This window comes from Solanum stenotomum, chromosome 5, assembly GCF_019186545.1.
Source record: "Solanum stenotomum isolate F172 chromosome 5, ASM1918654v1, whole genome shotgun sequence".
Taxonomy (NCBI): Eukaryota; Viridiplantae; Streptophyta; class Magnoliopsida; order Solanales; family Solanaceae; genus Solanum; species Solanum stenotomum.
The window spans coordinates 3,592,363-3,658,355 of record NC_064286.1 but is presented as its reverse complement, the minus strand read 5'-3'; the positions used below and the strand labels follow the sequence as shown (position 1 = coordinate 3,658,355).

Sequence of the window (65,993 nt, the reverse complement as noted above, 5' to 3'; positions counted from 1 at the left end):
TAAAACTAACTAAACATCTCAAAATTTGGTGACTTAAAATTTACAAATACGGAATAAAACTAACTAAACAAAAATATGATGTCTTTAAAATAACTATAAATTAGAGTCACATCAACAAAAAAAAAAATAACAACAACAACAAACATGACTTTCCAATTATCTCATGCCTTTATCCTATGCTTCCTACTCTCATCTTTTCATGTTAATTCACTTACCTTGGAAGATTACAATATTTCTATTCTTAATTTAGTAGTTAAATATACGGTGGACATAGATTGTACTTTGAGAGGAAAAGATCTTGGTGATCATACTTTTAATTTAAATTCTATTTACAATGTTGACGTTCCAATTATTGTAAAAGGTGATAATGTTGTCACTTGTAACGTTAAATTTCTTGGTGATCAAACACATGGAACATTTGAAGTGTTTAACTATGATAGAGATCAGTCAGATTGTGATGGTGGTTCATCTTTGGGGAAAAAAGTTTGTCATTGGGAAATACAAGAGTTTGGATTGTGTTTTAATGTTGGAGGCAAATGTAAGTTGTTCCTAAATTATAGCCATTGAAATGCAATACTCTTAATTATTACTACTACTAATAATAATAATAATATTGTCCTCTTTTGTTATGTAATGATAATGTTGTCCTCTTTTGTTATGTAATACTCTTATAGTTGCTAATAATATATAATTTTAGAAAAAACATGAAGGGTTAGCCCTTGGCCTTCTGCCCTTTTAGGGTTGAGTTAGGCTGACCATCCTTTTAAATGAGAGGTCGATTTGTTCTGATTCATCAAATTCATTAAATCATGAAGCTTGGAATAGGCTGGCCCATTTTGACAACTCTACAAGAGAAATAATGTACTGACTTTTTATGTCTCATTCCATACATATATACATGCATGCTATACAAAGTCCAATGATATATCACCTCTTTATTTTTGCCATTTCTATCAAGAAAAGTCATTATTATTAAAAAAAAAGAGTTTCAACTAATCAATAAAAAAGTATCTTAGGAGATTAGACAATAATCATAGATGTTTATATATGAATCTATTGTTAAGTGATGAATTCTAGTATTTCAGCATATGTATTAAGAAATCAAAGATATTGATTGTATCTAGTTCATTTCTACTTGACGTTTTTTATTTTTTTCAGTGTGTATAAGGTATCTTGCTTACTCAGCGCTAAGTGTAGTATTTTTGTAATTTCAACAACTAGAAGATGATCAGGTCATGCAATATTTTAGAAAAGTTCCAAGTTTTGTGCATTGAAATTCTATATGTTATTTTTTATACTGTCAAATAAAATAAGTGAGATTTTGTTATGACGAATTAATTAAATTGTATTAATAGCATAAAGATTTGTTTACCCTATCAGTGTATTAATAGTGTAACAATTCACTAAGCCGTGTTGCTCGGACCCTCGTTGCAACTATATTAAAACTCTAAAAATGTACTATTTTTAAAGAATCCGACACACATATCATTAGTCGAAAACTGGAATCAGTTTAAATCTGAATATGTTCTCTCCATCAGTTGATGTAACATTCATTGAATTAGACAAATTGCATTTGATCCACATGTCATTTGGATTATAAAGTGAATAAATTAAATATAAATATTTTAGGACAGATAGATACAACAATTAAATAAAAAGATTTAGATTTGTGGAATCTTCTTTTAAAATGTTTTTTAGTTGGACTTTTCTGCGGTCCTTTTTTCCAATACACAATAAATTTCACAGTAATATTCTATTTGTGACCCTATATTATATTGTCCACCCTCCAGTACTTATTGCCCCTGGGCTTTTCAACTTTGGCTTTGATGTTTCTCTATTTTTTCCCATAATACAAAATGAAAAAAAAAATACCTAGGTGAGTATTTTTAATAAATAATTACTGATTTTAGTAATTTTTTTTTTTATCTATTAGCATTTATAGTAATACTATAATAAATTTGTTGTATGTNAGAAATCATTAACTTGTGTATTTGAGCAATATTAAATTAATATTATTAGTACACAATTTAATTTATTGTATTAAAATAATATATATATATATATTCTTTTTATGTCGTTTGAATAAAAAAAAATATTAATAATTTATCAATTTTAAGTTGCTAACCTTCCATATGAAATATTTGATATCATAAAAGACTAAATAACATGTTGAAACATTTTATATATGTTTTATTCAAAATTAAAAGATTCAAAATATTATTTATTGTATTAACTTGTGTAAAATATAATAGAAAATTGATATAAATGTAATAATAATCTTAATTAGTACAACACTATATTAGATTTAATCAATGTATGTAGAGGATATATTAAATTTTAATTTGAATTATATCAGAAAACATATGGCTATGAAGGAGAGACTGTTTATTTGAAATTTATCCAATAAAGCATATTATGTGTAATTATAGTTATCTTTGAATTAGATTTTAAAAAGGTAAAAATTGAAAATTAAAAACTTATCGTATATTTTAAAATCACAATTTCAACTTAATTTAATGTTGTTATATAACATTGTGAATAGTCTTAAATTTGCTAAATGACTTATTATAGTGATATTGTTCAAGATAGAATTTAACGCTAGCTAGATATAGATAAATATTATTTATCTTAAATTCAAAAGTTTAAATTTTATTTCTCATAAAATTATTTTTCAATTTTGAAATTTGATTGTCCTTTAAAAGTAATATTATGAAAACATAACTTAATGCCTTCTATGTTTATGACAGTGATAGAGATTACCATTATATAATTTTTTCTATGACAATTCCTCAATTATCTTGTGCTAAGGTTGAAAATTCATAAAAATAAATAAATAAATAAATAATAATAATAATAATAATAATAATAATAATAATAATAATAATAATAGAAGACATTAAATTATGTTTATCAACATTATACTTGGATTATTATTACTATTATTATTATTATTATTATTATTTCTATTTTTTAGATTATAGGTTATATCTTATTAAAAAAATATTTATTTTATAATGCAAACAAAAAAATCTGAAATAAAACTTAAAATATTAAATAATATTTAAATGATAAATTTTAAAAGAAACTTCCATGCGTGGGGTTTTTTAAATAAATAATTTTAATTTAAAAGTTATTCAATTTGTTTAGAAGTAGGAGTGTAATGGGAAGTTTTAAAACTCCTTATTTAATTGGGTAATTATTATTATTTTCAAAATAAAGATTAAAACACCATTTTTTTCCATACGTGATTTTTTTTAAAATAAATATTTTTAATTTAAAAGTTTTTCAAATTTGTTTAGAAGTGGGAGTGTAATGGGAAGTTTAAAACTTCCTATTTAGTTGGATAATTATTACTATTTTTTCAAAATAAATATTAAAACGACATATTTAGTTGGCTGTTTTTTTTTAAAAAAAATTAATACATTATTATTATTATTATTATTATTATTATTATTAGTTTAAGTTAAAAATAAAGTTATTGTTATTGTTATTGTTATTGTTGTTGTTATTATTATTATTATTATTATTATTATTATTATCATTATTATTAGTTCGATTTTTTATATATAAGAAAGATAGAACATATAGATTATATGTTATATTATTAGTTTGATTTTTATATATATATATATATATATATATAAAGTAAAGATAGAACATAATAGATTATAGTTTATATTTTATAAGAAAAAAAAGGATATAAAACTTAAAATATTAATAATATTTAAATGATAAATTTTAAAAGAAACTTCCATACCTAGGTTTTTTAAATAAATAATTTAAATATTTTTAACTTAAAAGTTTTTCAATTTGCTTAGAAGTAGGAGTGTAATGGGAGGTGTTAAAACTCCCATTTAGTTGGAAATTACTTTTCTTTTCAAAATAAAGATTAAAATGTCATATTTAGTTGGATGTTTTTTTTAAAAATTTAGTATATTATTATTATTATTAGTATTATTGTTATTATTATAAATTATTATTAATTATTAGTGCAATTATTTTAATCAATAAAGATAGAACATATAGATTATAAGTTGTATTTTCCTTAGAAATATTTATTTTAATTACAAATAACAAAAAAGAAATTGATATAAAACTTCAAAATATTAAATATTATTTAAATGATGAATTTTAAAAGAAACTTATATACGTGGGTTTATAATATGAGGATATCTAATTAGATGTCATTTAGAAATGATAAAATAAAAGTAATATTTAAACGTAATTAGTTTCAATAATTTAAATTAATAATTTAAATTAAGATATTTCAAAGGATAATACTTGGTAGTTCCACAAATTAGATAATGCTTGATAGTTCCATAAAATTAGGCTCAAAAACTAAATTTTAGATGCTGAACTTCCGTGTTTTTTTTTTTTTTTTTTTAATATTTTCAAAGTTAAAATTTTTTATTTTAAACTTGAAAACCACAAAAATTAGCATTTCTATTTTACAATTTAATTTAAATATTTCTGTTTTTTTAAATCTTTGTTGGATATTTCTTAAAATTTAATACATTATTATTATTATTATTATTATTATTATTATTATTATTATTATTATTAGTTCAATTTTTTTATCAGCAAAGATAGAACCTATAGATTATAGGTTATATTTTATTTAAAAGTTTTTATTTTAAAATTCAAATAAGAAAAAAAAAACTGATATAAACTTAATATGATAAATGTAATCATAAATATTAATTTATTGACAATTTAAAATTTTAACTTATTAAAAGATAATATTGAAAATTTATTTGAGAATGTTAACATTAATTATCTTGATGTGTTATAATAGAATATTTATGTAAATAAATCAATATATAAGCTTAGTTCATTATCTAAATTTGAAAATAATAATATTTTATCATTATTTAATTTATTTAAAATGATAGATACTATCACTCTATCCATATTATCCTATTGTTAATTAAAACAATAAAGATATAAGAAAATTTAATAGTTAGAATTAAATAAAATATAACTAAGAAAAGTCCTATCAAAATACTAAGCATACAAAAAACGTTTTAATCACTTGAATATCAAAATGTAGGCATGTTATTCACAATTTTATATTTTGTCTTTTAATTTTTTCTTCAAGTCACATATCCATTATGTGGTATTTAACAAAATTATATATATATATACGCGATAGTTTAATACAATATAATTATACAGTTGAACAATACTTTCATAAGTTAATATTCTAAAATTAATTTAGTTTTAGTTGATTTATATTTCATTTTATTTTATTTTTTCTCTTTTTTTTAGAGAAGTGTTTATTTTTCAAACCAAATGTAAAAGTTAATATTCTACATTTTTCAACGCTTATTATTTATAGAGTCAAATTTGGCTAACATATTTTTAAATTGTATATTGCAATAATCAATTAAGATTTGAGAGCATTTTTTAAAGAAGAGTATAATGTAGTTAACTATTTTCAAATTTTGAATTTTAAAAAATGGTAAAAAAATTAAAGTAATAATAAAAATTAGATTCGCAGTACTTTTTCAAAAAATTACAGTGTTTGTAGTTTTATTTTTATAATTTAAATTAATTTTAATAATATTTTAAATGTTTTGATTTTGAATGAGAAAGTAGTACGTAGTGGAGTCATATTAATGTAAAGTTTTTGTTGATTTTTTTGTGTGTATTTTTCATTTGCTTCTTAATCATTTTGAAAATGATTAAATAGATAGGAGATTAGATCTGAATAATTTTTAAAAATATTTCCTTTTCTTGATTACATTTTTCACTACTTATTATTATTATTATTATTTGTCAAATTTGGCTAATATATTTTTAAATTGTATATTGCAATAAACAATTAGGATTTATAATATATTATATCAGAACATTTTAACAAAATATTTTAGCAATTTTGAGAAAAAGTCAAATTTTAATTTGTGTGATTTTTTTTTAAAAAAAATGTGACGTGTAGGTAGTTATCTTTTTATATGTTTGTTAGTTTCAATTTTTTTAAATATAGAATTTACTCTCTGTATAAATTTGATTTAAAGTGCAATTCTAACTATATTGCTACTTAATGATCCGTTTTAAAGGGGATATAATTATAACATTATTTTATTTATAAGTAAATTTTGAATAGAAGAATGTTGTCCATGACGAGAAAATAATATTAAATTAGACGTGCACAAATATATACATTAGAATGGTAACTACATAAACTTACCAGATTCTTATATTAGAATATTGACTTCAATAACAAATTTCATGTCGATTTTGTTGCTTCACACTTTGGCCTTTTGACCACTATCATAGTGCTTGTCCAAATAATCAAGGATGAAAAGTGATAAAGTTACACACCATAAGATTTTTTCCCAAAAAAACAATTAAAGTTACAATAAAAATTTAATGAAAATAATTACCTAAGGTATGTCGACATCTCCATTTCTGAATCTTCTCAAGTTTTTCACCATCTTCGTCACTATTCATATTTGTTTTATACTTACAAAACAAAATAGTTATTGCAATCATCAAAAATATTAATACAAAAACAAAATAAGTTAGGAACTTCAACCTAAATTTAAATACCAAAAGAACTAATAAATCTTATAAAAGGGATCATTTCAATATTTGTTTTAAAGATGAATAGAAAATGGCTAGATTATTTTTAAAAAAATAGCATATGAACAATACAATTATCATATTAGTAATTCATGTACTTAAAATATTAAAAGATGATGTACTTGATTCACTGACATGAAATTTTTCGGAAGTTCTCTATTTCTCTATCACCAGTTTCTTTTTCTTCCTCCTTGCATTGGAGAGGTGATCCCTTCAATCGTAAAAAATAATTGTAGCACATACAATTCAGATAGTAATTCTTCTTTTACAATCTTAGTGAGTGCAATCATATTTTTGTTTGAATCTTATTTTTGTTTGGATGTTTTTTTTTTCTTAAAACATGTTTGAAATCGTATTTTGAATAGTTGATTTTAAGAAGATAGTAATGATGAAGTTAGGAGTAGTATTTTTTTTTCAAGACGTGCCTTATAAGGTTTAGATGATTTTTAAGGATAAGGTTAGTTTTTTTTTTTGAAATTTAAATTTTAAATTTTAATTTAGGTAGTTGATCATGGCTGATTTTAACCTTTTTTTAAGGACGTAAGATTTATCCTTTTTTTTTTTAATTGGCAGTTTTTTTTCTATTTTAAATAATGCATATTATCTTGACATATTTTTATTAGTAAGTATATACTTTACATTTATGTTATATTTAAGTTTATTGTATTTTTTATTTTTCATTTGAATACATTTACTCTAAATATTTTGATTTTGAATGAGAAAGTAGTATGTAATGGAGTCATATTAATCTGTAGTTTTTATTTTTATTTTCATTGGCTTCTTTATTATTTTTGAAAATAATTGAATAGATGTCAATCAATAAAGATAGATAATTTAATTATGATAAAAATAAGAGTCCAAAATAACATAAACTTTAGTTACATGTGCTATTTTGGCCCTTTTTAAGGACATAAGTTTTATCTTCTTTTTTCTAATTGACAGGTTTTTTTCTTTCTATTTTAAATAATGCATATTATCTTGAAATTTTATATTAATAAGTATATACTTTACATTTAGATTATCATTAAGTTTATTGTATTTTTTATTTTCATTCGAATTCATTTACTCTAAATATTTTGATTTTGAATGAAAAAAATAGTATGTAGTGGAGTAATACTATTTTCATTGGCTTCTTTATTATTTTTTAAAATATTATAATTAAATAGATGTCAATCAATAAATATAGGTATTTTAATTATGATAAAAATAAGAGTCAAAAATAGCATAAACTTTAGTTACATGTGCAATTAGTTATCTTTTAAAAATAAAAAATTAAAAAGAGTTATATTAATTGTGGTAACTATATTTAAAAAGATCATATTAAATAAAATACATATTTTTTAAAAAAAATTAACTAATTTGTAACTGCCGCATATTTTTTTAAAATCAATTTTTTTTACTAATTAAATCTGTTTTTAAAATGCTGACCTTTGTCACTATTTGGATAAGTTACTGACTTGTGTCTATTTTTATTTCAAAGTGTGTATTTAAATATTTTAAATAGTTATATAATATTTAATTATTTATTATTTAAAATTCTGAAAAATTGTGACGCTGACATGTGACGTTTTTTTCTTCTCCTATTATATATAGATAGAATTATATATAGATAGATGTTTGTTTTCTCTGTTTCATGGTCTCATTTTGAGTCCATCCGACGTTCTTTTTCAATAAAATGGGACCAATGGTCCAAGCTTTTTTTTTTTTTAAAAAAAAAACTACCCCATTTCAACTAATCCACCGTTTAATTTATCTTTCTTTTTTTTACAATAAGTTGTTTCATTTTTTTTAATGGTAACCGTTAACTTGTTATTTTGTTTTAAAATGGAATTTATTATTTAAATTATCTTTAACTATTCTTTTATTATTATTAATGTTTTCTTCTTCTTCTTCTTCTTTTTTTTTTGTTAATTAATTGTTTTACCTTTTTATTTAATTTTCTGTTATGGCATTTTAAAATCTAATTATTGTCATTGCTATCATTGCCTTTAACATCCAAAATTCAAGCACTACAAAAAATAAAAATAATGCATACTTTTAACCAAAAAAATCTGAATATCTGAATAATAAGGAAAAAACCAACTAACAAATTAAAAATATTATACTAATAATATGAGATTTTTAGATATTGTGACTTTCTTTATGATCGAAGATTTTATGAGTAAGAATTGAATTATCCTTAAGAATTGAATTAAAAATATTCCTACCTTTTTAAATATTTATTTTTGTTACATTTTTACGAAAAAAACTTCACTTGTCATTTTCATTTTTTTTTAAATAGTTATATCACATTTCTGTTTTTTTAGTTATACTTTTTAAAAAATTATTTTCGAAATTAGATAATTTAATTATTTTTTAAATTAAACAAAGTCATAAATGCACCCGCAGAAGCCTCTTACTATATGTATATGTGTATGTGTAGTTATTTAAAAGAGAGGAGGATATTGTGCAAGTAAATTAAATGTTAAATAATCGTAATAATACTCAAAATGATTTAACTAAAGAATAATCAATTGTCAAATGATCATACTAATAATCAAAATGATCACGCTAAGGAATACTACTTTGCATATAAATTAACAAAAATTAACAAAAATGTAATTTGTGAACGAAGAATATGATAATTATGATGATATGTATTCATCATCATTCTCATATATATTTATTTTATTCTTACAAAATGAAACACTTATTGAAATCGTTAAAAAAAAATATGAAAATAACATAAGTAAGGAATGCCAACCAAATTTGTTTAGTAATTGACATACATGATCCATTGATATGAAATTCTTCAGAATTCCTCCATTTATCTATCGTTGATTTCTTCTTCTTCTTTGTTGCATTGGAGAGCATGGTGGTCCTTCTCCATAAATTATAACAACATAATTTCAAATCAAACAATTAAGAAAAATGACATATATACACACAATACACTACTATACTTTTCCTCATTTTCTTTTGTGATCTCATGTGAATGTAATTTGTTTTTTGTTTGAATGTAATATTTGTTTTACAAATGTTTGGATTCGTTTATGGAGAGTTAGATTTAAAAAGATGTGAATGATGTTATTAAGATTAATAATTTTCTTCAAAGATGTGGGTTAGGAAGTTGAGATTCTTTTTAGGGATAAGGTTAGTTATTATTTGAAATTTAAATTTTAAATTAATTATTTAGATATTTTTGTGGCTAATTTTGAGATTTCTTTTTTTAAAGGACGTGATATCCTTTTTTTTTTCTTGAATTGGAAGTATTTTCTTTCTTTTAATAATAATAAGACATAAGACATATTATATGGATAGAATTTTTTAAAAAAAATTACAAAGAAAGGAAAAAAAAAACTACCCCATTTCAACTAATCCACCGTTTAATTTATCTTTTTTTTACAATAAGTTTTTTTATTTTTTGTAATGGTAACCGTTTAAATTGTTTATTTTTTAATGGAAACCGTTTAAATTTTTATTTGATTAAAATGGAATTTATTATTTAAATTAACTAAAGACAATTAAGTTATTGAATTTGAATTTATTATTTAAAATAACTAAAAATAATAAAATTCAAGAATAATTGTGGTGCTGACACATGCCGTTTTTTCCTCTCCTTTTATATATAGATAGATACAAAATGAAAAAAAAAAATACCTAGGTGAGTATTTTTAATAAAAAATTACTGATTTTAGTGATTTTTTTTTATCTATTAGCATTTATAGTAATACTATAATAAATTTGTTGTATGTATTAAAAGTTAATTATAAATGCAATATAAAATATTCTATTAAAATTGTATTATAAATATTCAATGAAAAAAAATGTTATTGCGATAAATATTTTTTAATAATATGGCAGATTTGTGTAAGTTTCCATACAAAAATCAACACATGGACTTAAAATAAATCCAAAATCTGTAAAAATAAACGTCTCAACAGCAGTTGTCCAACTAGTGGTTGGACTCTGACTAAATGTGAACTCGCATGGAAAATTCCACGGTGGGGATAAACCGCTCTCTAACAAAGGCGATTCCATATCCAAATTCATATCTGAATTCGCGTTGAAAAATCCCACATTAGGGGTAAAATGCTCCTTAACAAAAGTGATTCCGTACTCAAATCCATATAAATCTCACATTGGGGGTAAAATGCTCCCTAACAAGGCGACTCCATATCCAAATTCATATCGGAGTCTGACTAAATCTGAACTCCCTAACGCTAACGAAGGCTACTCCATATCCCAAAAGAGTCGAACCAAAGACCTTTTGGTTAAGGATGAAGGAGTATTTATCACTCCACCACAACAACGTTGTTGGTGATGACAATGACATTTAACAAAAAAGTAAGTCATTTCTAATTATAATTGTTAACCACTTTAGATTAAGTTATTTGAAAATTAAGCCCACCTATATTGAAACTTTAGATGTTATGATCTTGACTATAAAAGATACAAGCAAATCAATTGTGTAACTATTTCTTATACTTGTTAACACAATTTGAGTTTTTCTTATAGTATAGTAATGGAGAATGATGAGGTGATTCTACTGGATTTCTGGCCTAGCATGTTTGGCATGAGGGTCAGAGTTGCATTAGCTGAAAAGGCGATCGAATACGAGTATAAGGAAGAAGACTTGTTTAGCTCTAAAAGTACTCTTTTACTGAAGATGAATCCAATACACAAGAAGATCCCAGTTTTGATTCACAATGGAAAACCTGTTTGTGAGTCTTTCGTTGTTGTTGAGTATATCGATGAGGTATGGAAGGATAAAGCTCCTCTGTTACCTTCTGATCCTTATGAGAGATCACAAGCCAGGTTTTGGGCTAGCTATACTGATAAGGTTCGTTCTAGTAGTCGTAGTATTGCTCCTGTAGTTTCTTGTCTTGTGATGCTTTGACTTTCATTACTTCCTTTTCTGTTCTGTTTTGGATTGTTTTTCCTTGAGTCGAGGGTCTAGCTATACTGATATGGTAGATCTTAAAATTAGTAGTCGTAGTATTGCTCCTGTAGTTTCTTGTCCTTTGATTAAATTCTGTTACTGTTTGTTGTTTCTTGTACTTTGATTATCATATTATTTTGTTGTTACTATTTATAAATGCCTTGTTATGCTTTTTTTTTTTGGACTACTTTGAAGTAGGTCTATCGGAAACAACCTCTAAAGGTAGGGGTAAGGTCTTCCGAGATCTTACTTTGTGGGACTACTCCGGGTATGTTGTTGTTGTCTCTTATGGCATTAGATGAAACGGATTCTGAATAAAACATAGTATATTTGTTGTTTCTTGTAGTTTGATTATCGTATTATTTTGTTGTAGTTATTGTTCAGAATGTCTTGTTATGGTTTGACTTTCATTACTTCTTTTTCTGTTCTGCTTTGGATTGTTTTTCCTTGCGGCGAGGGTCTATCAGAAACAGTCTCTCTACAGTACTGGTTATGTTGTTGTTATTGTTGTTTTGTCTTATGGGATTTGAATGAAACGGATTCNGTAGTCGTAGTATTGCTCCTGTAGTTTCTTGTCCTTTGATTAAATTCTGTTACTGTTTGTTGTTTCTTGTACTTTGATTATTATATTATTTTGTTGTAGTTACTATTCATAAATGTCTTGTTATGTTTTTTTTTTTTTGGAACTACTTTGAACTTGGTCTATCGGAAACAACCTCTCAACCTCTAAAGGTAGGGGTAAGGTCTTCCGAGATCTCACTTTGTGGGACTACTCCAGGTATGTTGTTGTTGTCTCTTATGGCATTAGATGAAACGGATTCTGAATAAAACATAGTATATTTGTTGTTTCTTGTAGTTTGATTATCGTATTATTTTGTTGTAGTTATTGTTCAGAATGTCTTGCTATGGTTTGACTGTCATTACTTCTTTTTTTGGCTCTGCTTTGGATTGTTTTTTCCTTGAGTCAAGGGTCTATCAGAAACAGTCTCTCTACAGTACTGGTTATGTTGTTGTTATTGTTGATTTGTCTAATGGCATTAGAATTAAACGGTTTCTGAATAAGACACAGTAGATATAGACGATTCATATAGCAAACGTTGTAGTTCATTGATATTGTTTTACATGATCACAAAAAAAAAGACGAGATTTTTATATAGGAAATCTTGAAATTGCAGTTGTATGATTTCGGGAGAAGAGTATGGACAGTCAAAAGAGAAGAGTTTGCGGAAGGTAAGAAGGACCTCATCGATCCACTCAAGTTACTAGAGGAAGCTGCACTGGGAGATAAGCCTTACTTCGGAGGGGAAAGTTTTGGTTTCGTGGATATCGCCCTGATTGGATTCTACAGCTGGTTTTATACGTACGAGACCATTTGTAACTTCAGCATAGAGGCTGAGTGCCCGAAGATTGCTGCTTGGGGCAAGAGATGCATGAAGAGGGAGAGTGTCTCGAAATCTCTACCTGACTCTCATAAGATCTATGAGGTAGTAATTGAATTTAGAAAGAAATCTGGATTAGATTAAACATGTTTCATTTGCTTCATAATACACGAAAGGCACTTAGTTCTGCCTTGTCGAAAAATAGTTTCAGAGTTGAAGGAATAAAGACAATCGCCAAGCGTTGGCTTGTGGAGTGTCAGTATTGTCTGTGTAGTTCTTCTGTTGCTTCTTCTTGGACATCAAGATATGAATAATATAAACAGATGTTGTGTTCTTCCTAATCGTAGCTCTTGTTATCGTATTTTTTAACTTCAAATGATCGAGATAAAAGGAAATCTCCTGCCTAAGACTCTTCAGGTTGATCCATTTTGAAGCTAGAGACGTCATTTCCGACCTTAAACTTGTCGTTGTACCTTGCATTATCTGACAAATCAGGTAGTGAAGCAGGATCAAGTTCAAAAGACTCGTTTATCGTTTCTGTCAACTTAAAGGAGGGAACTTTATGAGAAAATCTGTGTAATTCATTTGCTGGTATCACAAATGAGTCATTTCCACGACGTCTCCTTTCAAAAATGCTGATGAATCCACTGACTTTATACAGATAACTAACACTTATACCAACATCATCAACGAAATCAGAAAGTACCTCTACGATCTCATACTTAAGCTGTCGTTGATGGTTTTCTAGTAGTTCAGAGCTCCAAATAGCCCAAGTCTCACCTTTCGTAGGATATATCAGATAATAACCATGCTCGTCTCTATCACATTGCACTTGATGAGAGAATATAAGGTGTTCTGAGACGTCTAGAGAGCTTCCGAGTCTAAATGTACCACAACTACCCTGTAACTCATGATCTTCTTCTGCATTAGCCTCTAACCAGACCATTTGTAACTTAAATTTGGGAGTAAAAACCTTTTCAACTCGCGCGTAGAGTCTAGGCATACCATCTAAATCATCATAACACGCCCAAATTTGATCAACGTCAAAATCTTCTATGTTTTTCCCCTTATCAAAGTCGTGAAATTTAGCACGAGGACAGTCACATACTTGTGTGATACCTTTATGATCTGTCTCCGATTCTGGTTCAGAGTCATCACGAACAATCATATCAGAACAAATTATCGCCAATTCAGCATTGCTTGTATCAACAGCCATGCTATATTCCGAAGATTTTCCTGCCTTTGGCCTTTTGAATGGGTTGTTAAACTCCACCAACATTGTCCTCTCTCTTTTCCAGCTTATTTTCCTCGAATCACATCCTCGTGTACTCAACTGACTCGTAGAATCCAGCTGCATTTTATTGAACAACATAGCAGAATCAAGTTCTTCCTCTCGCGCCTTCATTTCATTCTCTCGTGTCTTCAATCTTTCTTCCTTGGAATCGAGCTCATTAGCTAGCTCGTAAAATTTGTTCTCTTTCATATCAATCTCCTTAAGCCTTCCTTCGATCACATTCTCAAATACCTCAAGCATACCACGAATCGACATCTCTTTCTCCTCTCTCATTTTCAAGTCATCAATATATTCTGAAATCTGTCTTTCTTTATCCTCAACTTCAACACATTTCGCGTTAAGTGATTCTCTAACTAACTCAAGTTCCTTTAAGCTTTCACCTATTGATTCTTGAATAGAACACAGATGCTTCTCTCTGGATTCGAGTTCATTGAAGCATTCTTTCAACCTTGTTCCAGTTAAATCCAAGTGTTGTTCGAAACATTTCCACTCTAACATCAACGTTAAAAGACCTCGACGGAGGCCAATCTTCTTGTTTTCAATCTCTTCCATATCATCAGAAATCCTCTTCAACAAAACCATCTTTTAACTTGCAAGTTTTTTTCTTATGATGTTTACAATTGTTAGTTCATCATTTGGAGAATTAGAGTTTCTTTTAAAAAAAAGCATAAACTTTTACAACACATTCAAAGAGTGTTAAGTGAAAATCAGAAGCAAGATGCTTGTGTTTGGTACTTGTAAAGTACTATGCTCATCCTAGCCCTTCAATTACCTCTCTCTGTGGATGGCTGTTACGCAATGTTTCATAATGTATTGTATTGTATTGTTGTATATTGTTTTAATGAATACTGGATAGATTGTATTATTTTCTGTCGCTACATAATATCACATTTGAAGGATAAACCTATTAAATAAAAAGTAGGGTAACAGAGTAAAGCTACTATAAAAAAAGTAGAGAAAATGATAAAATAGGATTGTTAAATAATAAATATAAGACAATTTTTTTTTAAAATAAGGTAAAAACGTGATAGATTGTGATATGGCCTAAGTGTTAATGTTCTATCTCTACAACAACAACAAATAACAACTACACTTCAATCCGAAGCAAGTTAGGATCGACTATATTAATCTGCTCCATTTAAGCTCGTCTTAGTCCAATATAAACCAACAAGAGCACCACAAAGCTGGGACATTCAATAAAATTAAAAGGTATCCACAACTCTTGTATTCCTTAGCCTAGCCAAGACAAAACTATGAGAATATTTTGTTTCATCAATCTAGGCAAACTGGCCTACAATTGCAAAATAATTTAATCAGATACATCCTCTGTCTCTTTACTTGTCTTGACTGAAAATGACATCCTTATAAATACTATACACCGATAACGTAAAGAATCTTTACACTATCAGTATAATTCCAACACGTTATAACATGATCACACTCATTTTACTTGATAATACGAAAAATAACATATATATTGCCAATGCATAAAACTTAAAACTCTTTTAAATATCGCACGACCTGATCTGCTAGTCGCTATCTAACAGACTGATTTTAGTTAATACATAAGATAAAATACAAGAATTCAGCATGTAACGTGGAGTAAGCAAGCTACCTTTATGTAAAAACCGAGGAAATCAGCTAGTCGCTATCTAACAGACTAATTTTCGTTAATACATAAGATAAAATACAAGAATTCAGCATGTAACGTGGAGTAAGCAAGCTACCTTTATGTAAAAACCGAGGAAAATAAAGAATGTCAAGTAGAAAGGAACAAGGTCTTACGGCACAATCACTTGAATACATAAGCTAAAATACAAGAATCCAGCAACAATATATTTATATCACAAGCAAAACCATCACCAAAATTAAACTAGTTAAAAAAAGTTCAAATATGTTATCGCACTTTGAAAAAATGTTCTTTCTTCTTTTCTCTTGTATTCCCTAGCCTAGCCAAGACAAAATTCTGAAAATCTTGGTTTCATCAATCTAGGCAAACAGGCCTACAATTACAAAACAATTTAATCAAATACATCCTCTTGTCACTTTACTTGTCTTGACTGAAAATAACGTCCTTATAAATACTATACACCGATTACGTAAAGAATCTTTATACTATCAGTACAATTTAACACGTTATAGCATGATCACGATGTACTGTCAATACATAAACTGAAATACAAGAATCCAGCACGTAACGCTGAGTAAGCAAGCTATCTTTATGTAAAAACCGAGGAAAATAAAGAACGTCAAGTATGAAGGAACAAGGTCTTACGGCACAATCACTTGAATACATAAACTAAAATACAAGAATCCAGCACTTAACAATATATTTATATCACAAGATAGAATTTTTTTTCGATTAGTCGAAACTTTTGTTAATTTATGAGTTTTCTTGATCAAACAATGGCAAATGAAGAGGTGATTTTATTGGACTTTTGGCCTAGCATGTATGGCATGAGAGTTAGGGTAGCACTAGCTGAAAAATGTGTCAATTTTGAGTACAAAGAACAAAACATGGTTGAAAAAAGTTCAATTCTATTGGAAATGAATCCAATTTACAAGAAAATACCAGTTTTGATTCACAATGGAAAACCAATTTGTGAATCACTAAATGTTGTGCAATATATTGATGAGGTTTGGAAGGACAAAGTTACATTTCTTCCTAGTGATCCTTATGAAAAATATCAAGCTATGTTTTGGGCTGACTATGTGGAAAAGGTAACAAAATTTGTTATTTTATTATACATTGACAGAAGAGGTAGTAGATTCAGGATTTAAACTTGATAAGTTTGACCTTTAAGGTTCTTACTGTTTAACTTTCACTCGTGAAATTATGAGTTTAGATTTAATATAAGTTAGATATTTTGGTAAATATTTACATGTATATACAAGTCGTGTTCAACTTCGTCTCCCAAATAGAGACGGAAAGAAGCTTCTATTTTTTAGGGCCCTTCGGTCAAGAAGAAAATCTTTTATACTGACGTATCTCCACCAAGTCACCATAAGATAATACTGAATTTTTTGCAAATAATGAACATTGTGATGCACTAAGCTCACTCTATGCACAAAGTATGAATAAGGGTCGGACCACATTAGGTCTTATGTATACCATCTTACCTTGCATTTTTTGCGAGAGGCTATTTTCATGTCTTGAGCATATGACCTCCTAGTCAGAGGGACTGTGTTATATAATGTAATAAAACATCAAAAGAATTGTACACACATTTTGTGGATTGTGCTCGATTCTGAACTCACTGACTATAAATTCCGCGCAGGTGTTTGATACGGGGCGTAAACTATGGATGGAAAAAGGAGGAGAAAAACAAACAAGAAAGGAAAACTACATAGACACTTTAAAGATGCTAGAAGGAATTATTGGAGATAAACTTTATTTTGGAGGAGCAAAGTTTGGGTATTTGGACATTTCTCTCATAGGAATTTGTAGTTGGTTTTATACTTATGAAAAATTTGGAGAGTTTAGTACAGAAGTTGAGACACCAAAGATTATTGCATGGATGAAAAGATGCATAAAAAGGGAAAGTGTCTCCAAATATGTTGTTGAACCTCTTAAGGTTTATGACTTTGCTTTGCAAATTAGAAAGCATTATGGAATAGAGTAGATGAATCAATAGGAGGATTTCAGAACTTTTGTCTATTCTGATATCATGTTTTAATATGTGAACTAGGACTACTTATCATTCCGTTCTGCTGGATTTTGAATGTTATCGGTTAGACTTATCAGTTATCAATTTGACTTAAAAGATTATCATGTTAGGCAACTTAAGTTTAAGTATAAAACCAAATAATCATCAAGATAACTTGCTTAAAAGACTAAACTTCTATCATACTTGTAAAATAAGATTGGATGCAATACAACTTTGAGTATCTATAACAACATACTTAGTGTAATTCCACAAGTGCGATCCGAAGAGAGTGGTGTGTACACAGATGACAGACATTTACCCCTTCCAAGGTAGACAGATTGTTTACGAAAGATCTTCGGCTCAAATAAGGAGAAAAAATTATGTGGTGAATGAAGTGATAACTCTTGATTTAAAGCAAGAAAAAATCAACCTTACAAAAGAAAATTGTCTCAAGAACAACTAAACTCCACCAACAGCTATACACTCTAATAAATCTGGAATCTGTTTTAACATATCAACAGTCAGCAGTCATCGATGTCTATGTCGAACCAAAAGAATGTCAGTGTCCCAACCTTAACGCGTTTAAAAGAATATAAGGGATCCTCTATATCATACATCATTATAGCTGTTTCCCTTTCTTGTGCTCCGATGTCTCGAATTCAAAAGCAGCAGAAATAACCAGAGAATGTCGCATAGACAAGTTCATGACTTGAATATCACCATGTTTAACTTTATCTTCTTCTAACGCAGCAAATATGTTGCAGTATTCAATAATGCATCAATTTTCAGAATGAACCAACCCCTCCTTGCCCGGAAAAAAAAGACATACTGGAATTTGCAGAATTTTCTGCTCCTTTACTTGCAAGACCTCAGAATAGACTGCAAGACTGCTCTTCAGATAGATCTACGCATTGGACGTTGAAGATGATACTAAAGGTATAGATGAAGTAGCTTGAGACTCGTCTGAGCTTACTCGGGTAGCTTCCTTCTTTAGCTTGTGGCTGTTATATGCAGCTACACCTGCAATAGCTGCAGAAAACATCTTTTCTATATTACTATGCGGTAACAAAATAGTACCATCAATATTTATATTTATCATCATATATGCAGTACGAGAAAAGATTAGGATTTCTCCAAGTCTAACATGAAGCTCTTGGCAGTGTTTATTAATTATTAGTCCTCTCAATGTATTCATCAAGAACAATAGTGTCATTACTGAGGTCTATAACCATCAGTTGTATCAGTCACAGGTTAGCTCTAATGTAGTAGTTACGATTATATCACTCCCACAAAATGCCAACACTGGACAAATTAAAGCAGTTGCGATAAAATATAGAAAGATGTTCCCCGAGGACTAGAAGCAGCATTGTTCAATTACACAAATCAATAGAGACAAAGCAACGGGATAATCCAGTTACCGGGCACAGAAAATGAGCCAAAGGAAGAAATAGATGATGAATATTTTGCAAAGCAGCACATCTCAATGATGTAGAATGAATGCAAGGAAAATGGCTGGAAATTAGTTAAATAGTTAAAAGTAAAATATTTCTTGGCATCAGATAAGATTGTCAGAAAATTACCAATAGCATAACCACAAAGATTGATAAGTGTCAGCTTCGTATCAGCAAAAAGTAGTGCAGATAGCAGTACAACCACCCAGTCTTTGACAACTCCAGCAACACGAATTGTTAGGGCACTTGTATGTGAGATCACCAAGAAAACAGAGAGATTCAAGGCAAAGGTACATATACAATTTAGAGTTAGAACGAGAGGGTGAAAGCTCCATGTTAGTTCTTCGTCCATCTTTGGTTTCTCCAAAAAGATCCATGGAACTAAAAGGCAAAGAGCGCTGCAGTGTGTAACAAGAGAGTTCCATTATATAGTCTTTTTATAACGTTAAAGCATAACATAATAACAAAATTCGAAAAAGCATCCTGCTTTCAGACAAAAAATGTACTTGCCTGCATGGGCTAACATAGTACATGACAGATATGGGGTTTAGCTTGAGGCCTTTCCGTTTTACCAGAATCTCCATAAATATGAGCCTTAAAGCTTCTCCAACAACACCTCCCATTTGGTAGATGACACCAACCCAGTTAATGTTTATTTCTCCATAAGAAGCTACTAGAACGCCAAAACTGATTACAGACATTATGAGAAGCATCCTGCAGCTCATCATTTCGAGTCCAGCTGCAACTCCAAGGATGAAGACAGCTACTGGCACTGCAGATGAGACCTAAAAATATGAAATCATATCCTGACACAAATGAACAAAGAGTATAGAGTAGTTGAGCAGGCCGTTCACCAGCCCAACATCTATAGTCTAAATATCAGGCATGAAACATCCTCTGACACTTCATCTATCAGCCTAAAACTGTACTGAAGTTTTACATACCTCTAACATCTATGAACTACAGAATATTAGACAACTCGATAGCATAAATACTTACTGATTGCTTTCAACATCTGAGCAAACGAAACAGAAATATAAAGGTAAGCTGTGTTCCCAAGCCAAAGCGTCATAGCAAACATAGCGCCAATTGGGATGACCGAGCTAATGTATCTGCTTATTGAAATCTTAATTAGTCTTCAAAAAAGTCAAATGGACAAGAGTTGAGAAGGAAAAAGTAGTACCGGAACATCGTATTGCCTACTTCTGTTGTAAGGATTTTGAGCACAAATGCAAAAGATGTGATAAAATTGAGAGAATCAGCAACTTCAAGTAAGTTTCTAGTTTATACTAAAAGGTGAGGAAGAAAGGTTGATGCTAATTTTTTCCTTTATCTTGTTCATACATGTTTTGTTACTGATAACTATGCAGTTTAACTCACTATAGTAAGTTATCCAAACTAATCCATTTTATGACAAATTCGATGTCTGAATTAGCATAATTAGAAGGATGAGGATTGAAACAATGTGGCGCTCTGTCACTTAATTGTGCAACATGTTGAGACAATAAATTCCTTTTCATCCTTCTAGGAATGATAATAAAAATATAGTTTTAATGAGAATTGAGAGGTATATATGTAACTTGTGCAATGCATAGCATAATTCTTCAAAGAAAGTGAACATCTCTAACCAATAAGCCAGGGAAGATGTGATGTACTTGGCTTATCCAACTTCTAGGGCGGGCCAGGCCAACCAGGAGAAGAGAAATGAATTGCACCGAAAGAGGCAAAGCAATGAGATGGCAAAAGGCAGAGATTTACATAGATTTTGGTAGACAAAATCTAACTAAATGAGCTTTCTTTACTGAAGAAAGGTCATAAAAGATACTACCTCCAGGCTCCATTCCACTTAATGTGGCAAGGTTCAGAGTAGTCAAAGTACTTTATTTTCAGTGTGAATTCGGAAATAGTTCTTCAAGATTTTGGAAATATAATTTAAGAAACTACATAAAAAGTACTAGAAGTCATAATGTAATCCCAATTCTTGAAGAGAACATGGTCAAAGAAGAAGCTCTCTCAAAATAGTAATGATACCACATAAATTGGAATAGACGGACTAATAGAATTCTTGGATATAAAACTTGCTATCGTAAACATTTAACATGACATTTTTTTCACATGCACTCACATGTCTAGAGTCATTCCTTCCTCAACCTTCATTATCTGCAAAGAAAAGCCTAAATTAGCACCACTAGTTGCCCAAACAGTCGGTAAAAAGGAGAAAAATTCTTACCTTGAGAACTTTGGTAAGCACAAAACATAGTACTGAGGAGAAGACCATGTGAAGTAGTGTCAGCGCAAGAGGATACGGGAAATTTATTTCTTTTGATGACAAAACCCACTGCAATGAACAAAATATTGCACATACGAAGGAGCCGAGAAATGTCAGACATGTGAACTATCTTAAAGCAACAACTGATAAGTGTAGTCCAAAGAAATCAAGCAAGATAAAAGCCAACAATGATGCATCTTTGTCTCATTTTCATTTCATTGAAAGGGGGAAAAGCAAAGTATCAAGGTATCAGCCAAAGCATAGGACATACAGATTTCTCTTGACAATGTGGAGGAGCATACTTATTACACGATTGATCAGGTTTAAGGAAATTATCTGATCAAGATTGATAGTAGCATACCATATGCGTAACTTTAACAAATTTACCCCATCCTAGCCTTCTGCAGAACAAAATTTTGGAAAGGAAAAGAAAAGGGAACATAACATCTGCACCTTAATAATTTCCAATGAAAAATGTATTTAAATATCCAATAAATTTTTAACCAAATTGAAATTGGAGACAGAGCTCTCATTTTAATTGAGGGATTTGGCCATATTGGTATACAAATCATAAGCCCAAATTGTTTACACACATTTGGTTTTATTAAGAAAAAATTTGGATTTGAAACCATAAACTCAAACTAGAGGCGAATTGAGCAAAAACTCAAAACTGCAGAAGATTGAGCTCTTCTAGAGATTTACTTCAAAAGAAACTCGAGTAGATGTCTGTGAAGTCCCCAAAAACCAAGGTGTCTCCATCCAAACAGACCATAACAGACTTTAAATATTCATGAACTATCCTATGTTATGCATATGACCAAATAAGGACTTTGGATCTTAGATATTTTTTTATTTTTTTTTTATAACCGAGAAATCCGTCTATGACCCGCCCTTTGGATCTTAGATATGCAAAGAAGAAAAAATAAAATATATTGAACCAGACAATGGTTCCTTACATGATTACCTCGGAAATATATTCCTTTGATTAAGAACCTATTTGTACACATTGGTGCACCTCGAGAATCTTCTAATAAAAGCTGACCATTGATCAATGCTAAAAATCCTTATCCTTGAGTGTTTTAAAAATCCTTCTAATAAATCACCCCCATCACTTCAAATAGAGTACTCAAACTAATCAAATCACAATTATAGGACAGTACTTGACTTCCACAATCTCCATTTGAGTAACATGAACCCAAAGTTGTTGAAGGAAAAGAAAGGAAAGAAAAGTGAGGTTCTAAATCATTGCACTCGCACTATGTCTATAAAGAATAAATTGGATATTGAAATCTAACTTTGTGCTTCATGTCGCACCAATGTGGTCTAGCAGCTAATGAAGCTCATGGGAAACTATACTTCGAATATCAGCAAATTCAAAAAGAGTTGAGGGATTTCCTACCATCGGATTAATGCCCTAAGTTTTGGTGAACATTTTAACTCATACATGTAATGGTGGAAGGTTACAAGTATCCGGTGAAACAGTCAAGGTGCGACAACCTAGCTAGACAGAACACTATAAAAAAGATTTTTTTGAAAAAAAATGTATATGCTTCATGAGTAAGAATGATCTCATTTACTAAATCCTGGAATTTACAAATACCCACCATAACAGGGTCATAAAAATGGACTTTTGACCTAACTCAATAGCTTATGAAGTGAGGATTGCCTAATACCATATAACGAGACAAACAACTCATCCCTCAACCAATATGGGACACTTAACACCCCTTCGCACTCCCAGGTTTACTAATTGGAGAGTGAACAACACAACATGGAACCCAACATTGAGACACACAATTACAGGGAATGAGCCAACCCAAAAGCTAGCTTACGAGGTGAAAAATGTGCAATACCTAACCCACATCTCAACCAATGTGGGACACTTAACACCCCTTTGCACTCCCAGGTTTACTAATTGGAGCGTGAACAACAACATAAATGGAGCACAACATTGTGACACACAATAACATGGAATAGAGTCTGGCTCTGATACCATGAAAAGAGATATGCATTGGCCCTAACTCAACCCAAAAGATAGCTTACGAGGTGAAAATTGCACAATACCTAACCAACGTGAGAAACTTAACACAAGGAAATGGAGAAATTTATGTATACTTCAATCTATAGACAAGCTAAAATGCCCCTTCCCCATGAACGTAGATACCGCCCTAGAGGCTTTAACTTCAGTTAACAACTAGTATATCAAAATTCTCACTTACATTCTCAGTTTCTAGCTGCCACCATTTGTCACTCTCTGAAATACCAAACCCAATGTTAACTAGACATCCTTAAAGCAACCCAATTTAATCAATCAATCAACAATTCGATCTCAAACTAATTCAGATAGGCTGTTTCAATCCCCTTACCTTTCTATTTTTTTTCATTTTCTTAAATTAGGTGTAGGGAAAGGGCTCAACAGTGAAAGTCCAGGTAGCCAACCAACCGAGCTACTAAGATTCCTCTCAATCCCCTTATCCATTCAACATTAGATGATTTATCTTAGTTTGAAATATTTTTGCAAGAACAGTCAACTTATTGCCACACTCATCTCTCTTTTATATCCAAGCTAAGGACCATTTGAAACAAATGAACACATCAATTTAATTTTCAATCCCCTTATCTTTTTTGTATCTAGGTAATTACAAAGTAGAGAATGGAACCTTCATCGACAAGGTGTAAGTTCAGGTAGCCAACCAACTGAGCTACTAAAATTCTCCTCTCGATCCAAGCGAAGGACAATTGAAACAAATGAAGACATGAATCAATTTTAATGCTTTTTAACGTACCTTGTTGAAGAAGATCTGACCACTAGATAACGAAATATAGAGAAGTATGTATGCATAAGTTAATACACCTTCGCTCATCACTCTTCTCACTCGATCCGCCATTGAAATTCAGTCAACACACGCTCGCTCAGTGGCTGTAGCTGGACTGTATTTTTGTGTACATCAACTGTTTGTGAAAACGAAAAACAGAAGAAAAAAAAAAAGTGAGAACTGAGGGTAAAAGACGAACGCAGATATTTTGTTTGTTTTCCACTTTTCTATTATTTCCGATCCCAAAATAAGTGTCGATTTAGCTCATTTTATCTTAAATTAAGTGTTGTTTAGCTCATTTCAGATTTATTAAGACAAATAATAAAATCTAGAGAAAACTATTGAGAACATTTTTAAATTTGACCCGAATTATTAGTTTCAACCTCAAGCTATTGATAGTCTTAAAAATATCCTCTTTACTTGACTAACTGAATTTAAAGCCCGATTATGTGACATATCGAGTGTTCTAAGGTGTTTTTAAGGCTATCAATAGTTCAAGAACAAAACTAATTATTTGCGCTAAGTTCAAAGTGTTTTCAATACTTTTCTCTAAACATTAAGATGTAATTTAGATAGCGATAGGTCATAAATATCTAAATATTTTTGGCAAGTCAATTTTAGGTAAAGTTTTAACATGGATTTGCCTTTTAAGAAATATAACTTGTTTTCTTAAAATAAATTATGAAATATGATTTATATTCATAAATTTTTAAAAATTCTAGAAATATTTGTATGTTTGATATAAAATTATTATTTTATAGTAAATTAAATTATATATTATCCAAAAATCATAATACAATATCTTAATAAAAATTAAATAACACAATTACCTCAAAAATGATACAAGCATAAGTGGCCCTAGAGAATTCTTTTTTGGGAATTTCACACAAATCCCACAATGTAAAGAGCTAATTACGTCTTAGCTTTACTCTTTTTTAAATTACTTAAGTGGCCCTAGTGAATCTTGATACATTTCAAAACGTCTTGATTTTGAATACATCCTTCAAAGTCTCGATACATTGTGTCTTAGTTTTCGATACATCTCTCAATATCTTGATACATTGCGTAAAGTGATGTATCTGACTGATACATCGATATCGCGTAAAGTGGTGTATTCGAAAATAGGAGAGAGCGGGAATTTTTGTAATTTTTTTAAATTGTAAAATTTTTTTGAGAATATGATAAAAATAAGTTGTGTATTTAGGTTTTTTTTTCTTTTTTTAAGCATAATATGTAGAAATGGTTTAATGAGAGTTTTTTTTGGATAAATCCCCGAAATCCATCCACTACCTACATTTCAGGAAATTATGCACCACAAATAAGAGCTATGCAACAAACTCAACTCAGATAACATAAAAAGAAATTTGATTTCATTGATCGACAAATTGAATAGATAGATTATGATTGTGACTTAAGTGTAACAAATAATGGATTTAGTGACTTTATTATCATAAAAGTAGTTTTACAATTTGGTGTTACGAAAAAATAAAGGGAATTTATATAAATTTCACTAGTTTAGGAGTTAATTATTTAGATACAATATTATGAATCTTATCGAATTTTGGTGCGTCCAGATACATTCGAATACATGTATCTCAGGATATATAAGGTCAAAATTAGGTGTAATTTGTTCTAAATACATTGTATACATGTGGAGTCGCATGTATATGTGATGCATAAGAAATCTCACTTGTCACTCTCCTATAGTATCATGTATCCCAGATACACACGAACACACCAAAGACATACATCTCGCTTCGGTGTGATTCGAGTGAGATACATAACAAATCTCGTTCTCCTCCTTCCTTATTTTAGTCTGGTAATAAAAATACATGTATCTAGGTGTATCTTCCTCAATATATGATATGAAACTTTTAATTATTAGTAAGGTATATAATATTTTTAGAATATATATAATAATATATATGATTGTGAAGTATATCTAATTATATAATGGAAAAATTACAGAAATCCGACCTTTTAGTTTACTTATTACCATTATCCCCTATAAGTTTTACAAATCTCTAAAATCCCTCATTTTTGCCATCAAATTAGTGTATCTCGCGCATCAGATTAATGTATCAGCACTTATATTATTGTATCTCGCGCATCAGATTAGTGTATCATGTATAAAATGTACATCAGATTAGTGTATCATGTATAAAATGTAATGTATCTTACTTAACGATTAATGTATCTTGCGCATCATATTAATGTATCAGCGCTTATATAATTGTATCCGTTTGAGGGATTTCTGTAATTATAAACTTTTAAGGGATAAATTATAATTTTACCTTAAAAGTATGTGATTTCTGTAATTTGCCCTTATATAATTTCTTCAAAAATAATTTCCTGTGACCCATAATATCCCTGCGGCCCAAACTATTACCCATGCAGCCCATCCAATTACCATGTAATAGTTAATGCAAAATCCAAGGGTTATTTGCATTTTTGTTTTTATTTTGTGATGATCTTTTATTTATGTTATTTTGTAATAAATATTTTTTTTATGTAATACATAAATTTATAGTACCATAATATATAGAGCAACATTCACATATAGCATACATAAAAATAATATTTGTATGTTATAACTATAGTTTGCATAATTGCGCTTAAGTTTGCTATGGCTATTAATATGTATATTTCGATATACATATACAAAAGAAGCAATTGTATAATCTGTTTCAGTATATATATACAAAAGAATCAATTGCATAATCTGTGTTTGTATAAAACGAGAAAACGAGAAAGCGAGAAAGATAAAAGAAAATTGGGCAGTGGAAGATCTCTATTTGTATATTCATAAGTGTATAGGACGAAAATATATATATTTGTATTTGTATATATAATTTCTCTCGCTTTATACAAACACAAACGCAATTTTTACATTTGTGTTTGTATAAAGTGAGAGAGGCGAGTGAGAGTGGCGAGCGAGATCTGGGAGAGGGGAGAGAGGGGAACGAAAAGATATGTATATATACAATTTTCTCTCACTTTATACAAACACAAACACATTTTATACATTTGTGTTTGTATAAAGTGAGAGAGGCGAGGAGAGATTGCCCAGCGAGAAACGAGAGTGGCGAGCGAGAAATTCAGGGAGAGAGGCGAAATGACAACAATTTGCTACGGGTTACAATTAAATCAAATTGTAGTTACAACATATAATTTGAATTAATAAGTTGCTATTTTATATAATTTTCCCTAATATATATCACAAGTTATAATTAGTCAGTGGTTTTAGTTTCTAAGTAATTTATGTCTTATATTTAAATAACAAAAATTGGTGCTTGAGATTATAGATGGTGATTGTCTTATATTTAAATAACAAAAAATGGTCCTTGAGATTATAAATGGTAATGACTAATGAGGATAAAGATAATTAAGATATAAATAATTTATCAAATAAAAAATTACAATTCATATTATATTTCTTGCAACTGAAAAGATGAAAATTCGAGTCTATAATCCAAAGACCTCAAGATATAATATGTATGGGTTCAACAAATTCTCGTGTACAAAGATGAAATATAATGAAATTTCTTTCAATCTGACAATATATACAAAATATGAGTGTGTATAAAATAATTTATTGTCATGTATGGCTATATAGTGATGTTTATATAAAAAATCTTAAAGTACCAAAAATATTTGTAAGTAATTCTATTGAGTTCTATAATAATTGTGAGATCGCTTAACTTAAAGAAAAATCAATTCTGATATGAAAAATTGAAAATGATTAAAAAAAAAAAAAAAAAAAAAAACATGGTATCTAAGTGCAATCGGTGTACTTGTATGTTTTGTTATTACTTTTCATGAGATAATATTTTGATTGCGAATTAATATATAAGCAACATATAATTTTACTTTGACATGAAAATACTCAAAGTAAATCATATATTGGTATGAGTTTATTATTTCTAACAATTATTCTCAAGATTTTATTAGTTATTCTAACACATGGTATTATATGAAGTTCTTTCTGCAAATATTATAGTAATATGTGAGGATATTATTATCATATTTTAGGAGACAAGCATTTTTTGTTATTGCTTCAAGTCATTTTTGTTATAAAATAGTGCCCCAACATAAAAGAGATGTGTATTTTTTATTGGACAACAAATTTTCCATAATATTAAAGACATTACTATGTAATGCTCAGTTAAAATAAAAATATATCAAATGAGATGAAATAAAGTATATTTCACCAAAGTTTTTGTTCAATCACAATCTTCAACGCAATGGTGAAATAAATCATATTTTGATCGAACAATTCATTGAGGCATTGTCAATCTCAATTTTTGAGAAGTTCTACTTGATTTTTATGATAAGATTTTTAATGAGGTATCAAAAAATTAATGTGTATTATAATTTATATGCATACTCTCTTTTTTTACTAACTTTTTTTCTTAATATTTTTTTTTTCTAATAAAATTTTAATCATGAGGCACACCATCTATAAACATTTAAGGAATAGTATTATGAAATATATTATTTATGTGGATATCGACTAAATTACTTTCCCCAACTACTCTTCAGTATGACATTCCACCTACTCTATGATCTTTCTTTTTTATGTCATATATTAATTTATGATTCACTCCTATACGTCTCTATACAACACTATAAATAAAAGCATAAAAACTCATATATATTTGAAAATACTTATCAGTCTTGTACTTCTCTACCTTCTTTGTCTAATTTCTTACTTCATATTGTCACTTTTCACTTCAATTTTATAATAAAAAATAATTTGACAATAAATAAATACATGAAATTAGTTTATTACTTATTGTGAATCTTTGTAAGTTGTATCTGTCTTTGGGCACTGGTTTCCTTTTCTTGTCACTATCCCCCTNNCACACACACACACAATATTCATGAGCCACACCTTCTTAATGGCACCATGTTCATGTGTCACATCTATTGTTGGGCTAAGAAATTTCCCATCACAAATGTCCAATTTAAAGATACTTTCCTTCGTTTTATATTAATCGTTCACTTTCTTTTAAATTGGGGTGGAGAAAAGGACATGGGGAAGAGATTACAATGTAGGAAATTGAACACTCACCAACAAGTGAGAGTTCAGATAGCTAACCAACTAGACTTCTAAGATTCTCCAAATGTCAGTATTTCTAACTTATCATTTAGGAAACTTTTTTAGTATAAACTTGTTTACAGTTTCAAAAGGAATTAATGAATCGATATTTCGTACATTCGTTTAATTATAAGGATAAATAAAAAGTAAAATTATTTTTTTACTAATGAAAAATGATAGATATTTCGTACATTCATTTTTGGGTCCGATTTCGCCTTTTGTTTTCTGACTGTCCCCCCTCAATGTTTATGGACCATGTTTGCTGGGAAACTACTTCTTAGCTGTCATAATAATGTCTCCAATTATACATGTCCAAGTCAAAGGTAAATGGTAAAATAGGCATTAGTAATTATTTGTCGAAAAAAATACGTGATACAACAAATTAAGACCTTATATTTATTTGAAATAGTGTAAGTTTTAAAAGAATGTATAATATAACAATAATTTGGAGTTAGTGGATATATAATTAGGTAGGAATATTTTATACATATATTAAGTGTGAATATGATATATTTCATTATTGTTACGTGTGTAGACACACTATAATCCGCTACAGAGATATTATATATGTGTGGCTACACTTATTATATATACAAAAATACATTATATTTTGTTATATTTTGAAATCAATCATAATTAAATAAAATTTTGCTATTTTTTAAAATATAAATTTAGACATAAATTGAGCTATTTACAAAAATTTTCCTCTAAAATAGATGGGTAGATAAGGGTAAGTACTTTGATTTTTGTAGATAGTTATATAATTGGGATAAGGGTCTAAAAAATATTTCAACTTTGGTCGGATTTGCTGTTGCAATACTAAACTTTCATGAGGATCTATTACCTCCCTAAACTATTTAATACCGTATTTTAAACATATATATTTGCCCACGTGGACATAAAAAATAATGCAAAATTATAAATAGTAATGTGTCCATGTGGACACATATATACCTTTAAAATACACTATTAAATAGTTCAGGGGGTAAAAAAATACGGTAGTAAATAGTCTAGGTAGGTAATAGGTCCTTATGAAAGTTTAGTATTGCAACAGCAAATCCGACCAAAGTTGAGGTATTTTTCAGACCCTTATCCCTATATAATTTTTACTGTAATGAAATAGGTGAAAATGATGTAAGATTAAAGTCGCAAAAATATTAAGAGTTTAATTACGATAGTTGCAAATTAAAGTAAGAATATATATGTTAAAGGATATACATGATTGACCAAAATAGTCTAATCATTTGATTAATTCTCATAATACAATCATTTAAATAGATAAACATAATCTATAAGGATTTATATAACTAAGTCTATTCCAAATTATTTGAAATTGAGGCGCAACTATTGTTATCGGACTTAGAACTAGTACTTAGAGTTTGTTTGGATTGACTTAAAAGTAGATCAACCCTACTTTTAAGTCATTTTTAGCTTTTGAGAGTGTTTGAAAAAAATTAAAATTAACTTAAAATAAATTTAAAATGACTTTAAAAAAATAAAATTGAAGGTTAAAATTAAAGTAGGTACTCTGTTACTTTTCATTTTTAACTTAAAAGTTACTAAAGTTTGATTTTTTAAAAACTACTTTTAAAAAGCTATTTTTTAAAGTTAAGCTAAACATGTTCTTAGTCTGAATCATGTATATTTACTAAGATTTTAGAACTCATAAACTACTACAAATAAATTTCAAAAATTATTAAATTGATCTTTATATGAAATATTTTTATTGGATGAAATTGCGTCGATCTTATCATATTTTCATATTATATTTTTGTCCTGTTTCTTTTAACTTATCATACACATCTTAAAACTCCTTTTTTTTTTTTTTATTCTACATAGATATTGACAGGGGAAAAGGAAATTGCAGATAAGTGTGTGACAAAATGCCACATAGATAGAATTATTACTATAACATGTAATATGTCCAAATATGTTTTAATAATAAAAATAGATAAACAGTTTGGGAAATTATTGAATTGATGATAAGAAAAGGCAATTGGTAGTGATTCACTTATCTGTTCTTGTTTTTTAATACTCATCCTCAATTTGTGATTCTCCTTTCTTTTGGGCTCACATTCTGTCTTCTTTCTTAATTATTTATGGACATTATTTATTGGGAACGGGCCTGATATACTCCTTAACATTGTCATTTGATATATTTCTTGTTATAAAAATAGTTTACATATACCCTTATAATTATAAAAGTGACTCACATAAACGCCTTATCGTTTCAAGTGTGGCACATATATATATATATCCTTATTGTTATAAAAGTGATTTTTTTTAAAATTATTTTATTTTTATTTTTAAATTTAAAACAAAATCATGTATTTGATCTTTTTCACACATAAATTAATTTTTGAGTTTCTTATTCATATTTCATTTTTTTTTCATTCTTTAGTGTAAAAATAAGAGAAATAATAAGAAAGGAGTGTGAATGAGAAAAGAGAAAAAAAAATTTAAAGCTAATTTTTTGCGGCTATATGGTAATTTAGTCTTTATATCAGTTAAATATAATAATAATTGGGGCGTCTATAATAAATTTTATAAGAAAATAAGTGAAAAAAATATAAATTTGACCATTAAAATAATAAAATTCAAATTAGCAGTTGAATTAAAAAAGTAAAGAAACCGTGTGAAATGGATCAAATATACTCCTACATGGACTATTTTTTTTTATAAAAGAATTAATAAAAATTATTTTTTTCACTTCTGTTAGAAAAAAAAGATATATATATATATATGAACAATTTGTGTAACAATAGGAATATATATAAGCTACTTTCATAACGAGGGATATATTAGCTTTTTACGGTGAAGCTGATGATATATGAGGCCCCTTTCCCTTATTTTATTTATTATATATATGTTGGTTCTTTTCCTCTATCTTATAATAAAACATTATATTCCCTCAATTATTGTTCCACTCTTCTTCATTGCTTGGGATTACTCCAAAGGTTTGCTCTTAACTTCCTTTAAAACACTTGCTTTCTTTTTTCTTCTTATCAAAAATCTTGGAATCCTTTGTTTACTTTTATAGTCGACTTAAACGGCGGTCAGTTGAACACCCTTCCTCGGAAAATAACTCTTTGAGCTACATTTTTTGCATGCATGTTTGCACTTGTTCTTTTTTTTTTTGGTACCACTTATCTTTGTTCTTATTTGATCTTATTCAGGTGGTATTTTTTTTTATAAAAAAAATTGCAAGCTTGTTTCTTTCTCATTATTTCATGTTCCCTTTCAATTATGTGAATCCAATATTATCTTATCCTATGTTTGATCTAACTCTTAGAAAATATTGCAGCATCCATGTTAGATCCTCAAAAATTGCACTACTTTTGGAGGATCTAACGATATTTTGAAGAGTTTGAGCAGTATAGATCTTATATATATGTTACTCCTTTGTCCCATTTTATGTGATGCAGTTACTATTTTAGTATGTCTTTTAAATATTTTGAATTTTAACTAAAGTACTTTTATGTAGTTTCTAAATATCGTAAAACAAGTACAATATGGGGGAAATTACCAATGTGATGGAGTTTGAAGCAATTGCAAAGCAAAAGTTGCCAAAGATGGTGTATGACTACTATGCATCTGGAGCAGAGGACCAATGGACTTTGGCTGAGAACAGAAATGCCTTTTCAAGAATTTTGTAAGTTGTTCTAGTTGTCGTAGTCCTAAGTCATAAATTGCTACACAACAAATCAGAGTTAGATTTCACTTTCATGTATTGTCAATGAACTTAATGATCACTATTGGAGTAAAGACTAAAGTCACATTGTAAATAGATCTTAGGTCTAAATCAACTCAAAAGCTAGCTCATTAGGTGCGGATTGCTCAAGTCCATAAAAAAAAATCACTAGTACATTTCCCAATTAATGTGGGACTCTAACACCTCCAATCCCAACTGGATCGTGGATCGGGAGCCCAAACAGAGTTGAACCTGACTCTGATACCATGATAAAGAAATGAATCTTGGGGCCTGACTCAACTCTAAAAGTTAGCTCATGAGGGGAGGATTGCTTAAGTCCATATGAGCAGATCACCAGTCCATTCGCCAACACACATAACTAACTTACTTTTTACAATATTGAAGTAACTGAACTTTACCTGTTGTTGTTAAAGTGAGTAAAGTTCAGGGATTTTACTACCATAGTGGGTAAAAGTTTCGAACTTTGTTGTTATAGTGAATAAATCTTTGTGTTACCTTACTGTTATAGCGGATAAAGTTGGGATACTTTAATATGACGAAAAAACAGTATTGTGACTTTATTGTTATACTGGATAAAGTCATATGTGTTATAGTCATAAGCTATTCTTTCTCTGTTTATGCAGGTTTAGGCCCCGTATTCTTATTGATGTAAGCAAGATTGACTTAAGCACAACCGTGCTCGGTTTCAATATCTCAATGCCTATCATGGTTGCACCAACAGCTATGCAGAAAATGGCTCATCCTGATGGTATACCTTGACTCACTTCATATTTTACTCCTTGACTAATGTCGCGATATAAATTCTTTTAACAAAAAAACTAGAAGTGTTTGGACTATTTCATGTAAGACGTATGGCAAATATGAATCAGACATTTGATATATATGTTGTTGCATTTTAAATGCTGTATATTCTGTAACGGCTTTGAATATCTATCTGCTTGAGAGAAGTTGTGGATCATGCTTGATTTAATCATTTTGTCTATGTTCGTGCACGAGTTGTATAATGTCAAAAATCTCTTTTTAAGGCTTTAATTGTGTCAAAAATCACTTAATCATTTTGGTTGATTATGTGTAGGTGAGTATGCTATAGCAAGAGCAGCATCGGCAGCAGGAACAATTATGGTTAGTCTGTTGTGGCCTGTCAAGTATAACTTTGAACTAATGACAAAGAATTACAGACTTGATGGGCTAATTTAGCGGATGGGATGAATGTTGAAAATGAAATTTGGAGTCTTAAAATTTAGCCTGTGTCCATTTTTTTTTTCTTTCATGTGTCTCACAAATTTGTATTGCAGACACTGTCGTCTTGGGGAACTTCAAGTGTCGAGGAGGTTGCTTCAACAGGACCTGGCACCCGATTTTTTCAGCTCTATGTAAGCATGAAATTGTAGTTAAAGACTTATCAGAACTATACATACATGTTACTACTTTAAAACATATATATTGCATTGAAAATCCAGGTCTATAAGGACAGAAATGTAACAATTCAGTTGGTGCGAAGAGCTGAAAGGGCAGGTTTCAAGGCTATAGCTCTTACGGTTGATACCCCGAGATTGGGACGTAGAGAAGCTGATATTAAGAACAGGTGCATATTCCAATCGCGTGTAATTATATTACTTGTCTTGTTAGCTAAGGTGGTTAAGATGAAGCTCCACAAGTTAATACACTCTCCGTCCTTTGCAGATTTAATTTGCCACCACATTTGTCACTGAAGAACTTTGAAGGACTGGACATTGGCAAGCTGAACAAAGTGAGTGAACAGAACAGAACGTACCCGTTGTTCTAAATAATTTCTACGATTTTCATGTGTCTTCTTAACAAAATTCTGTTTGCAGGCTGAGGACTCCGGATTGGCTTCATATGTCGCGGGACAAGTTGATCGATCATTGAGTTGGAAGGTACATTAACTTCCTTAGCATCTCAACCTACATAAACCATTTTACTGTTTTGCTGTCTTCTCGAGTCTTATGTAGCTCAGTATGTGTGATGCATTTTCCTTTTCAGTCTGTCCTACAAAGAACAATATGTTTCTATTTTAGAACAATTTAACTTTAAACTTCTCATTTCACGTTAAGATGATGATTTATAGCTACATCATATCTATGACTTATTCTAAATCACAAGTTTCACAAGTCTGTCTTTCCGTTCTTTAACTCCGTGCAAAGTCAAAATGCATCACATAAATTGGGATCCGAGGGAGTAATTATGAAACTTGCATATTGGTTTAAATTACTGTCACTGTAACGTGCTTTAAAATGAACCTCAATCAGATATGAACAATTTCTTTTTGAATATGGACAGGATGTTCAGTGGCTACAGACAATTACTTCACTGCCAATCCTGGTAAAGGGTGTAATTACAGCTGAGGATGGTAAGCAAAGAACGATTTTTCTTTCCTTCGAGGCTCTGGGATAAAGATGCAATTCTGCTTCCGATATTTTTATAATGAATTAATTCAATGAATAGAACGGATGCCTTGGCATAACTGGTAAAGTTGTTATCACGGAACCAGGAAGTCACGGGTTCGAGCTGTGGAAACAGCCTCTTGCAGAAATGCAGGGTAAGGTTGCGTACAATAGACCCTTGTGGTCTGTCCCTTCCCTGGACCCTACGCATAGCGGGAGCTTAGTGCACCTATCGTATCACTCTTTATAATTTCTCCTCACATTATTCAGTTCAATACTTGTGCATATTAGTGGTGAAACACTTTTTACTTTGAATCTGCAGCTAAGATTGCAGTTCAGTCTGGAGCAGCTGGTATCATTGTGTCGAACCACGGTGCTCGCCAACTTGACTATGTCCCTGCCACAATTATGGCTCTTGAAGAGGTATCTAACTTGTTTCTAGCTTACTGATTCTTGTTTTGGTTCCTCGCGCCTCGTCTGTCTAGTAAAAACCTAGTACATTCTTCCTGACATGCATTGCTTTCATATGAATATATAGGTTGTGAAAGCTGTACAAGGCCGTATCCCCGTGTTCCTGGATGGAGGCGTTCGTCGTGGAACAGATGTCTTTAAAGCTCTGGCGCTTGGTGCATCAGGCGTGTTTGTAAGTACAACATAACACAAACCTCAATCTTTTGGACTCAACTGAATCCAGTATTTTCGACACGGAATATTATACATGAAAGAAAAACTAAATTTTCAACAAATATTAAATTACAAACTCATAATTTTCAAAAGTACAATGAGTCAATGCAACCTTAAGGTTGAACGCCTCAAGTTTAAATCCTAGATCCGCCTCAGTTTACGATCATTCTGGAAGTGATTGTATAGCTCGTCTATCTTTGTGATGCAACAGAATGTGACATTCCATCAATAATGACATGTCCACCGGAAGTCTAACTTAGCATTTCAATAGAAGTCACTTCCAGTTCAACTTGTGACAATCTTGCAACGGATCGTATATATATAATTAGCAAGAGGTTGATTCAGAATTTGAAGTTTAGGGGATCCTACAACGGCCTCAAGTTAATATACAGTAATAATATGTTTCACTGTCAAATATTTAGTGAAATTCTTAACAGGTACACAAGGTTTGGGAAAAAATAATTGGATTCACGTGAATTCACATATAACTTCTAAGCTAGACGCTAGTCTGCCCCTTGTACAAGGCCAAGTTTTCGGAGAAGGAGGACATATATACTTCTGTTTATGACATACTATTCTTGTTTCTTCTTATAACTTACATGTTTTAGAGAAATGACGTTTGTGATCGCCTCTGCAGATTGGGCGACCAATCATTTGGTCATTGGCTGCTGATGGAGAAGCTGGTGTGAAGAAAGCACTGCAGATGATACGCGATGAGTTTGAGCTAACTATGGCATTGAGTGGCTGTCGTTCACTGAAGGAGATTACGCGTAACCATGTCATGACTGATTGGGAGACTCCGCGGGCTTCTCTTCCTGTGTCAAGGTTATAAACATAAGACCTTTGGTGTTAAATTGTTTCACCAAGGCAAAATGTTAGTTTCCATTTATGTTCTGAATGCCCCTTGTGATCTAGCCCTTCTCCAGACTCTCTGCATAGTGGAAGGTTCATCGAGTTGCTCTTATTTATATGTTCTGAATAACTTATCTATCTTTCATTGGAACATTTATTTTTGTGTGATGAGTTTGCATTATGTAAACTTATATGTATATTTCTGATAAATGGCTAGAGATGCCTCCATTGGGTATTCTCTGATCATTATTTTCTTAATAAGAATCTCTGTTTCTTGTGGTATATATTGATTAGAGTTTAAGTTATATACATCGTCGGTGTAAGTAATTTTTATATTATCAGATCATCTTTACATGTTGTATCACGTAACATGTTTTACTTCCAAATCTCATATTTGAAGGAGGCTTACTTGTAGGCTGTAGATATCATTTGGATCACCTGATGGTGTATAAGATTTAAACACTATGGATAAAAGTCCATTATAAGTTGCATCGAGTCCTAAATGAGATCTTAAGGATGTCCGCTATCCTAATCCTCAACTGATGGTAACTGGATCTCAAATTAATCTTAGAAAACACTATGACACTCTGAAGCTGGTCAAATAGATCATCAATACGAGGCATGGGGCATACTCCCTTTGTCTCAATTTATTGCTTATCGAAAGTCAATGTGACTAAACTTCAAAGCTAAGTTGGAATAGATCAATTCAATATTTCAAAATTAAAGTTTTGATATTGAAAAACAATATGAAAGTATGATAAACTACAATTCTTGTCATGTATGAAAAATATATTTTAAAATATTGGTCAAAATTGATATCCAAAAGTATAAATTCGAGCTTTGGGAGTTTACCTCCCAAAGTGGGATTTATTGGCATTAATTCGGATTAGTCGAAGACTAAAATGAATACCGAAAATCGAATGGGATGAAAAAATAAAGAAAGAAGAGGAACTAAGTAATCTAATTTTGTATAGAAATTAAAGAACCAGTTTTTATCAACATGTATAAGATTTGAAAATTGATACATTTCTACATTTTTGCCTAATTGTTGCCAAAAGGGTTGGAAGTTAAATGCCTTTTTAAAGAACAAAATTGAATGGTCTTTAATTTTGTTTGGTAATTAGGCTATGAAATTGATGTATAACAAGTAGGGGTGGACATGAAATTGTATGATACGGTATCTAAAATTTTGATATCATAATTTCGATATTTGATTTTTAAAATTATTATACCATTAACATACCATATCGAATATCATTAGACAAACATTTTAAATTTTCAAAGGTAAAAATCGAGTACCATTAAACATACATTTAAAAACCGAATACCATTATACATATATTTCAAAATCATTAACTCTCTCAATTCAGAAGTCGCAATACTTAAATTCAACTTTATCTTTAAGTTATTTCGCTTAAATTAGTTGTCGTGAACATAAAAAAGAAAATCATTTTCTTAAAAGTACTTTCTCAAATTAGCAAATCTTTTTCATATTTATAATTTTTATTTATGAGAAAAGCTGCACATTTATGACTTCATTCAATATTTAATTTATGTGAAAAAAAGTCAAGGATATATACATAATCTCCCTCCGTCCCATTTTATATGTCACTTATTTACTTTGCACTTACATTAAGAAATGATGTAACTTTACATTTCTATTCTTATTTAATTTTTTTGGAACTCAAGTTTTCAATCAATGAATATGAATTAATTTATTTTGATTAATTAATTTAACCAATGAACATGAATCATTTATTTAACTTTTCTAAGTTAGTCAAATGTATGTTTTCAATGCTAATAACTCACAAGGGAAAAAAAGGAACAATATGATAATTTATGTATTGATTTGATGAAATGACAAGTATTATGGACCAACTATTTATAGAAAGGAATGACATATAAAATGGGACGGAGAGAGTACAATATACCCTTTAATGTTATTTTCTTCTTTTATCTATCTATCTATCTATAGAGAGAGAGAGATCAACAATAGAAATGAGGTTGCAATTTTTTTTCCATTCGATATTTGATATCGCATAGTAATAATTTAAACTTACATTGGGAAATCTTATTTTTGAAAATAAAATACTCTTTAAATATTTTGATTTTGTCTTAATTAGCAACTAAATATTCATCTAACGTATTTGGATACATTGATTCGATTTAAGTTAGTTGCGTAAGAGAATACCTATCTAGAATGCATCCTCTTAAAAGATATCTAATTACATAATTTTAAAATTAAGATATTCACGAGACACACATATGTCCAATTAAAGTAATTAAATAGTCACAAATGCGGTGGGGTGGGAGTGTGTGAGTCACAGTCAATGGGGGTGTCGGAATAGGGAGGAGATGCTCAACGTGAAATATCATTTATAAAACTTATTATCCATATTTTCATCAAAGAAGTTGTATTAAAATCCTTAACCAACTTATTTTCTTTTGAGTAAATTGTCTTATATGAGAACTTACGAAATTTAGTAGAAAAAAAGATTATTTTCATACTATTCTTTTATTAATATATAAAAATGAAAATTTCAAATAACATAAAATCACAAATAAATTTATAAAAGACTACAAAATCAGACGATCTTTTCTTTTCTTTTTAATTATTATTATTATTATTATTATTATATCCTTATGTTTGTCAATAGATGAAACAAAAAGTACATTGTGGGCCAATTATTAAGCTATAGAGCATATAGAGATTATGGTAGAGAGTGGTAAGTACTTTTATCCTTAACTAATAGGTTTTAGATTTGAGTCTCTTTGGGTACGGATATATTTTTATTAGAGAACGTTTTATTTTTAATGGGGGATTTTTCGATGTAAATTCGAATTTAGTCGAATTTCAATATAAAATATATAATACTCTTTGAAAAAAAAAAGAAATACGGTATGGAGTGAAAGTGAGTGTATTTGATGATCATAATGGTGCACTATTCCCTAGGCATTTAACTCATTTTAAAAATATTCTTGCAAAAAGTAAGAAATTATGCAAAGATAGGTACATGTATATTCTTGTCCTAGTGTAAAACCACTTATTTTACTCTACTTATCTATACAAGGAATACATAGGAATTTTAGTTGTCAATTTCTAATGACATAATACATACATAAATATTTTAATTTAGTCTCAAATGATAATTAAATAGTCAATTTTAAAAATACAAGTCTCAATATCTTAATTTAATTTGAATCAACTCCGTAAACATTTTAATTTTAAGAATGCACATCTATAATATATAACCTTAAAAGGTGTCTAAATCCATCTCAAAGCTGAAATGTTCGCAAGATACATCTATGTAAAGTTAAAATGCCTAAATAATCACAAATGAAACTTGAGGTGTTCAACTGTACATCTATCTATGTGTTATGTTATTCCTAATTGACAACTATTATTAGATTAATGTATTTGATATTGTGGAAATATATATTTTTTTAAAAGTAAAGAATCAAATGATTTTATATTCATTTATAAAATTATTTTTCATTTTATATTCTTTTACAAAAAAACATCTTCATTTTGTGGCATAAATCAATGTAAAAAATATATATTATAATTTTGTAGCATTCAAATGTTTGTTCCTATGCACCAAGGATGTATTAGGTAGCTAATGAAGTGGGTTGATAATATGTAGATTCACGAAATAAGTTTCTTAATTTGATCCAATTCGATTTATCATGTTTTGAATATCGTTGATATAAAATTGGTTGAAGTGCATATAAATGGTCTTCACTCTCCACATATGATAAGAGGTATCTTTTAAGATAGAGGTAATATCTGCATAAATATTGTCTTTATTACATTTACTTAGTGATTAGTTTGACGGACTACTTGATTGATGTTGTTATGTACATGTTAATTCGCACACCACGATTATAAATTTTTATTTTTTTTTTCTTTTTCTACAATTCCCTTCCTTGATATGTGTACCCAATACACAATGCCACAAAAGAGTTGCAATTTGCAATAGGCCAAAGCCCAAAGCCACATGTTGTTTTCTTGATAAACCACACCACCAAAATCCATTACTCAACCATTTGATCAAATTTGTCAAAAACCCCTTCTTAGCTCTCTCTTCCTGTGTCTGTCTTCTCTTTCACTCATCATTTTCTTTTGATTCCCCAAATGGGTCTCGATCAATAAGCTTTTCTTGAACACATTTTGCTCTAAAATAATTCAATTTCAGATTACAGATTTGAGTTTTTGATCTATACCCATAATTAATTTTACATATTTCTATATTGGGGTTGTGTAAAGATTAGATTTTTCCTGTAAAAATCTGATCTTTAATTTATTGGAATCAAGAATTCCTCTTTTTATCTGTTTTCTTGTTAAAGTTTGAGTTTTTTTTTGTTTCAATGGCGGCTGGTGCAAAAGGGTGTGATGAAATTGATGTTATTGAGGTTGTTGTGCCAAATGTGAAGTCTGAATCTGTAGTTAATGGTGTTGTTGAAGAGTCTGATGTGGTGTCGAATGGAAAATCGGAGTATGAAATGCAAGATATTGTTGTTCATATGTTGAATAATCTGAAGCTGAATCCAATGGCTAAGGAATTTGTTCCTTCTTCGTATAATCGTGATCAGATAATTTTCAACAATTTTGTGACAGCTGATAAGATGACAATGGGAGGTGATGGTTTCAGAAATAACAGAAGGGTATTGTTAATATTTTGGGATCTTATTTTCTTGTTTTTGTGTATTTTAAGCTCTTTTTGATGACTGAATAATTGTTAGTTGGATGATTAATTGGAATAATTGCAATTTTGATGTTGCTATAGTCTGTTTTGAGGTCTGTTTTCATGACTGAACAATTGTTAATTGGATGATTACTTGGAATAATCATAATTGCTATTTTGATGTTGTTATAGTCTGTTTTAAGTTTTTTTTTTTCTCATGACTGAACATGGTTTAAAGTATCCGTGTTGAATTTTGTCGAAATTGTGTGTGTGTACATTAGTTTGTGCCGGACTGCCAGTAATAGCTGGTATTGAGGGAAATGTAACTGTTATTTTCATGCTTGTTTGAGATATTTTCATATATTTTTTGGTAAGAAATGTGTTTGTTTGGACATTCCATGTATTTTGGGTAACTATTGATCCTGTGAGGATTTTAAATGATTAGTTTCCACTTTAAGTTGTTGCAACGGTCCAAATGCATTTCGACATTAATAATTTTTCAAGGGCTTCCAATTGAACTGAATTTAGAAACCAGGCCCATGTGTTAAAAACTGAAAATTGGCATTAAGTTAGTTAAATGCGATCAATTCCTTTGGTTTGCTTAGCTGGTTTGAGTGTATGAGTACCATCTAAGCATGCGTTAGTTATGCCATTTCATTACATTGGATCATGTTAGTGGATATCGTGGAATTTGTCGTTTAATGTGCATGTGCTAGCTGTTTGATTTCATTACATTGGTTGTTTTGTGATACTAAACATAACTTTTGCTATATATGGATGAGATATAAAGGGATAATTTGTTATTTCACATACGGCAACTCAAAAGCTTTGGTCAGATCATCAAATTTGCTTACATTCAAATGAAAATGTGCATTATAGCCTGGTGACAGCGATGCTACTAGCCTACTAGTGGAAAACCACTTACAATTTTACTTACTTGACATTTTTAATTTACTATGGCATCGTGTAGCTCAATTTTTGGTCTTGTTTAATGTCTTAATGACCAATCTGAATCATGAACAACCATCTCAAGTAATTGGGTTTGTCATGCTTTCTTGTGTGGTGAAAGTCCTTTCTTTTGTCTCACATTTATTTTTTCACAGAGAGGAAACAACTTTAACCAAAGCAGAAGGAGAATGCACAGTAGATCTTTTAGAGCTCAAAGAGAAGATAGCATTAGGCGAACAGTCTACGTTTCCGACCTTGATATCAATGTATGTAATGATCTACGATTGTTGAATTTTGTATGATGTTATATATTAGTATTTATGTAGTTTTTCTTATTTTGCCTTTTACCTTAAATATAGATCACGGAAGAGCAGCTTGCTGCGCTATTTAGTGCATATGGACAAGTAAGTCACTACGCCCTTTTGAACATTGATTGAATCATCATATCAGATATTTGAGTTCTTACGTGCATGCTTCTTTTTATAACTTGAGAAAGCAAGAAACAAGTAATTACCTTCCGTTTCTGTTAATTTGTATAAAGCTGCACTATCCACGCTAACTTGGACTACCTGTAAAATGACTTATGGTAGATTACTCCTCTAAGCATAACATAAAGAAAAAGCAGCCAGACAGCTATATTTATATGTATATTTTTTCATTTTAAATCCTGTACATTTCTAACGACTTTTTTGAGAAGCACATAGTTTGTCCTAAAAAAAGACCTCTCCAGTCGGGGAACACATTAGCTATTTACCTAAATCAGTAGGTCCTTGAGTGGATCCATGTTTGCCCCATGACGTTGTTCTCTAAACAGAAAAGTATGCGACACTTCACTTTTGTGAAGATGTCTTTGACAAAAGGGGACTAGCCCTCATGCTTATCAGTGTTAAGCATACAAAATATATGTATGCAAAGACTTACACTTTTCAAATCACCCCCNNCCCCCCCCCCCCCCCCCCCATAGTTCAGTATAGAGGAACTTGGGTTGTTGGTTCCTGTTGTCTCCTAACTTCCATCATCACACTCAAGAGCGTGCAGTTTGGTCCATGGTGAGACCTGCATGCTTGGTCTCTCTGGGTGTAGCATTTTTTGCCTTAAAAATTGGGATCTACGCCTCATGCTTTGTTCTTTCCAGGTGCATTTAATGAGAATTGACATTTCCATACACCCATTTTAACTATTTACTATTGGAACAGAAGTTTGATAGGTGCAGAAGGGCATAGATTTGATGTGTGTGTGTTGGGGCTGCAACGTGTGGGTAAATGTTAAATGAAGTAATGATGTTTATGTTCCCGTTTGTCATCTTAGTTTTCCTTTTGCAATGACTTAGTTAGAATGTTTCCGAAAGTAGACTGTCTTTGTACAACTTCTTGATGTGTTACTCTATTAAAGAATGTTGTTGTTTTCATTTTGGTGGTGCTTATTTGCAGGTCGTGGACTGCCGAGTTTGTGGTGATCCACACTCCCGCCTTCGCTTTGCCTTTGTTGAGTTCGCTGATGAATGTAAGTACTCCCCCTGTCACAATTTTTGTGACACACTTTCTTTTTTAGTCAGTCCCAAAAAGAATTACACATTTCCTTATTTGGCAAATATTTAATGATTCCATCAACATTTTACCCATATTGGGTCCTACTTATTTGGCAAAAAGTCCACAGAAGGTGTACTCTTCTATTTAATAATTCATTTATTTTAAGGGTAGGTTTTGAATATTACAAAGTCTTCCCATATTTCTTAAATTTTGTGTCCAGTAAAACTGCATTACCTAAATTGTGACAGAGGGAGTAGTATGTTTTGGCTGAAATTCTTAAGTTTGCTGAACAGTTGAAACTTATAATGTCATTTGGAATCATTCTGAACAGATTCTGCAAAAGCGTCGCTTTGTCTTTGTGGAACAATTTTAGGTTTCTCCCAACTCAAGGTTCTACCTTCAAAAACCGCTATTCTACCTGTGAATCCTACATTCCTTCCAAGGGTATGCAAATTTTTGGCATTTCATTGTGCTGTATCTGGAGGATATTACTTAAATATTTGCTTATGGTTCTATATCATCCTTGTGGAGTCGAGGACAACTAATTGCTTTCTTGTCAGCTGACGTGTTGTTTTGATTTATATGCAGTCAGAGGATGAGCGTGAAATGTGTGCTAGGACAGTCTATTGTACAAATATCGATAAGATGGTATGGTGTTTCATGTTTGAAATCTTCTAAAAACAACGATGTTTTTTTCTTGACGGCATCTTTCTATTGGATATTTTTGTAGCTTGTGCACGCACCAGTTGTTTTATTCTCTGGCTTGTGGCCTCAAAACATGTTGAGCACTTTGCCTCACTTAATGTGTGTTTTAGTATCGTCATCAAGGCTCTAAGTCATACGTTTTCTAGCCAATGAGCATTTCATGAAGAGGCAACATTAAACCATTGATGTTTCACTTGACCATTATTTTTTTTTTCAATTTCGTTGTCCATATATTTGTTATTCGTGCTTATAATTATTTGTCTTGGACTTAACATATATATTCATATTTTTTCTCCATTTGTGCCTTTTTTCATTAAAGCCCACTCTTTATTTGTGCTTTGCTCTTAAAGCCCCAATAGACCTTAGAGCTCTTTTTTGCGCTTTTCGCTTTTGATAACACTGCTTGCTGTTTCATTTTATATTTCAGAAATAAATCTACTCTATGATCAACAGGTGTCTCAAGCTGATGTCAAATTCTTTTTTGAGACAAGATGTGGTGTGGTCAGTATGATGTTCAAAATCTCTCAATACAATGTGAATCTTGACTTAAGAGGTGAAGCTGAATGATAATTCTTCCTTTGCAGGTTTCTCGTCTGAGGCTTTTGGGGGATCAAGTGCACTCTACCCGTATCGGTTTTGTTGAATTTGTTATGGTATGTTGTTTCTTCCGAGATGTTCATCTTTTTAGCTTTGTCCCCTCTACACGAACCTTGTCCTTCCGCACCTTTCAGTTCAAGGCAAACCCAAGTTGGAAAATAGTAACTTTTATTAACCAAACATTAATTTGAAAATACACTTTGAGAAAAAAGATTTGTTTTTAAAGTCCAAACGGGACCTTAATGAAGGCAATGTCCAATAGAGAACAGACAAGAACATGTGAATATCCCATTTCCAAACCAAGTCTTTTCAATAGCCGAAAAGGCTTATGTCCACCCCAAGTAGACTTCTCTCTGTCTCCATCTCTCTCTATCTTGCTTTTTTTTTTTGGTAACATCTGTGAATATTACCATTGACAACAATAAAAGCAAACACCTAAAGAGCACCTAATCCCACACCAACCAGGCAATGGGAGTTAAGCCTCAGAAGCATCATCTAATTACACAGTATTGAATGCAAAAATCCTTAACATCTAGGAGCCTTCCAAGACACCTTAAGTATATCTATCCTTTCTATAATTTCTATCTTAATCCATGTAAGAACAACCTCGCTATGAACAGTTACTCTTTTGAAGATTGTGCTAAACCTTTCATAGTATAAACCTGTGTCTAGGTGTGCTACAGCAGTCCATATAAGTTTAGCAGTGTCCAGTCTTCTTTGTTATCCAAGGATACACTACTAGAAACAAAGGTTTTTTCCACCGCAAGTCAGTGGGAAATTTGTGCTATGAAATATGATTTTCACATTCATATTTTCCACTGAACCAGTCGCTCACTGGGAAAATGCTTGGTCGGAAACGGATTCTCACTGAAATAGTGGGAAGCTTCCTAATTTTTTCGTATGAAAACATTACTATTTTTTCTTTTCTCACCGATTCAATAGGGAAATAGTGATTTTTTAGAAGTGATAGCAATGTAACTACTAGTTATCAAGTAGTTTCCTCCAGCAGTAAGGTTGTATTTTCCGTGGTGGTATCAGGTCTTCATTTATTTCCTCCTTTAGCTCATTGAGCTTTTTCCAATACCAACTAGAGTCTTGAGGAGCTTGATGTGTCCAAATATTAGAATTATCTTTTATGTACATGCCATGCACCCACTTTACCCAAAGTGAAATTTTGTGTTCTACTAATTCCTATAGCAGTTTCCCAACAAAAGCGACATTCCAGTTCTTAGGAAAGCACACCTGTTCCCAAGATACTAATGCAACCTTCCGCTTTCCTTCATAGGATTCTCGTAATGTCATGTCACCATTAACTGTTAGCGCTTTTAATGTACTTCTCATTATTTCTTTGGTGCCCCTTACCCACGGGGCACAATTTAGAAGAGGAAGCTCTTTGCTGTTTGATTTGAGAGGGCTTTTCCAATTATTATTTTTTTGGTTTTTGGAAAAGTTTGGTGAAAGAGACAACTATATAATGCCCATCAGTTTTCCACAAAACAAGATGCAAAACTTCATTACTTACCAAAAAAAAGAAGATACAAAACCTCATTATTTCTGTTTTGAACTTCCCCCCTTCTTTTAAGCACTTTCCCAGTTTTAACTCTATTCTCTTTTCGAGAATCGTCTTTTTCAAAACTGCTATATATCCTCTTTTTGTTGTAAAATTTTCAATTGTCCTGTTAGTCTATATAGGGTGAAAAGGAGAAAGAACAAACTGGAAATGAGTCTTTACTGTAATTTCATTTAAGACAAATCGCTCTAACGGTGGAGCAATCATCGCAATCAAACTCATACTTGAAAATTGTGCAGGCTGAGAGTGCAATTTTGGCATTAGATCTTTGTGGTGAGATGTTGGGCTCCCAACCTATCAGGTAAGCTTATTTAGAAGTTGCGTCCTCTGGTCCACACCAACTTTTTCCCTCATGAATGCATTTTTGTTCTTCTCTTGTTGCATCTTTCTACTATCGGCATTTTTGAATAGTTTAAGGCACCTGAATTATGCATTTTTAAGTCCTCCCCTTCAAACCGCAACGACTTTCTTCTCCCTGTTGAGAATCATCATTATTATCTCTGTCCATGCTTTCCCCATCTGTCGTCTGAAATAAAACTACAAAATCATGCTTACGTTTTAAAAGGTCTGCACATTGCATGCTTTGGCTAGAGTCTATATCAGATAGGCTGAAACGAGGAAATGTGACTAGTTGCTGGTTCCATGTTTCAGGGTTAATATATATAATTGCAATATTGAATTCCATAGATTAAGTTGTAGTTAGTTAAAGACGTTCTTTTCCTATATGCATCGAATAAAAAGCACTATTAAGTGATAGCATCTTTAAGTTGTAATCTATCTAAATACATGTGTGTAACTTAATTTGAACATAATATGACTAAGCTATGCAACAAAATCCTTATCTCTATTCTAGTAATAATTAGAATTTTTGTTGCTCGGACTTTTCAAAAATGTCGACGGGTGCATGTTTGATCCTCCAAAAGTATTATTTTTTTGGAGGGTCTGACACGGGTACGGCAACATTTCTGGAGAGTCCGTGCAAACATAGATTAGAATACAATGTGGCAGGATCTTATGTAAACGAAATCAACATGTTAGGCATTTTAAAAAGATTATTGTTGGAGTTGAAACATGTTAGTGCCCCAAGAATACTTTTGTAATCATTAGCTCATAGTATACCAAGTGATTATTAGTGTCAAATGTATGAATTGGAGAAAACGCGAGGGCGCTGCACGCAGATGCTTTTATACGAAAAAGGGTCATATTTGTTCTGTTGCCATAATCTGGCTTGTAACTTTTGTATTTGAGGCGATTCTTGAAGCGTCTTTGTTTTCTCCCACGAGGTATTTCAATATATCCAATGTATATGACTTCTAACTTTACAACTTTGCTAATGTTGTAGGGTGAGTCCTTCGAAGACACCCGTGAGGCCACGAGTTTCCGGCCCTGCAATGCATTAGGCGATGCTCGGAAACTCAAGTTCTTGAAAGAGAAGAGAACGGCGCAAGCTCTCTTGTAAGACGTTGAGGTCAAAATGAGAAAGGCGAAACGAATATGTTTCTTTAACGTCCATCTTCTACTTTACCTTGCCAATTCTAATAGTACTTTTTTTTTGTGCTTCTGGACATGTCTATTGACCTTTGCTTTTGCTAGTGTGTTAATGGTAATGTCCCTACATTTACTACAGTTAGTTTTATACTGTTTTGAATCTTTTACCGATAACCGAGAAATTCCCGAGGGCCATTGGCTCGAAACTTGGTGAATCGTGGGTCGTCCTCTACCCTTTTCTACTTAAATATCAGGTTTTGGTCTTCGGCGGAGTCCGAACATACCCTTTTGAATATCTTGTTGTTTGGTGGTGATGTTGGGTGGTGAATGTAGCTTTGTGAGCATCCTTTTGATATTACGATTATCTCTCTTATTTTGATTTTATCGTAACACCTTTCGTTACACTTATTTATCATTAGTATTAAATAAAATACTGTATAAATTGACATATTTGCACCTAATTCCATCAAAATATCTTAATTACAAATTCATTTAAAAATATTTATCATTGTAAGTTCTATTGAACTTTGATATGTGCCAAAAATCTTTTTTTTTTCTTTTCTAATCGTGTGTTACCATAAATTATATTAAATGGTTATTTATTATTTGTATGAGTTTTTGTCGATAAAATTATCAGTACGTCTGTAAATGAAAAATAACAAATATTTAGTGGATTAATTGAGGTTCACAAATTATGGGTTGTATTAAGGAAAACTTACAGAAATTCCACATTTTAGTTTACTTATTACCATTATTTCCTATAAGTTTTACGAATCTCTAAAATTCCTTATTTTCGCGCATCAGATTAGTGTATCTCGCGCATCAGATTAGTGTATCTCGCGCANAAATACTGTATAAATTGACATATTTGCACCTAATTCCATCAAAATATCTTAATTACAAATTCATTTAAAAATATTTATCATTGTAAGTTCTATTGAACTTTGATATGTGCCAAAAATCTTTTTTTTTTTCTTTTCTAATCGTGTGTTACCATGAATTATATTAAATGATTATTTATTATTTGTATGAGGTTTTATAGATAAAATTATCAGTACGTCTGTAAATGAAAAATAACAAATATTTAGTGGATTAATTGAGGTTCACAAATTATGGGTTGTATTAAGGAAAAATTACAGAAATCCTTGACCGGACCCAAGAACTGGCCCTGTGACCTTTTAGTTTACTTATTATCATTATTCCCTATAAGTTTTATGAATCTCCAAAATCTCTCATTTTCGCGCATCAGATTAGTGTATCATATATAAAATGTACATCAGATTAGTGTATCATGTATATAATGTAATGTATCTTACTTGATGATTAATGTATCTCGCGCATCAGATTAATGTATCAGCGTTTATATTATTGTATTCATTTGAGGGATTTTTGTAATTATAAACTTTTAAGAGATAAATTGTAATTTTGCCTTAAAAATATGTGATTTCTGTAATTTGCCCTATTATTAATTATAGTAGAAAAAAGTACCAAAATAGTTGGAAAATCAACTTGATGGAAATAACACTTACCAATTTTTAAAAATTTCTGTTTTATATATATACTTCTTTTTGTCTTGATTTGCGGATAGAATAATCAACCGTTGTACAAAGTATTTCAGGTTTATGGGAGATTCAGAGAAGGATCGCATTCAAGGGGTGTGATGTAGATGATTTATTCTAGTGCAAATATTAGTGATTTCTTTTACGATTCGAATCCGTAACTTATAAGTTATACAAAAATAATTTTACTGTTACTTCAAAGTTCCCTTTCAATAATTGACTATCATTAATTTGTCAAAATCTCATAAAATAGAGTCCCGTACAATTTCAGTCAATGTTCTATTCTAATGGTGTGAAATGTTGACCAAAATACAATCATTAAGTTCGTGCAGTGTGAATGAAAAATTAAAGAGTTGTTTTTTTTTCTGAATAGATATTCAGGAAAAGGATGATTTGAACAACATAAGTTCATGTTTACGTCGTGAGTTTTTCGTAAAGGCACAAACATCTTTTTATATTAAACAAGTTGTGATTTTTTTGATTAAGCATAATAAGAAACAATAGGTTACAAACATCAAATTTATTGTTTAATTTACAACTTTCAATATTACAAATTTTCTTTTGAGCTGACGGTATATTGGAAATAGTCTCTCTACTCAAAAGGTAAAAAATGTCTACATATATTTATATTTTTCAAACTTCACTACAAAATTGTATTAAGCATATTGTTGTTTTGTAATATTACGAATCTATGAAACGATTGAGATCCCTCATCTTTAACTAGAGATCTCATATTTGAGTCTCTGAAATGAAAAATTTATGTGAAATCGCACCCTTAAAAATGGGCAAATTCAAATTTAATCATACTCAATATAAGTGTCGTACATCAAATTAAAAAAAATATACACGATGTGATCTACTGACTTTGTGAAGCACTATATTGACAAGTTCTTCATTATAATAATAATGTCAATTAAAAGGATTGTAACGCAACGTTGTTGACCCCCTTTTTTGTGTAAACTTTAAATTAATCAACAAAGTTGACAAACTCAACAACGTATCAACCAGGGTTGTAGTGTGATGATAAAATTAAACGAAAATCAAAATGTCATGATTTGCAACCATACGTTTCATTTAGCCGTAATTTAAGTACGGAATTAAAGTACAATAATTTGTCCTTTTAATTGATTGATGATATTGGTCAAAACTTCTAGTCAAAATTAAATGAGATGGTATGTTAAATTATTTCAAATGTTCAAACCTTCAAAACTCAACAATAGGTTTGAACACTTATTAGTATTATTTTGGTTTTCACTCGGTATTCGATTTTTATATTAAAATTTGATTAAATTTGGATTCACGTCGAAAAGTGAAACGCTTCCTAACAAAAGACGACTTCTTATCCAAGAGGATTCAAACTAAAACCTCTGGTTAAAGATGAAAGAGTATTTACCACTTCACTACCACCCGGCTTGGTTTGAACATTATTTCAGGTATAATAATTAGGTGATGACTTTAAAGTGCATATTTAAGGTTTCATGTATCACAGCTCATGTAATGAATTAACTAAGGTTATCAAATTACTGATTTATAGGGTTGATTTTATGATCATGATCTTCCGATCTCTAATCGCCTACTCCAATGGACTGTCTAACTACATCGTTGAATGGGGATAGACAAACTCAATTGGCGAGCATTTATATTTCATCCTGCTTAGTAACCAAGCTCGGTGTTAGTCCGAGTGTCAATCCTAAACACGAATCTGAACAAGTGATATGCAAGAGAGGTCGAGCCCTTTGTATTCTTTGGTCTTTCTACCTCTTCGTTTTCCGAGTCCAAGAATCGACAACATATTTATTTCTATGGTGATCAAACATGAAATATTAAAACAAGAATACAAAAGTAATTTAAGCAATAACAGACATTAATTCAAAATAATTGATGTTCAACAATTACTACAACCTCAGAACAAGGGTCTTTAGCTACTAATGTCTAAGAAAAGAAAAAAAGAAGAAAAGAACCCTAAAAGTATTGACAACTTTTCCCTACAAAGTATATTCCTCCTCGTAATTATTTATATGGACTATTTATAGATTTAGAAAACTTTAAATAAAATAATTGAGTCCAAATAAATTGGGAAACCAAAATCAAAACGAATGGAATTTCCGCTTGAACTGTGTTGCCTCAACATAGTTGTGTGTAGGGGTGTACAAAACCGAAGCGCAAATCGAACCAAACCGCAAATCGAGTCAAATCGAAAAAAAAACCCGACTAGTGGTTTGGTTTGACTTGGTTTGGTATTGAAAAAAAAAAACCCGTCTATATTTGGGTTGATTTGATTTTAACTAAAAAAAACCAACCCGAGACCAAACCAACCCGACATTATATATGTAATTTTAAAATTTTATTTTATACATAAAACTATTTACTTTGATATAATTTTAAAATGTTTCTTATACTATTTCATAGTTTTTATCTTTTAATATATTATTTCAAGTTTAAAACTTAGAATTCGGAATGATCCAATAAAGATTATAGTTCATAGATGTTGATAATTCTAATAAAACTTAAATCAAAATCAAATTAATACTAATGCAAAAAGAAAATCAATTCAACACTAAGAATGACAACAATATTGAATATTTGTTCTTTAGTTTTACATTGGTTTAGACAATTCAAATACATAATCTAATTTTAATTTTCCTTAAATATTTAGTAATGTAACTAATACTAATTAAACTTATTTTAGCATGAGTTAGTACTTTTAAATTATGATCATTTTCATTATGACTTTGCAATATTTATTTTATATGATTATTTCATTATTATTTTTTATTGAATATTTTAGTGTCATAGTACTCATCTCATATTTTGTGTTATTTTCTTAAGAAACACCTTAGATAATTGTATTTTGGTTGGACTAATGAAATATTTGGAGCACAAGTTAATTATATGTTTGTATGCAAACTTTACCGAAAAATCAAAAAATCTGAAAAAATCCGAGGTTTATTAGTTTGGTTTGATTTATAAATTTAAAAATTCGACACAATGGTTTGGTTTGGTATTTGAAAAACCCGAACCAAACCGAGGTTGAAAAACCCAAAAAAATCTGAATTTTATTAGTTTAGTTTGGTTTATAAATTAAATTTTTTTACACAAATAATTTGGTTTGATATTTGAAAAACACGAACCAACCCGATCATGTACACCCCTAGTTGTGTGCATCTTCAATTGTTGTCACGTGGCAATATGGTTCTCTTTGCAGTTCGCAATTCGCAGCAATATGCAATATATATATATATATTCAATTTAATCCATTAAACGTCACATCAACGACGTTGTTATGCTATTATATAACGAAGTGAACATGTCAAGAATTATACAATTGAATCGACATAGATTATATCACAATGAACTTAAATCTCCACTAATAATTACTTTAAAAATATAAAAAATGAATAAAAATTTATTTAATCAAAATAGCGAGGAAGATAAATAATTATAGAAATAGTAACTTATTTAATTGAAATAGTGAGGAAGTTTGTGTGGCGTGAATGAAAAATTGAAAGAGTTATTTTTGTGTTCCTGTTTATGTTGTGATCTTTTCATAAAGGCAGAAGCATCTTTTTTTATATTGATGTGATTTTTTCGATAAAGCATAATAACAAATAATAGGATATAAACATGTACTATGGGGGTGGGGGTGTTATTGGGGTCCCAACGAATCCATTGTTTAATTTTCAACTTTCAATTAAAATTTTTTTTTTTGAGCCAACGGTGTATTTGAAATGATCACTTTACTGGTAAGACATTTTTTAAACTTCACTTGTGAAATTATATTAAGCATGTTGTTGTTTTTACTATTACAAATCTATAAAATATACACCATATATATATATATATATATATATATATATATATACACCATAGATAAGGTGATGTGGCACCTCTCTATGGCCTCCATTTGCATTTAGCTTTTTTCTTCTTTTTTTGACTTTTTTTTAAAAATAAATTAATTATTATATTATTAAAATAAATTACTTAAATTTATTACAAATAAATATTTTATTGATGGAGGAACATTTATAACAAAAACTCTTCATATTTTTTATTTATTTATTTGTCTCACTNATATATATATATATATATATATATATATATATATATATATATATATAAAGCTGAATATCAGCTCGCTGATGTGGCATGCTTCAATGGCCAGTATCACTATTTTTCTATATTTTCATAATTTTCAATTTTTACCTTCATTTTTTGTTAAAAAATATGTTTAAAAAATTATTCTCTTCCCTTCATTATGAGCCTTCATAACATTTATTCCTTCCAAAAGTACTGATACAATGACTATAAATGTACAATAACTAAAAAGGAAACGTTAATTTTGCTTAGTTTAATTTGATTAAGTTACTGCTAAATCGATAGTAACTAAAATTAACCAAAAAAATAATGTTAATTCGAGTATAGCATTAACTTAAAAAGGAAAGTGAATTTTGCTTAATTTAATTAAACAACAGTAACTAAAATTAACCAAAAATATAATGTTAATTTGAGTATAGCATTAACTTAAAAAGAAACGTGAATTTTGCTTAATTTAATTAAATTAAATTACTGCTAAAATTGGAGGTAACTAAAACTAACCAAAAAGGAACATTAATTTGATTAGTGTAAGTTTTCTTATACCAAAATAACTAATGACTAAAAATTAGCACTAATTAAGAGATTTTAATTTTCTTAATTGTGAAACTAATGATTAGCGGTAAGTTTTCTTCCTTTCCGTTTTTCATTAACAGTTTCTTTATTTTCAATTATATTAATTAGTATGTATTAATCTTTGAGTAATTATATTTTAACTAATTTTGTGTCTTTTCATATTCTATATTTTTGTACTATATATAGATTGGAAGTGTATTTTTTTTCTTCATGTAGTAGCTTGCTTACTATATTTGTTTTTAACTATATTGGTAGTCTAACATATTTTTCTTTTCTTTTTTTCAGAGTTGGTCATTATAATAGTCAATAGACATGATTTAATTTGATGATAAGAAATAAAATTTGAAGAATGTGGAATGCTATAATTTTTCACTTTTCACATATGAAACTCAGATGACACTAATTAAATTCTCTTTTGATATGTTCAATCTCTTATTTGACTTCTTGATCACCTTAATTCTCATAATGTATTGTGAAATTATGTATGTTGAAGTTTTTTTTTTTTTTTTCTTTTGATAGAATGTGTTTGGCAAGTGGACTAACTAATGTGGAATACAAAGTCATCCATGAGACACAGAACAAATTGAGATGCTTGATGAAAAAATTTGTGGGGGAAAACTAGGGATTCACGCACAAGTAAGAGTTGAGAATTTATCTCGATAGTAATCATAAATTTTCATAATATTTTGTTACATCAGATGTTTGTATGACAATTACATGACTTCTCTTACTTGGTGAAGTTATTTCATAATATTTTGTGTGTTTGTGTTTTTATGATTTTAGTTTTATTTCATTTTTCTTTTATTTGAAATGTAAATTTACTTATTTTTAAATGCGGTTCACCTAACACCAATAAAAATATTATTTTTGTGTTTTAATCAATATAACAAAATTAAAATTTATTTTCGCTATATGAAGTTATGAAAATATTTTTTAAAATTTATTGATTTTCTTATAAACCGCGTGAAGCGCGATCAAATTCACTAGTTATAATATAGATTTGGACCTAAGCTAAACAATTAAGATTGAACCTAAAGCAAAACCTATAAACTGAATTAGGAGAACAAAAATTTAATCCAAAACCAGGAAAACAAGTTATATTGAAGCCCAATGCCAAGTAAAGCCCTAGACTAAAAGTGAAGAAATTGAGTGGAGTTATAACCCGACACAAGAAGGGTCCTTGTGATAGAATGATTGAGATTCCTCTTTTCTTAACTAAAAATCTCGTGTTCGAATTTCTGAAAAATAACTCTTTTATTGGATGCACAATCCTAAAAGTTGATAAATTTAAATTTCATCAGATTCTATACAAATTTGAAAAAACATAAAAAAAAATAAAATATGTGGATTGTGGCCTACTGACTTTGTGAAACAGTATATTGGCAAGTTCTTTTCATTTTATAATAATGTTAATTAAAACGTCAGTTGACTGTAACGTAACGTTGTTGACCCTTTTTTGTCAATGACTCAAAACATAAACTATAAATTTATCAACAAAGTTGACAAACTCAACAACGTAAATAATACTCCTTCCATTCATTTTCGCTCGTCACTGTTTAATTTGACACATTTATTATAAAAAAAATTATTGATATAAGTATTTTACCTAATTATTTTATTAAATAATGTTTAGTATTAGGTGTTGAAAAATAATTTGGGGAATAAGTACTTAACGTTGAAGGTAAAACATGAAAAAAATAATAATGGTTTTTGCTTGATATGTCAGAAATGACAAGTAAAAATAAAAATTTATTTTAATAATAAGTGACAAGTAAAAATAAACGGAGGGAGTGATAAAAAATAAATAAAATAAAGGTTTTGCTAAAATTATTAAGTTTCCCTTAATCCTAGATAAATATTTCAATTTCCAACTTCGAGAATAAGCCATTTTTGATAGAATGCTTTCATCAAAAAGTTTAAATCATTAATCTATTTATATATATTTTAAATATTTAGTTATTTAATGTTTCAACATGATTTTTATGTGTGAATTCGGATTTTCTTAATAGACAAGATATGTAAAATAATTTTTACTTTTCAGGTTACGTAAGGTGAAATTTTAACTTTTATGTTTGTTTTTTAGGGGTTATGTTGATTGATATTTAAACCCACAATTTTTTACGTGTTGAAGTATTTGATCGTCTGATATAAAGGATTTAGTAGTTAGATAATATAAGTTTTTATTTGTTTAATTATATTTTAATACTTTATAATGCGCCAAACGTACTGTCAAATTTAAATTAAAAGTTCATGACGTGTATAATTTAAACCCACAAATTTAATTCAGCCGTAGTTAAGTACGTAATTGACGTACAATAATTTATCCTTTTAATTGATTGGAAATATTGGTCAAGACTTCAAGTCAAAATTAAATAATTTCAAATGTTCAAACCTTCAAAATTCAACAATAGGTTTGAACATTATTTCATGTATGATGATTATAATAAATTTTTATTTAATTATTATTTCTAAGATATATATGAAATTGAACATTCAATTTGTTTAAAAATTGTACTTATTAATTAATCACAAAATACTGACATAATAAAGAAGTATTCCTCTTTCATTGATATATTATTTAATTATTTCATAAAAATATATTCGAATGTCAATAAATTAAAGATCGGTCTTTCCCACAATCCTCAAATGATTATCAAGATTCTTCACATTTAGATGTAAAAAATTTTTTACACCTATATAAAGGATGTTTTCTTCATTGTGTTGAATTGTGAAAATAGAAGAGAAATAGATAAAGAAGTACTATATTGTATTTATTTTTTGATATTTATATAGTGAAATAGATAATTGAGACAAAAAAATATATTTAAGTCTCGAATTTATTTACTATACAAAATAGAGTAATTATAGGTTGAAGGAAGTTATTCTCTTTTGATTAAGCTTTGAACTTTTTAAATAATCTAAAGTTGTTTGAGTTATACGACGTTGTTAGACTATTGTGTTCCGAAGAGAATAAGTCACAAATTACAAGGCTCTATATCTATAGGTTCGGTAATTGCGCTCTCTAGCTATAGTTTTGTTTGCTATGGAGGCTGCACTATATATAAATTTTGTATTTACACATATAGAATTTTTTCAGAACTCCGTTTATATATTTTGCTTGCCAATATACAAAACATGGTAATTTATTATGATTTTTTTCATAAATCATATGCAAATAGCTAGGGTAAGCATATACAAATTCTGAATTTATACAATCATGAATCAAATTATACAAATTCTGAATTAATACAATCAAAAATTGAATTATACAAATTCTTAATTTATACAATTAGAAAATCAAGTAGAAAAATTTCACGAAACTGTAGCCACGGATTAAAATTAATTAAAATTACAGTTATATTACGTAATATACTCTAAATGTTTACCATTTCACATAGTTTTCCCAAAATTATACTACTGAATCAATATGGATTATACCAAAGTGAACTTGAATCTCCATTAATAATTATTTAAAAGATATAAGAAAAATAAACAAAAAATTATGCAATCAAAATAGTGAGGATGATAAACAATTATAAAAAAAAATAACTTTTAATAGGTAGTGTACAATTCGCATTTGACGAATGCGAATTGCATGTGACAATCATATAAGAGAGAGTTTGAGGTTGAAGCTAATGGCGGAGTCGTGGAGCTAGGATTTTTAATTAGGGAGTTTAAAATTTGAAGAAGTAAACACATGAACTAATCGTAGGGGATTGATATGTAATCCATATACATTAAAAATACTAATTTAACCTGTCACGATCCGAGTCTACACCCTGGACGTGGCCGACACTCAAGAACCATTGTTGGTCCCCAAGCGAACCCTCATTCCGGCTGACTACAAGTGGAAGATTAACTTAAGCATGCAAAAGCTTAAAACTGAAGTAAAATTCAATAAACTCAACTTTTGAAACTTTAACTCAAATGAACAACTTAGAATAAAAATAATATATTCAACTCGCCATAAAATAGGCACTTAAGTCTTTAAAACATTTAATAAAATAAATGAATAATACAGACTTCTTAACTATACTGACTATCAACGAAGCCTATAACTGATAAAGATGGAAGTCGGGACAAGACCCATGACATTCTGACTAAACTGAAAAGTAAATAAAATCCTCCGAAAAATAAAGAGGCTCACCATAGCTAACTCGAACTCTCGGATGTATCAACGAATCTCCTGTTGATGATCCTGAATACCTGTGTCTGCATCATGAAAAGATGCAGGCCAAATGGCTCAATACGTGGAATGTACGAGCATGTAAGGGGAATTCTAAAGCCTAACATAAGCTTGAAAGAATCTGAAAGAAACTGAAGAACTTACCTGGCTCGACTCAACTCAACACAACTGAACTCATTTCATTATAAAACAGTTAAAAACAAGTGCAATATAAAGAAAAACTGTTGAAAACATGCTGTCAATTCATAATCATAATATCATAAAAAGACAAACCAATCTCCCTCTCAAAGTCTACTTGTGCAATGTATGAATGAAGTCTCATACCCCCATTCACACTAAGCAGAACCCCTTGAGGAACCATGCTACTACTGTTGTGAGAGTTTCTCTAACCGACAACCATCACTTAAGAACTATAGTGATGATACAACGCTTTACCTCACGCTGTCGAGGCCCATCCTATACCTTGCCGTGATATAGGAAGCTAACTCACTAAGTGGATCCACTAGTCTATGTGAAAAGGATGCATCTAAAAAGTATGACCCTTTTCTACCCATGATGGCTACATGGTTTATGGGGGCTGTGAGTTATCTAAACTCTCCCCTATATCGGTGCTCAATACTACTCCCAAAATATACTAGCTCTTTATGTTTTAAAAACATACTTCTTTCTGCTAATTTGAGATAATTGCTCAAAAACTTAGCTCAAAGGCTACCCTGGAAATCTCAGTTTCCTCTCTTGCTTCATTTAGAAAGCGAATACTCTTTTCTGAAAACTAGCTCAAAAGCTTTTTGAAAATCTCAGTTTCCGTTCTTATTTAAATGTGAAAACATTTATAAACTCTTTGGGAATACTTAGTCCCCATATACTTTTGAAGAAAAGGACTTCAAACTTTACTCTTTACTCTTTACTGAACTCAAAGTTTTAAGTCTTAAAACAAAGTTTAAACATTTGTAAAAGACTTCTTAAGATATGGTTCATGCCGAATTATGGACATGAACGACTCAATGCAAGATTTTCAATAACCATAGATACAACTCAATACTTGGAACTCAAGAACTTCAATGATACTACTCACTTCAAGAATGCTCAACTCAGAGGGTTCATGTGGAATTATGACCATGAACGACTCAACTCAAGGACTCAAAGATACTTCTCTTCTCAAAACTGCTCGACTTATAGGATTCATGCGGAATTATGGGCATGAACAATCAACTCAAAGACTTTATGGGTAACATGTAATAGTCCCATGCTTAGAAATATAATCTCAAAGGGGATTAGGAATTCAATACTCAAGACTTAGAATTTGAAGATACTACTCCTCTTAAAGATACTCAACTTCTGGAGTTCATGCGGAATTTATGGGCATGAACGACTTGACTCGTAGGTCTACATAACATTATGAAACTCATGTATGTGACTCTTCTCATTCTCTGACTTACTTCCTCAAAACTTAGTTCAAATCGATAGTTGACCTCAAAGGATTCACAATTGAACTCAAAGGCTTCCTTGAACTCTACTCTTAACTCTCGCTTGAATTTGAATTATGAATTCAAGAGTTATGATTCATGATATGAAGGATCTCAATAACAATATAGCTATTCGATAATTAGGAATATAACTTTTAAAAGAAACGTGAATTCAAGAACTCAAAATCAACTTATCTCAAGAATACTCAAATCTAGGGAAAGTATCTTAGATTACTCTTTTACTGATCTGAAAGTAGAGGTAGGGCGTGAGAACGAACTAGTCCAACACTATGATAGCCTTACATACCTAGAAGAACAAAATTCTTGAAGAATCTTGAAGAAGAACTTGATTAGAAGCCTTGAAACCCTAGCTTGAAGGTAAACAATCAAGAAAACCTTTCTTGAGATTCTTGAATTAGTTTTCTTGAAATCTCTATGGCCAAAAATTATGATTTTCATTAGTGAAGATGAAAATCTGATTGTTTTGAGCCTTTTATTAGTCAAGAAATTAGTTTATGGTTTTCTTGGAGTTAAAAAGACAAAAACGACTGTTTTTAATATTTTTCCGTCGGCTAATTCGTAACAGCATTGTATAGGTTACTAAAATAGTCATAACTTTTTACTCAGAAATTGGATTGACGCAAAATTGGTGGCGTTGGAAAGTAGATTCAAATACCTTTAATTTGATAGGTTATGGATCACGTAACTCTTTATATTCTAAGAGATATGGTCGTTTAAAGTTGACCCAAGCAGAATCTTACATTAAAACTTAATGAAACTTCAAGAACACTTATCAAGAACTCATCAAGAACTCTAATCTTTAAATTTCAAGAACGAAATTACGCTGAATAAATCATGATTGGTATGTGGGTTAAAGAACCCAACACTATGGAAGCTTACATACCTCTTAGGGATTAAACCCATGGTGAAAATCCGCAACAAGATGCAAGAATCTCGACGAACGCTTTCATCCCTTCTCTTTTCTCCTCTTTTCTCTTCTTGAATTCTCAAGGAAAATCTTAGGCGTATTTTAGGATTATAAAATTGAACCTAATAGGATTAGACCCTTAAAATATTACTAAAAACGAATTAAATCTGATTGGGTAAGGAAAAGACCAAAATACCCTCTTTATTTTCGGCTAACTTTCCTTAACTGGACAGCCTATCTTCAAAAGGTCATATCTCACTCATCCAACCTCGAAACTTAGCAAACTTGGCGGCGTTGGAAAGATAATTCAAAGATCTTTCCTACGGTATCTAGTAGAACACCGAACTCATCCTGAGCTAGGAGTTATGGTCGTTTGAAATCGACCCAAAACTCATACTTAACTTAACTTGCAAAATTCCAATTTAATTCTTTTTGGAACTCAAGGTGCTACATCTAATGAACTTAACACTTGTTAAATTTTATTTCCTCGGTAAAATCCTACTCACAACGAAGGATGATTCAAGTCTTAGCTCAAAAATTTTCTGGGATGTTACATAATCATAATAAATAGTAATATTTTCCGGCGAAAAGGGTTCAGATGAACCCCTTGAATGCATGTTGGTTCCGCCCTTGATTGAAGCAGGTACCTTTCTGTCACATATCTGCTTCAGCAAAGGTATTTTTTTGATTTTTAAAATGTCTTTTAGTTTTAAATTTATATTCTTTATTTATAGCTTTATTACTTTGAATATCAGTAATTTATGTATAAAGTTTGTAACTACTTTGAGTAAAAAGTCAACGATTGATGAAGAAAAATATTTTAATTATGCACATCCTGATAAAACTCTTCACATTAGATTTACGAGAAAAAAATGAAATAATGTACTACCACATAAATATATATATATATATTATAATTTATTTTAAAATAAAAATTTTAAATCATTTTATCAAATACCATTTAAAATTTATCAATATCATGAGATCGATTCAATATCATGTGTGTGCATGAAAAATAAATCCTTCTAGACTGATGCCACACTAGTCAACTCTTCCTAGAAAACAATGTCTCAAGACTTTTTCATGAAATGACAAAATCGTTTTTCCCCACAAAAACAAGAGACCCCTACCATGTGTACGTCTCCGTATAAAATTAGTTCATGAAAATATAATTCATTCAATTTTGTGAAATTTACGTATTAACTCATTCATTTAATGATTTAGTGATTTGATTTATCCAATTCATCTCATTTACATGTTGGCGTTGATAATCGTATGATATATAGTTTAAATTGACTCATGAGCGTTATTATTTTAAGTTGTACACAATAATCTTACTTGGAACCTGCAAATTGACAAGTAAGGCTTGTTCAAGTGGTTGGGCATCATTGTCGTCGATTGATAAGTCGAGGGTTCAAGTCGCTCCGCTTGGGAGGAAAATATGGAGACAAAATACTTTTTTAAAACTTGTGATGGAAGTGTGTCTAATAGAAACACGTTATCATTTCAAATGCTAAGTCATAAATTGAATGTCTCAATAAAATATACCAACAAATTTAACTGATTTTCTAATCTAGATGTATATATATGACTTGTTCTTTNATATATATATATATATATATATATATATATATATATATATATATATATATAGTCATGATCAAACAAACATGACCAACACCTCCCCTTGCAACTTTCCTAGAAAGTACTTTCATTTATGAAATTATTTCTTTAAAAACTCACCAAAATAATTAAATCCCACATCAAGAAAATACCAATATCTCTTTCTCTTATTATATATACCCAAAAATCAATTTTTTATTTTTTATATATTGGCTACAATTTAATTATCCAAAAATGTCCAAAGAAGGTGTGAAGATAGTTATAATAAACACAGAATATATACAAACAGATGCTAGTAGCTTCAAATCTGTAGTTCAAAAATTAACCGGCAAGAATTCAACTTCTCCGGCGCCGGCAAAGGCTACGCCGCCGGCATACCGCCGGCGATATGATCATGGTGATGACAATAAGTTGTTGAAGGATTTGTCCCCTCTAGATGAACTTCTTGGCCTTTATGCAAATGAAGTAGTACGTGATTGATGAATAGTTATATATACGATAACGACAGAGACATAATTTTCACGAAGAAATTTATTATGAGGCAAGTTACATATTTGGTCGATTGGTAAAAAAATAATTATATTTGCTAGTTATATATATACATTGTTATGATATTTTATGTATATTATACATTAATATATACATTTGTCGGTTGTTATTATTTTTGTTGGCATATGTACAATGTAAGAAATTCCTTTACACCATCTATAGATTTTTTACTAAGGAATTTATCATCTAGTATATAGGTGTAATATAAAAACAAAATTACTTCAGATATATATCGTGTGATTTACTAGTAAAGAGGTTTGGATGAACCTGCATGCTCTACAATACAACAATCTAAGTTATAACCCCTTTCCACCCGTCTAGCTCTGCCTTTGCAATCGGCTCGAATATCAAATTACTCGTGCCCACCCATTTTTCCTCACTCTAGATGAAGTGGATCTTTTAGTCATATCCATTTACCATATATGTATCTTGTGTTTAAGTACTATGCACTATAAATGGTATAAGAACTATTTATATAATCAATTTGAAGAAAAGTATTCATTTGATCGACTTATTGAACTCTTCAACTAATTCAAAGTTATGATGTTGTTGGACTATTAATGTATCACAAAGAGGACAAGATAAAAGTGATAGTGCTGGATCGATATAGATTATATAATAGTGAACTTGAATCTTGATTAGTAATTACTTAAAGATATAAAAAAAATTATGAAATAAAAATAGTGAGGAAAATAAACAATTATAGTAACTCTTACTAATAGCAACAATCAAGAATGGTGAACAGAGAAAATAATGCAATCACAAAAGGTAATAATACTTTGGTGGCAATAAGTAGGTTCGTCACTAAATGTTGTCGCAATAAGTTTGATTTTTGTAGTGTATAAATCGAATTTGAAAAATGTGATTTATAATATGTGACTATATGAAGTTGGATAATCTTCTCCTCATGAACAATTTTTTATGTTGAGTTAGGCCTAAATGCCAACGAAGAATAAAGAAGCAATAATAATCGAAGATTGTTATAAGGTACCATCATTGCCAAAAAATGATTACTACAAGAAACACCATTCGTACCTATGGAGTTTGAGAACTCTTCTTATTATTACAAACCACCACCTCCATCGTCACGTTCTCCTCCAGCTTGGCTGATTAACCAGGAGGATAGACATTACTAGAGTACAAAAACTAAACTACTATTCAACATATGCGTTAGAGAAGTTTCACGTCTTAGTTTTACTTTCCTGACAACTACCCCTGAACAAATAGGGCAAAATTAATCATTTCGCTTATATATTACTATTGAATCCCCTTGACATTACGGATGGAAAGTTATAGCAAAATGCAAAATGGGGTTTATAGGGGGAAAAGGGTGGAATTATACCCCCTCAATTTTACGATTTGAGCGGATATACTCCTCATTAAATAAAAAGGTGCATATATACCTTCGTCGTCTTATAAATAATGCATACTAACACATGACCTAAATTTACAACATTAAAAGAAATCCTAAAATTCCATTTTTTTTTACCCTCTGGACCCAACCCAACCCAACTGAAAAAACAAATCCCTCTTTTATTTGGTCACTACACCCCCCAATGACTTAGAATATCAGGATTTTTCGAGGGATTGAATTTTTTTTTTAGTTAGGTTGGGTTCGGCGGGATAAAAAAAAAAAACTGGTGACGTAATTTTTTAAAGTCATGTGACATTTTTGAAATTAAAAAAAACATTTTAGGATATATGTTTTTCATTAATTCAGTAAATATTGCCATGTTAATGAAAAGGGTAAATGTGCTTCATTTTGTCAGACGTAGAAAGTATATATGCAACACTTTTTAACGAAGATATATCTGCTCATAAAATTAAAGAATATATTTTTTTCCTTTTCTTGTAATTATAATTTTTTTTGGCTCCACCACTTATCTTCTTCCATAACTTATTCAAAACAATAAAGAGAAGGAAGTTAAGGTTTCTAATCAATAAGTCTTGGAATTGTATTGGACATAAATATTGGAAAATCATGTATGCCATAATTTCTTTAAGTGAACATGTGCAGGATCACATGTTAGCAAGTTTGTCAACCTTTTGCAATTGGATACATCATCATGACAAGAATATATAGCTGGAAGTTAATTTGATATTATTATAGTAGATTAGAACCTCACATAAATTGAAAATTTTATTTGTGGTCTGTTTATATGAATTTGGACAACAAATTTTTTTTATGAGTTAACTTTGGAGGTTGAGTTAGATCCAAGTATCATATCTTTACATGATATCAGAGTCAAACTCATTTCTAATTGGTCCACATGTTATATTGTCCATACGCCAGTTAGCGTTGGGCGTGAAAGGAGGTTTTAGAGTAGGTCAGAGTCCCACATAGATTGAAAAATGAATTAATGGTATGTGTGTATG

The 65,993-nt window shown here is 30.0% G+C and overlaps 6 protein-coding genes across 8 annotated transcripts; 4 read left to right on the top strand and 2 right to left on the bottom strand.

Annotated features, from left to right (window-relative positions):
- The first annotated feature begins 11,001 nt into the window (after positions 1-11,001).
- On the top strand, positions 11,002-13,226 carry LOC125866205 (probable glutathione S-transferase). The gene is made up of 2 exons (XM_049546518.1): positions 11,002-11,407; positions 12,682-13,226. Exons 1-2 carry the CDS (start codon positions 11,090-11,092, stop codon positions 13,027-13,029), a joined length of 666 nt encoding a protein of 221 aa, XP_049402475.1. The 5' UTR covers positions 11,002-11,089; the 3' UTR covers positions 13,030-13,226.
- Positions 13,227-13,269: 43 nt separating this feature from the next.
- Positions 13,270-14,761, bottom strand: LOC125866204 (uncharacterized). The gene has a single exon (XM_049546517.1). It carries the CDS (start codon positions 14,759-14,761, stop codon positions 13,289-13,291), a length of 1,473 nt encoding a protein of 490 aa, XP_049402474.1. The 3' UTR covers positions 13,270-13,288.
- Positions 14,762-16,585: 1,824 nt separating this feature from the next.
- LOC125865629 (probable glutathione S-transferase) lies at positions 16,586-17,802 on the top strand. The gene is made up of 2 exons (XM_049545834.1): positions 16,586-16,900; positions 17,458-17,802. Exons 1-2 carry the CDS (start codon positions 16,586-16,588, stop codon positions 17,800-17,802), a joined length of 660 nt encoding a protein of 219 aa, XP_049401791.1.
- Positions 17,803-18,191: 389 nt separating this feature from the next.
- On the bottom strand, positions 18,192-24,524 carry LOC125865784 (probable sugar phosphate/phosphate translocator At3g14410). 2 transcript variants are annotated; one of them, XM_049546034.1, is made up of 8 exons: positions 24,333-24,524; positions 21,508-21,615; positions 21,403-21,437; positions 20,277-20,389; positions 19,788-20,049; positions 19,407-19,675; positions 18,703-18,855; positions 18,192-18,670 (listed from the first exon to the last, which is right to left on the bottom strand). In XM_049546034.1, exons 1-7 carry the CDS (start codon positions 24,432-24,434, stop codon positions 18,731-18,733), a joined length of 1,014 nt encoding a protein of 337 aa, XP_049401991.1. In that variant the 5' UTR covers positions 24,435-24,524; the 3' UTR covers positions 18,192-18,670; positions 18,703-18,730. The 2 variants fall into 2 exon arrangements, with proteins under 2 accessions (XP_049401991.1, XP_049401990.1); XM_049546033.1 differs by having other exon boundaries at positions 18,192-18,855; positions 24,333-24,523.
- A 7,755-nt stretch (positions 24,525-32,279) lies between these two features.
- LOC125865802 (glycolate oxidase 1-like) lies at positions 32,280-37,400 on the top strand. 2 transcript variants are annotated; one of them, XM_049546052.1, is made up of 12 exons: positions 32,280-32,420; positions 32,948-33,115; positions 33,799-33,923; positions 34,251-34,297; positions 34,471-34,548; positions 34,636-34,760; positions 34,859-34,925; positions 35,011-35,073; positions 35,477-35,546; positions 35,903-36,003; positions 36,119-36,223; positions 36,902-37,400. In XM_049546052.1, the coding sequence occupies exons 2-12, from the start codon at positions 32,976-32,978 to the stop codon at positions 37,094-37,096; spliced, it is 1,116 nt and encodes a 371-aa protein (XP_049402009.1). In that variant the 5' UTR covers positions 32,280-32,420; positions 32,948-32,975; the 3' UTR covers positions 37,097-37,400. The 2 variants fall into 2 exon arrangements, with proteins under 2 accessions (XP_049402009.1, XP_049402008.1); XM_049546051.1 differs by lacking the exon at positions 32,280-32,420 and adding an exon at positions 32,473-32,518.
- A 3,677-nt stretch (positions 37,401-41,077) lies between these two features.
- On the top strand, positions 41,078-48,776 carry LOC125865804 (polyadenylate-binding protein-interacting protein 9-like). Its single transcript, XM_049546054.1, has 10 exons — positions 41,078-41,781; positions 42,905-43,015; positions 43,109-43,153; positions 44,180-44,252; positions 44,610-44,722; positions 44,867-44,926; positions 45,437-45,484; positions 45,568-45,636; positions 47,390-47,451; positions 48,493-48,776. The coding sequence occupies exons 1-10, from the start codon at positions 41,485-41,487 to the stop codon at positions 48,548-48,550; spliced, it is 936 nt and encodes a 311-aa protein (XP_049402011.1). The 5' UTR covers positions 41,078-41,484; the 3' UTR covers positions 48,551-48,776.
- Positions 48,777-65,993: the final 17,217 nt, after the last annotated feature.

Excerpts from the sequence above, each read along its gene's own strand:
- LOC125866205 (XM_049546518.1), top strand. The coding sequence starts at position 11,090 with ATGGAGAATGATGAGGTGATTCTACTGGATTTCTGGCCTAGCATGTTT. Across the intron at positions 11,408-12,681 it reads GGGCTAGCTATACTGATAAG|TTGTATGATTTCGGGAGAAG; the intron begins GTTCGTTCTAGT and ends TTGAAATTGCAG.
- LOC125866204 (XM_049546517.1), bottom strand. The coding sequence starts at position 14,761 with ATGGTTTTGTTGAAGAGGATTTCTGATGATATGGAAGAGATTGAAAAC.
- LOC125865629 (XM_049545834.1), top strand. The coding sequence starts at position 16,586 with ATGGCAAATGAAGAGGTGATTTTATTGGACTTTTGGCCTAGCATGTAT. Across the intron at positions 16,901-17,457 it reads GGGCTGACTATGTGGAAAAG|GTGTTTGATACGGGGCGTAA; the intron begins GTAACAAAATTT and ends AATTCCGCGCAG.
- LOC125865784 (XM_049546034.1), bottom strand. The coding sequence starts at position 24,434 with ATGGCGGATCGAGTGAGAAGAGTGATGAGCGAAGGTGTATTAACTTAT. Across the intron at positions 21,616-24,332 it reads GTCAGATCTTCTTCAACAAG|TGGGTTTTGTCATCAAAAGA; the intron begins GTACGTTAAAAA and ends TGTTCATTGCAG. Across the intron at positions 19,676-19,787 it reads TACTATGTTAGCCCATGCAG|CGCTCTTTGCCTTTTAGTTC; the intron begins GCAAGTACATTT and ends TACACACTGCAG.
- LOC125865802 (XM_049546052.1), top strand. The coding sequence starts at position 32,976 with ATGGGGGAAATTACCAATGTGATGGAGTTTGAAGCAATTGCAAAGCAA. Across the intron at positions 33,116-33,798 it reads AATGCCTTTTCAAGAATTTT|GTTTAGGCCCCGTATTCTTA; the intron begins GTAAGTTGTTCT and ends CTGTTTATGCAG. Across the intron at positions 35,547-35,902 it reads TGTAATTACAGCTGAGGATG|CTAAGATTGCAGTTCAGTCT; the intron begins GTAAGCAAAGAA and ends TTGAATCTGCAG.
- LOC125865804 (XM_049546054.1), top strand. The coding sequence starts at position 41,485 with ATGGCGGCTGGTGCAAAAGGGTGTGATGAAATTGATGTTATTGAGGTT. Across the intron at positions 43,016-43,108 it reads TTTCCGACCTTGATATCAAT|ATCACGGAAGAGCAGCTTGC; the intron begins GTATGTAATGAT and ends CCTTAAATATAG. Across the intron at positions 47,452-48,492 it reads TTGGGCTCCCAACCTATCAG|GGTGAGTCCTTCGAAGACAC; the intron begins GTAAGCTTATTT and ends CTAATGTTGTAG.